This window comes from Leptodactylus fuscus, chromosome 1 (genome assembly GCF_031893055.1).
Source record: "Leptodactylus fuscus isolate aLepFus1 chromosome 1, aLepFus1.hap2, whole genome shotgun sequence".
Lineage (NCBI taxonomy): Eukaryota > Metazoa > Chordata > Amphibia > Anura > Leptodactylidae > Leptodactylus > Leptodactylus fuscus.
The window spans coordinates 85497107-85558329 of record NC_134265.1 but is presented as its reverse complement, the minus strand read 5'-3'; the positions used below and the strand labels follow the sequence as shown (position 1 = coordinate 85558329).

At 41.4% G+C, this 61223-nt stretch overlaps 2 protein-coding genes across 3 annotated transcripts; one reads left to right on the top strand and one right to left on the bottom strand.

Annotated features, from left to right (window-relative positions):
* The first annotated feature begins 1984 nt into the window (after window positions 1-1984).
* On the top strand, window positions 1985-12100 carry LOC142201958 (mitotic-spindle organizing protein 2B-like). 2 transcript variants are annotated; one of them, XM_075272281.1, is made up of 4 exons: window positions 1985-2287; window positions 2382-2533; window positions 4178-4318; window positions 10239-12100. In XM_075272281.1, exons 1-4 carry the CDS (start codon window positions 2124-2126, stop codon window positions 10394-10396), a joined length of 615 nt encoding a protein of 204 aa, XP_075128382.1. In that variant the 5' UTR covers window positions 1985-2123; the 3' UTR covers window positions 10397-12100. The 2 variants fall into 2 exon arrangements, with proteins under 2 accessions (XP_075128382.1, XP_075128381.1); XM_075272280.1 differs by having other exon boundaries at window positions 4178-4369.
* A 19729-nt stretch (window positions 12101-31829) lies between these two features.
* Window positions 31830-58294, bottom strand: LZTR1 (leucine zipper like post translational regulator 1). The gene is made up of 20 exons (XM_075272279.1): window positions 57878-58294; window positions 54987-55049; window positions 54292-54348; window positions 53289-53368; window positions 52999-53107; window positions 50765-50848; window positions 50121-50178; window positions 49616-49755; window positions 47082-47283; window positions 46398-46508; window positions 44694-44786; window positions 43121-43216; window positions 41841-42027; window positions 41271-41440; window positions 40877-41033; window positions 39422-39548; window positions 37343-37492; window positions 36548-36653; window positions 36192-36272; window positions 31830-33911 (listed from the first exon to the last, which is right to left on the bottom strand). Exons 1-20 carry the CDS (start codon window positions 58024-58026, stop codon window positions 33795-33797), a joined length of 2337 nt encoding a protein of 778 aa, XP_075128380.1. The 5' UTR covers window positions 58027-58294; the 3' UTR covers window positions 31830-33794.
* Between the last annotated feature and the right edge of the window lie 2929 nt (window positions 58295-61223).

Genomic DNA, 61223 nt, shown 5'->3' with positions numbered 1-61223 from the left:
GGGTTCTTCCGAGGAGAGTGCCTGGAGCTCTCCTACCCTCTTGGGAGATGTGATGGCCAGAAGGAATGTGGTCTTAAATATCAGGAACCTTAGTTCAGCGTCTTCTAGAGGCTCAAAAGGTGGATTACTGAGAACCAACAGGACCGTGCTGAGGTCCCACTGATGGACAGGAGCAGCAACCCAAGGTTTCACCCTTGTGGCCCCTTTAGTAAAGGTGTTCACTAGATGGTCCTGAGACAGACGCCTCCCCAGATAGGCGGACAAAGCAGCTACATGTACCTTTAGAGTGGCAGCAGAGAGCCCTTTGTCTAGGCCGTCCTGAAAAACATCCAGGGTCACCCTCCAATATGCACCTTGACTCATCCTTATGAGCTGGGCAAACCAAGTCCTTTTTGGCCAGAATGGGATTATGGCAATCCCCGAGACTTGGTCCTGTCTTATTTTCATCAATACTCTGGGTATGATGGGAATTGGAGGGAATATATATATCAGCCTGAACATCGGATGGACAGGGCATCAACAGCCAAGGGATTGTCTTCCTGATACAGTGAGCAGAACTTCTCCACCTTGGCGTTGAGTCGGGTTGCTGTGTATTATCCTGTATCTGTATTACTATGCTGCTGTAACATGCTGAAATATCCCCCACTGTGGCACTATTAAAGGATTATCTTATCTTATAAGATCGACCTCTGGGAGACCCCATCTTTGGACGATCTGTTGAAACACCTCTGGATTGAGGGACCAGGTTACTGAGACACAGACACACACACACACTCTCCACCCTGCATCTCACATCCCCCTCCCTCCCCTTTCAGCACCTTTGGACACACACCACACGTCTCCATCTTCTTGCACTGTCCTGCCGGCACTAAGACCCGCCTCCCTAGCCAAGTTATGCGGACCAGATATGGCCCACGGGCCGTACATTGCCCAGGTCTGGCTAAGGGGGTCTCAGCTATCCTTTTATGTAAATTTGGATGAATCATCATCAGAGCTGCAGCTGAAGGGTGCGCATCTCTGTACCATCAGGACAAGACTGCAGTAGGTGTGTGGTGCGTGTGTGTGGAATACAAGTTGTGGCATTATGACATCACATCATGAGCTCAGAGTTGATGTTATTAGTAGCTGAGCTCTGATTGGTCACTATAGGCAACATATAATTCTTAGCTGAGCTGTGATTGGTCACTGTAGTGTAAAAGCAATATTATTGGTTGGGCATGTCTAAACATGTATACCCTGCAGATTTTCTGCCAGGCACAAAATCTAGAGCATATTACAGTGTCATATACTGGTTTACCTCTTATTGGCGCAGTATATATATGTTAGACCTGAGAATGCGGAAAACCCCCCCAAAACAAAACATAGCAGTCCTAGAGGAGGTCTTTCTAGAACTGAACAATATTACGGGTTATGGACTCTAGATTGTAAGGACATGTTGATCCAGTGTTTTTATACTGACTGCCAGATTGGAGTCGGGAAGGAATTTTTTCTCCTGAAATGGGGAAATGGACATGTGTCTCAGGGGATTGTAAGGTTATAGGTTAGTCTTGAGGGACTGATGACTTCATCCAACCTCATCTACTATGTAACTCTGCATTATGTCATAAATATATTATATGTTCCATACAGATAAACCCTAATTAAAAAAACGCATAAAATTGTGAAAGGAGCAGAATTAGAAGAAAATAGGTGCACGAGGCTTGATAATTGCGCCCCAATGACTTTCCTGTATCACCCATATATCTGGTGAACTAGATACATTGGGGCCCCCTCAGCCTCAGGGCCCGGTAAAGGACTGCAGCCGCTGCTATGTCCCTGACAATATCACTATGTTTCTAAGCCTCATGTTTCCTATTACTGGACTACACATGACGGCGCCCACAGTCTACTATATGACCGGAACTATGTGTGCTTACTCTTTGTCTCCCGGCGGATACTTTACACTAGCCCACAGCATACAGTTGTGTTTCCGCTGTGTTGCTAGGCAACCTGTTAGCGTAGTCTGACGGCGCCCTTGGGCGGGAAAGCAAGATTGACGGCGGTAGTCGGGGTGTCCGGTGTGCAGTTCACAAGCGTCTCCTCGGGTATCTGCTGCTCGCCGGAAGATCTGTGTGTCTCCTAGAATGGCCGCGCCTCAGCCTGCCGCGGGCCTAGATGCGGTGATGACGGTGAGTGGCTCGGTACAGAAGTACGTGACTAAGAAGAAGAAGGTGCTGACCACAGAGGAGGCGGAGCTGTATGACCTGGCGCAAGCGGCCGGCATAATCATGGACCAGGAGGTGTTCAAGTAAGAGCCATGTCCCCTAGTGAGGAGCAGCCCAGTCTCTCCACACGCTCAGGCCTCTGCTTTAGGGTCTCTAACCTTTCTCTTACTTTAACAGAATAATTGTGGATTTATTAAAGATGAATGTGGCGCCCTTAGCCGTGTTCCAGATGCTGAAATCCATGTGTGCTGGGCACAGACTGACCGATGGCGCTCCTGCTGAGGCGAATGCCGCCACCCTGCTGACTACTACACATGCAGACACAAGAGGTAGGAGATCCAGCTGTCTAGGGGCCACATATGATATATGACATATGACTAGCTTCAGATATTTTGTAGTTGATGGGTCATTTTACAAGCAGTTCTCTACTATATTGTTATTAAAACATTGTGCCCCATATCCTTGTTTCCTTGCCAAAGCGGTTAGCAGGATCCAGCTCTATGTATGACAGACTGGTCAGGGAAGGGATTGCCCAGGCACACGTCACCACCTTGGAAATACAAGACTGCCTAGTGGATAGTACAGTTGGCATGTCAGCCGTCTAGATGGTTGCCTTGGCAAGTGTCCCATCCAGCATGCAGTGACTTCTCTCCAGTCTGATGTTACTTCGGGCAGGAGACTTGGCGATAATACAGGTAGTCTCAGTGTAAATAAATGAAGACAGATTGGTGAGGTCTTTGGTGTCTTAATGTAAGGAGGTAACATTGACCTCACATCTCTTATATCTTTATACATAGAAATAGCGATAGTCACTCCTAGGTGTAGCAAGGAGAGGTGTTGTAGCTTTTGGGCTTTGCTTTTATAATAAACTGCTCATGGTTCAGCATTGGGTCCATAATGTATTCACCTATTAACCCCATTCACGTTTATAGCCACCCTGAAAACCGTTTTGATTTCTGTTTTGGGCATTCAGATTAAAGGGTTTAAGAACAAGATGAATTAAAAGCGTCTACAAATCTTGTAGAACAAAAATGAATTAGTACTCATGCTTTTTTTTTTTTCCTGTTGATCCAGCAACTACTCCTAGTCTTTGTTTACAGACGACCAACATGACATCACTTCAGTGGTTAACTGCTGTACTAGTAATGTGTTATGTCAGCGCTGCAGTAGTCAAATGCTAGCCCTCTAAACAAAGACTGAGATGACAGTGCGAGTGCCTGCGCTGGAATGTGAGAGAACTGACATTTTTTTTTTCTGAGTAACATTTGCAGATTTGTTTGTATTTATGTGGATAAGCCCTTTAAGCCAGGAAAGAAATAGCAATGACCAGGGACAGCTTAGTGTTTATACTGTTCCCTAATAAACCATACTATTTGTATAGACAGATTATTTAATGTATATGTACAGTATACAGAGTTCTGTGGACCACTGCTTACCCCTAGAACAGTATAAGTTTTGTATTAGCCTGCCTTAAAGAGCTTTTTTTAAAGGAGAGGATATAGTTGTCTAATTGCTGGGGACTTCAATTTTGGGACACCCATCAATCACAAGAGGTGGGTTTCATTTATGTCTATGGAACTTGTGGAACAGTGATCTGCCACCCCATAGAAGTATATGGAGTGATGGCCAGACTGACACATCACAAGGAATACTTCCAAGCCTTTTTTCTCATGATTGTTGAGAGTCCCAGTGGTCGAACCCTCCGTCACTTGCTATATCCCCTCCTGTGGGGAAAGGGGATACATGTCATTAGTGAGAAACATTTTTAAATAAATACATGATCCAAAAATGTTTTTGTGCCTTATATCTGCACATTTTTTGTTATTTGTTTTTTCTTGCAGGTGAAAAAAAAAAAAAGTTTGTATTGTGTTACTTCAAATGACTTGAGATTTCTGGGTTGAAACATTGCTCCTTACCAGTGTTTCTGAAATCAGCCATGTTGCTTCTTTTTGATGTTTGTCTTTTCATATTAGAGCTTCCATTTCTCACAGACAAGAACAGTAAAATTCCTGCTCCGCACTCCTTTTCCTCCTCTTATCTTCGAGCACCAAGAATTAAAGGCGCTAAGATTGTGGTCTACAGTCCTGTCGATGTTTGTTCACCTCTTTCTCAAGGTCCCCCTGGTTCCTTCCAGCTTTCTTGCTGCCTGTTCTCACCATTCGCAGGTTGCTTTTATTGGTATATTCTACTTGGATGACTCTGGGGAACATTTATGAAAACTGGTGCATGATAAGACAGTGTTAAGATTTGTCTCACACAGATTTCTGTCTTAATGTCCGTACCTTATCTGTGCATGAGTTTTCATAGAAGTCCCCAGTGGTCTGCTCTCACACTAGGAACCAGTTATACTGACAATTCTGTTCTAACCTTGGAATAAAATGGCAAAGATACTTGTGAGCTGCCGTTATCAGAGTACTTCACCTTACAGTAACAACCTGGTTCCTATTGTGACCTAACAGATGCAAGTAGGGCTTAAATTGTAGATGGTGCCATTGCTTTGGTATGTACATTCATGCAATGGAAGCCTCAATCTTATCACACTGAACATAAGCACACATTTATGTCCATTATAATTGACAGGCAAATGAGTTACACCAAAATTCATACTAAAGTAAGGAAAGGATGGGTTAGTTTTTTTAGGCACAACTTTAGAAATCGGTTAAACATGTTTTCCAGGTGTTAAAGAGAGTCTGTTAAGTCCAAAATGCTTGCCAAACCAATAATAATGTCATATAGGGGTCTTTTATTGTATAAACATACCTTTAGGCTGAGTTCACACAGGGTATTTTGGTCAGGACTTTGAGGACGAATCTGCCTCGAAATTCTGACCAAAAAGACTGCTCTCATTGAAATCAATTGGAGCCGGTCAGTTCTTTTTTCCGTTTGTTCTGGCTCCTGGAAAAAAAAAGAAGTGAGATGCTCATTCTTCTGGCGAATCTGCCTGAAGACACTCCCTCCTCTCGACTAGGCCCATTCATTTGGGCCTCATCCGGAGCAGAGTGCGTGACTGGATGCCGGTGCACTGCACCAACATCCAGTTGCAGCTACCCGTATTTTGGACCGGAACCTGAGGCGGCCTCCGCATCAAATTCCGGTCTACAATACCCTGTGCCTTAGGCTGAGTTCTCACAAAGTTATTTGGTCAGGAATCTGCCTCAAAATCAGCTTCCCAATAGAATTCTATTGGCAGGCTTTTTTTTTTAGGCGGATTCCTGACCAAAAAACTCTGTATGAACTCAGCCTTATGGCCACAAACCAAGGAAGCAATACTATGATAACTATTGTTTTATGGATCTGCAAATCAGCCTGCAAGTGCTGCCAAAGGAAAATGTCGTTCCTGGCTAAAAGACAGACATTAGGCACTGATTCCAGGGGAGAGCTGGAGCTCTGTGGGTAGATCAAGCCCAACCGCGGTGCACTTGCAGGCGGATTTGTAGATCCATAAAAAGACGATTCACGTTGAAAATGAAAACGCCAGCTGCTAACGGAAGACCGATGAAAGATGAAAAATCCGCGGAATTAAAATTTTACTTTTATTTTCTTGCCAATAAAACAGTTACATAGTAACTAAAGTCAGACCTGCGACTAGAGGACGCGTTTCGGGATATTACATCCCTTCTTCTCAGCGTTTTCATTTTCAACGTGGACCCATTTCCTGCAGGAGAGGTTACCTGTATGCCGTGCTCCTCAAGACCCGGTGGACTTGCATTTGGTTTCATAGGGTGAGCTGATACAATTCCCTTTTTTTTACTTTATAAAAAGACGATTATTTGTCTATTTCTTCATCAGTTTGTGGCCAAAAATATGTTTCTGCTTGTACTGGTGTGATTATTGGTTTGGGAAGCAGAATCCTTTTAGATATTGTCCTTAGGATAGGTCCCCAATATCTAATGAGTAGGTTTCCAATACCTGGCACTTCAACTTATCTGCCGCTTGAAGCAATTGAGCAAGTGACTTCACTTTCATACATCACGTGACATGTTTGTAGCACAGTCTCATTCAAATGTGGCTGAGCTGCAATATCAAACACTCACTACACCACTTATGGCACTGAGCTTGTTCTTTAGTGTACAGGACTCTTGACTGATCCCCACCAAATTGACTTGGGTGACTTATCCTAAGGATAGGTCATCAATATTGCAATGCTGGAAAACCCCTTTAACTTTTTATTGCAGATGTCTAAAGCTGCAACCCAGGGTTGTGCATGCTGCAGGATGTCATCCTAGACCTGGGGTAGGGAACGTACGTCTCTCCAGCTGTTGCAAAACTACAACTCCCAGCATGCATACTTGCTCTGCTGTTCTTGGAACTCCCATGGAAGTGAATGGAACGTGTTGGGAGTTGTAGTTTCACAGCAGCTGGAGAGCCGACTATACCCTATAGAGTTGGGTAACGCATATCTAGTTAGACATGCGGAACACTCTGCAGAAGAGGCCGAGCACAAGCTTGTGCAGTATTGTGAGGCTGTAAGGGGGAAGAGCTTTGTCCTGGATATTGGGATATACAGATGTTATTCCTGTGGCTTTGTCTGTCCTGGTCACTATTTTCTATCCATGAAATCTATTTACTTTTTTCTTGCTACTGTATGTATACCTTGGTATTTTATAGGATAGACTTCTTAAAGTGCCCATACACAATATGGCAGATAAGCTGTAGCTGTTCAGCATCTTTTTGCTAAGAGCAGCCCCTTTCACCCCTTCCCACCCAAAAATAAAAATCAATAATAATGATGATAATCTAATCTCAGGTTGTCTTGCTGCAGGGGCCCTACCAACTGTATGTGATACTATAGATAGATTATCATAGTAGCCTTTCTCTGTTTACTGGGTAAGGACTTTAGTAGGAGACAGAGATCCTTTTTATTAAGACCTAAATATGAATTATAAAATGTGATTTCAAACCAGGCAACCCTCCATAAAACAAGCAGCTGGATGCTATGGGTTCTACTGTGAGATCCCCTTTTAAAATCATGGTTTTGCAAGTCTGCTAGGGCAGAAGCTCTGCTCTCTGAGGCAAGTCATGATCTGCTTCCCACCCGTTAGGGCACCTACTTTACTTAACCTTTGTGACCGTGATCAGCAATGGTAACTATGTTCACCATTGCTGCCCAGCAGGATTCTGTGCTTTTAAATGCTCCTCTTACATGTGTGGAAATCTTCTGGACATGTTAGAGAGCCTAAACGTTATGATTTATGGTGATTCCATAATTTCTGCCAGGGGTTGTATATTTATTAGCACTGGGCAATTTGTTTTTTTTTTTTGTTTTTTTTCTAGGAAGACCCTATAATTTTTATGGTTCATAGATGCATACTGTAACTATGATTGGATAAGTTTTTATGTTTACGAATCCTTTCCATCTATATATTCTTATACGGAGTTTAGATCGTAGCAAGTAAACAATTGAACATTTTTACTTTAGTTGCTGGCACTACACATTGTATTTGGATGGCTATTGTAAATTGCTTTTCCAGTAACTCTGTGCTTATTAAACCTAGATATAATATAGTGTGTTTGTATTATACAGCATAGCCATGCCAACCAGAATGGACACCACCTATGGAAAAATAATAGTCTGTCTGTCTATATACAGTAGCACAAGCATCTTCTGTATTGTCTTAGTCACAGGAGTCTATGACTTGTATAACCTATGGAGAAGTAGATACAGGATCTCTTCCTCCTGTATTTGTCATAACCTGCCCATTGTATAAACTATATTCAGTCACATGCAAGCAAACATTTCTCATTAGATATATTTGAGATCTATGGGAAATATAATAATGCAAAGAGATAAGAAGACTCTACAAGCAAATGGGTTCTGCTCTTATATTCTGAGTATTCATATCCTTAGGTGACATTAGAAATACTTTGCACTCAAGCAGTTGTACATTAAATCAAAATGCGTGTACACACCATTGAATCTACTTTCAGTAAGCTGCTTCTTCCTGGACTCCATGGTCATTCTGTTTATTGCAGTAGTAGTTTGCTTGTATACATTTCCCATTTGCTTTTCTTAGCAGTAATGGCAATGCTTGGTTCTGGGGGCTGCGGTGCTGCTGCTTGCTTTGTGGCTGTAACCTAGATTAGCAGCCTCTCCTGGCGCTCTCTGATGACTTTATTGCTAATGTTCCTTTACACCTCTCCAGGTGTCCCCTGTGCCCACAGGAAGTGAGAAATCTCCCACACCACTTATTTCATGGTATACCATAAAATGTGCATTTGTAGCTATTATAACAATTTTAATAATACATATATTTGTGGCTTTAAGATTTTGAGGAGAAATTGACATCTTTAGCTTTGGAATCCTGTCCTGAAAATGTCAGGAAGAACAACCACCCAACATTGGACAGCAGCCTAATAGAATAGCATGCATCGGTAGATCTGCAGTATAACTACACAGTCCAGTCATATTAATGTGACCACCGCCTACTTTTGACGTGAACGTTAAATAACCAATCGCAGAAGGCACGTAATATCAGCCATCTGGGTGCACTCATCATTGTGGAAGGCACGATGGATCAACACAAGTATGCAGCTATCCTTGCGGAACATGTTCACCACCTACATGCGAATTGTTTTTCCTCAGGATGATGGCATCTATCAGCAGGACAATGCGATGTGTCATAAAGCTCGCAGTGTACGTGTGTGGTTCGAGGAGCACCCGGATAAGTTTACTGTACTTCCTTGGCCAGCAAATACCCTGGACTTGAACCCAATCGAGAATCTGTGGGACCACCTTGATCGATTCGTTCGTGCCATGGATGCTCAACCACGTAACCTAGCACAGCTGGCCGCGGCACTGGAGTCGGCATGGCTCAACAACCCAGTGAACATCATCACAACATCCCCTCTCTTTCTGCACGTCTCACAGCGATCTGCTCTGCAAAAGGAGTTCATTCTGGATTCTGACAGGTGCTCACATTAATGTGACTGGACTGTGTATTAACTGGTGGACTCAGGCATTACTAGCCAAATGATATCTTGCCAGTTGAGCACATCTGTCCCCTTGTATGGCAAAGCACACATCTTGTAATATCTGAAAAGTCTGGTTTCAGTGCCGATAATCCCAAGTCTATTCCCTCAAATTGCATGATGGATATAGATGTGGGCTACTGTGTTGGGTGTTCTTTCTACCTAAAGCATCGACGTCCTTAGTAAATGGGGCTTTAAGGCTATGTTAACACCTATATTAGTGTTTGTTTAAAAGGCATCCACATGGATAGCAAATATGCTCCCACAAAAATCTGAGGGTCCCTACAATGCCTCGTTTTTATGTAGGTATTTATTTTACAGATTCAGTAAGGGGGGAATGATATGGCTTACTGTGTTGCAGATCATTCTTATCTAGAAGCTTGGTATCTAGAGGAGAATTGGGCCATAGGGTCCTTTGCACACAGTCTGCTCTAGGTAGTTTTATAGCAAGTAACGTACTTGCAACAGTAGAGTTTACTAACACTAACATGTCTGCTGAGTAGGATTTGGTTTTCATTTCCATTACCTAGAGATATGTTACCTATATTTGATAGTTTTACTTAGGCAGCCAGAAGACTCTGGAGATCGATCACAGATCCCCATGTTGGGTAACACATTTTGATAATGTCGGACACTTTCGTTGTCTAGCGTTACACTACCTATTATTGTGCAGCATTTTGGCACAGTTTTAGTCCCTGTCACATTTTCAGCACCCTCCTTGCAAGTCATTCCCCTTCTCTGTTAAGCCATGCCCTCTTGTCAAGTGTCTAAAACACATAAGGAATGTGGTGGGGCATGCGGTTTGTACCAATTTTCTCCCAAATTTTGGAGCATATTAATATTTCCCTATTGAGGAGCTTTGTTGATTTCTCTTCTGTTCATAAAGTGATATTCTGGTTTTACAAATGCACATGAAGCAAATTGTTTTCTGTGTGGCGATTGGAGATACTGGATTCCTCTTTCTGTGCTTGTTTTAGATTCTTTATTATGAAGGAACATTAACAAATACCAATGAGTGTGGTACATAGAGGTTTAGTATTAACACCGTCTTTGCTTATTCTGCAGGAAGAAATAAATTGAACCCTCCAACAAACTTGAGTCAAGGCCCAACGGAACGGAGCGGTCGTGAAGGGTCAAGTCAGCGAGTCCCCCGCCAGTCTAGTGCTAGCCGTATGCAGAAGAGCAGCAGCTCTGGGAAAAGCAGCGGAGGAAGTAGTACATAGCGGATGTGTGTTAGTCATCTGATGTAGTGCTGCTTTTACAATGGAGGAGCCTTATATTTAGGAAAGGTCATGTAGGACCACATAAAAGACTCTTCATTACATGATAGATCAGTAGCAAGGCTCGCTGTTTTAGAGACGAGATCAGTTGCTTGATTTGAGTAACTAAAGCCAAGTGTTGCTGACATGTTCATTTACCTCAGATTTTCCCGGTTGTCTTGTTAAGTCCTGTTTATGTGCCTTGCCATTGTGTTATAGGAGTCTTCCTGTCACTTTTCGGATATCCATAGTAAGGCTGCTAATCCAGTTGTATAATCTGGCAACCCACTGTCATCAGTACGGATAGCTGAAGGTTTACATGGGACCCATTTACTTCAATGGGCAGCCATGTAACACTGAAGCAGTAGGGTTGCCAGAGTTGATCTTTGCAGTGACTCTATACTTTGGCTAAGTAGACCCTTTAGTGGTTCCCATTTTATGACATCCTCTCACCCTAATAGGACATATGGATGGGAGATGTCTGTAATGTTTGCTTGCACATAGCAAATGACAATAAGTAACTTCTGCCTTACATGTTCTTTGAGACTTTAACTTGTATTTAATGAACAAAATGATACTCTTCCACCTGTAAGGAAAAATGGTCACATTTCTTAGAATGATTACTCAGTTTAGTCAGCAGTGAATAACATGTATATTTTTATGGGTTTGCTCATTTCTATACACTAGTTATTGCTCCTGATCTTCTCAATGGTAAGATTATAGCTGTGTGCAAGGTCAGAGCTGTACAAATCCAAAGCAAAATCCAGTGACTACTGTATAACAAGAAGACTTTGAGATTTTAGTTTGGAACTTCAGGTAACGTCAGACCTGTGTCTATAGTTGGCACGTGACATGGTTGTATCAGCTTTATATTGCGCTACAGCAAAAACTCTGGATGAACTGCTATTTTCCATCTTATATTTTGCGTAATGCACAATATATAGTGTACATAATATATTTAGGTTCTTTTTAAAGAGTTTTTCTTACTATTTCACCAGTCTCTCTGCAAAGAGCAGTCTGTTACCTGCCCCCAGCCCGCCAAATAGCCATTCCCCATCCTTACAATCCTCTTGTTTATACTGGAGGGGAAAGACAAGGTAGATTAATCTAGAGACACAGGGACACATGCAGGAAATCTGTATTTTGTTTTTGTTATAGTACAAAAGATATAAAGTAAATTGAGTGTTTTTATTTTTGACTGTAGTTGCCCTTCAAAGAGTAAGTGCTTGAAACCACTACCGACATATCCTAGTTTACAAAAGATGGACTGTGGTGCAATATCATACCTTACATTTACCAACATAATACAGAAGAAACAAATCCTAATATATTGTAGACCTGAATTCTAAAAGGTTCTATTATTTGAAGGTACTATGGTGTTAAGGCCATGCTGCTATTAAGCTACAGGGGCTGGGGATGTATACAATCTTAAGCTAGGTATATAGTATGTACTGCACACTTTGCTTTGCTGATTTACGTACTATAGTACGTGCGATTATTCTGATGTCTGTAGATAGTGAGTAGCATTTAGCCAAAGCCTTATGAGTAAATCTCAGTAGTTACATTGTGCAATGACTAAGCCTTACTGTATAAGATGTAAAATCTGTATTAGATGTATATACGTCCTAGAAATCAGATGTATTTATTGATGGTAAAATGGTATCGTTATGTTTCTGAGATGTCATTGACCATTGTATATTATTGCTATTGAATTCTGTTATGGTTACACAATATCCATTTTCTTGAGTATAAAATATCATGATGGAATACAACTTTCTTGTACACTTGATGTTTTCAGCTTTTTATCCATACATACCTATCGTCATCCTAACTTCAGATGTTTATGTAACTTGCATATTTTTCTGCATATTTAGTTTCATAGGAATTGAATCACTTTTTTTTCCTGCTTCAGCCATTTATGAAGGCGTCTGAGTTGGGTTGTGGAAAAATAGGAGCCTGAATCTGTGCTTTGGACTACTGACTCTACAACCCTGAGTCCTACAAACTTTCTTTCCTGATAATGGGCCTTTATTTGTTTTTTGCTGGTTCCTACTTATCGATCCCATCTTGGCTGAGTCAGGACATTGTTGTGGCCGGAGACTGTGTTTCAGCACCAGTCTAGGACATATAACCAATTAGGGACCCAGTAATTGTTGAAACAGCAGTGTCTGGGAAATTGGTGAAGTCAATAATACTTAGTTTTGATTTTAAACCCATTCCTTAAAGGGATTCTATCATTAAAATCACATTTTTTTTCTCGATCACACGTAGGAATAGCCTTAAGAAAGGCCATTCTTCTCCTACCTTTAGATGTCTTCTCCGTGCCGCCGATCGTTAGAAATCTAAGCGGCTATTTTCTTGTGGGCATGCGCAGTCGGCTCTGCCCGAGGCCTAGAAGTTGAATCCTGCTCCGGAAGAAGACGCGCAGAGAGGCTGTCCTTGAAGAAGATGGAGGCGGCGCTGGAGACTTCTCTCGCAGCATTGTGGACGCCCCCAGTGCTGTTTGAGCGCTGTGGACCGTCCCCAGTGCTGCAAGAGAACTCATTTGCATACAGGAGAAAACCGGGATTTCTACCGAACGGCGGCTCAGAGAAGACATCTAAAGGTAGGAGAAGAATAGCCTTTCTTAAGGCTATTTCTGCATGTGATTGAGAAAAAATGTGATTTTAATGATAGAATCCCTTAAAAAAAAAATTTTTTTTATATATATATATATTTGCAGAATTTATCTGCTACTATCTAAAGGCATGCTCACCAGATTTAAATAAGAGGCATAAAGATTAGAGATGAGCGAACAGTGTTCTATCGAACACATGTTCGATCGGATATCAGGGTGTTCGCCATGTTCGAATCGAATCGAACACCGCGTGGTAAAGTGCGCCAAAATTCGATTCCCCTCCCACCTTCCCTGGCGCCTTTTTTGCACCAATAACAGCGCAGGGGAGGTGGGACAGGAACTACGACACCGGGGGCATTGGAAAAAGTCATTGGCTGCCGAAATCAGGTGACCTCCATTTTAGACGAATAGTGGATTTCAAATCCGGGTCATATGAGAATGTGAACTTTGTGACTATGAGACAGGGATAGCTGTACAGGCAGGGATAGCTAGGGATAACCTTTATTTAGGGGGGAATGTTATTAAAAATAACTTTTTGGGGCTCTATCGGGTGTAATTGTGATTTTTGTGAGATAAACTTTTTCCCATAGGGATGCATTGGCCAGCGCTGATTGGCCGAATTCCGTACTCTGGCCAATCAGTGCTGGCCAATGCATTCTATTGGCGTGATGAAGCAGTGCTGAATGTGTGTGTTTAGCTCAACTACACCGGTGGAGTAGTTGAGCTAAGCACACAGATTCAGCTCTGCTTCAATCAGCGCTGGCCAATGCATTCTATTAGCTTGATGAAGCAGAGCCGAGGGTGCACTTGAACCCTTGTGCACCCTCGGCTCTGCTACATCAGAGCCGAGGGTGCGCTTGAACCCTTGTGCACCCTCGGCTCTGCTACATCAGAGCCGAGGGTGAGCTTGAACCCTTGTGCACCCTCGGCTCTGCTACATCAGAGCCGAGGGTGCGCTTGAACCCTTGTGCAGCCTCGGCTCTGCTACATCAGAGCCGAGGGTGCGCTTGAACCCTTGTGCACCCTCGGCTCTGCTACATCAGAGCCGAGGGTGCGCTTGAACCCTTGTGCAGCCTCGGCTCTGCTACATCAGAGCCGAGGGTGCGCTTGAACCCTTGTGCACCCTCGGCTCTGCTACATCAGAGCCGAGGGTGCGCTTGAACCCTTGTGCACACTCTGCTTCATCAAGCTAATAGAATGCATTGGCCAGCGCTGATTGAAGCAGAGCTGAATCTGTGTGCTTAGCTCAACTACTCCACCGGTGTAGTTGAGCTAAACATACACATTCAGCACTGCTTCATCACGCCAATAGAATGCATTGGCCAGCAGTGATTGGCCAGAGTACGGAATTCGGCCAATCAGCGCTGGCTCTGCTGGAGGAGGCGGAGTCTAAGGTCGGACCTGAATGGAGACTGGTGTGGAGCGATCTTAGACTCCGCCTCCTCCAGCAGAGCCAGCGCTGATTGGTCGAGTTCCGTACTCTGGCCAATCAGCACTGGCCAATGCATTTCTATGGGGAAAAGTTAGCTTGCGAAAATCGCAAACTGACAGGGATTTCCATGAAATAAAGTGACTTTTATGCCCCCAGACATGCTTCCCCTGCTGTCCCAGTGTCATTCCAGGGTGTTGGTATCATTTCCTGGGGTGTCATAGTGGACTTGGTGACCCTCCAGACACGGATTTGGGTTTCCCCCTTAACGAGTATATGTTCCCCATAGACTATAATGGGGTTCGAAACCCATTCGAACACTCGAACAGTGAGCGGCTGTTCGAATCGAATTTCGAACCTCGAACATTTTAGTGTTCGCTCATCTCTAATAAAGATCTGACACCAAAACTTCCTCCATGGATTGCTGTACACACAATATACATTACAGGCTCAGAGCTGAGTTAAGGAGAAATCTTCCTTTGACACACAGATGCACTTTTTGTGTTATTTCCAGCTTCATGCATTCCTGCAATGTACATACCAATAAGCAAACAAGTGTATTTGTGTAAAAACTGCTTCTAAGATGCTTTGACTGATTTATCCCTTTTTTCAGCTGTATAAAGTGTGTCATATGAACAACTCTGCATATTTCACATTAAAATGAAGGGGAAGTCAATGAAAGGCAGATTTGTAGCATTTCCTATAATAATTCTAAGGTGCAAAAAGAATCACAATTGGCATAAAAAACACCTTCTGTGAACATGCGCTTAAAAGGGCAAGTTACCTAACGACACCTCCCCCAGCCTCCACATGGATTGTTCCAGTTCCTAGTTAACCTGCTTGATGGTATTTGCTAAGCCTAGGAATTTTGAGAAACCCTGGTCTAGAACTTTCATTTTCAGTCTATTAATTGTTTAACAGGGAAGAATCCGGCACCCAAAAAAAGGGGTCCCGCTTTAATTATATAGGTGGGTTTGTGTTAGTGTTCATTGGTGCAGTAGTAATATAGGCACCTTTTACAGAAAAATTCCAGGACCTCCTGCGGTTACGCTGAACAACAATTAGACCTCCCACGTTACAACTAACCAGAACTATAATAGGATTCTCTGGTCATCTGTGAACTTGTATGTATGGCCTTGTAGTTTGTATGTTCTCCCCATGTTTGTGTGGATTTCTTCCCATTCTACAAAGACATACTGATTGGAGGAAAAAAATGTACATTGTGATCCCTATATGGGGCTCACAATCTACATAAAAAAAATGTACATTGGTGCTTGGAAAGCTTTATTTCTCTTGGCATCAGGTCTTGTATCTCCTCTGTAGAGAACTACATACAATGTCAGTCCTATGAACAAAATGGTAGTAGGTTCACTTTACATTGTCATGAAATTGCCACTTTAATGGAGGCCTTTCTGCTATATTCTTTATATACAGTTTCTATATATAATGGTATCAGTGCAAGTGTATGGATAAAATAATTAATAATAAATGGTCAGTCACTATAAATACAGTAAAACTATCTAAACACTTCCTATAGCTGTCCGACCAATGGGCTGTTTGCTGAGCTGCCAGCCTTCCACTTACAAGCAGATGGCAGACTACTATTATGGCGGTTTTTCTGGGGAACCAAGGCTTTGTATTCAGATTGTTCCTTTCACCAACATCATCAGCCAGTAGAGAGTCACGAGGCCCTATATACTGAGTTATAGTTATCCATTGTCCAAATGTAAATGGGTGTTTTGCACTGTTCATAAATGCTCACCTTTGAATATATCCATAAAAGTACTATATCCTATTGTATCATATATCAGGTTTCCACAGGTTTTGATGGAGATGTGATCTACTGAACAGAATCCCATTATTTTTGGATCAGCTGCAAAGCTTAAAAGTAGAGTTTCTTGTTTTTCTGACGTAAAACGTAATGTTTTTCTATACTGATCCAAAGCAGTAAAATATCTATTGACTGTGGAACAGCCATTTGTCAGTCACCTGGTTTCCACACAGGTAGGCATCCATGCCCATTCAGTAGCCATCACCGGTATTACTGATCTGCACGATGGATATTGTATTATAGCCTTGTGTCTGGTTCTACTCCATTTGCTTCTATGTCGTACTTTTGTAGTTCATTCTCAATGATGAATACAGAGCTGTCTCTTTGGGCTTTTCTGTTTCTTAGAAATACTGTAAACTGATAGAGAAGGGCACCTAGAAGAGGATGGATAAGCAGAAGGGGAACAATTACACATGTGAATATGGTACTTAGAAAGTATAAGAAGCATTGTAAATCCCAGTCAAACTAAAACTGCCAGAAACTAAATTGTATATTCACTTAAGGCTGGGCGTTTGAGGGATCCTAAAGATGTTACTGTTTTTTTTTTTATTTCCAAGTAAATAAATTTGCAGAGTGACAAAGTTAGAGGAAATGTGTCATCAGAAAATTACTTTTTAAACTAGTTTTATCTATTTAATTACTATTTCTTGCATTTTTCACTATGGCCACTAAGCCTAGTTGTAGACTGACACTTGCCAATTCACAGAGGTTTTCTTTGCAGCCGTCACCTCATTTACATAATAGACAAGAGAGTCAGGATTACAATGGAAGATAACACCACATGTCACAGCTTATCTACTCCCCATCCCTGTACGTTTGCGTAGGAAACCCTCCTATAGACTTCAATGAGTTGGCTCCGGACTTTTGATGCCTATAGGCTGTGACATCATCTATTGTAAGCAGTGGATGGAATGGTGGGTTAGTGGTGGTAACTTTTATTGTGATTCGGTCTCAAAACATGTTGACCAGTACTCATTTGCATTGACCAGATTACACAGGGTGAGGCAAACAGAATTGGGGAGGTGCAATCTGTACTGTAATCATTTCTTCCCCATTCAGCTGCATGGATTATTGACATCATATTGATTATCTAGGTGATGTGCTGCCAATATTCTGCATCTTTTATCCTGCATAAAGGATGGAAACAGCTAGCCAACAAGCAATTGGTCAGCTGATCGGCTGCGATATTATACAGGGCAACAAACTTTCCTAGGAGCACACATTGACAATAATTTCCCTGAATAATGGGCGTTGTAAAAGAGCTTTAAGGACATGCCGTAAAGTCACTCACTGATGACTTTATGGCATGTATCCTGCTATGCTGCCAAAGATCCCTGGGTTATCCTGTGACAACTTCCCTAATGTTAGTGAATGAAGTCATGTTATGGCCTGACAGTGCTATGACCACAGCATCTCTAGGGCTATGTAGACTTATAACAGTGCTTTCCTGTTTTGGGACTACAAAAAACCCCCTTTGCATTCATTGGTACCTATGTTTTAAAAGGAACGAACATCGATTTCTTTACAGTGGAGAGACTCGCACACCAGGAGGTCAGCTTGTCTTCACATTAATGTTATTTGACTAATGCACCCAACCCAAGAAATCCCACTTATAATGCACATAGGCGGGAAAAAAAATACTAAATGCAAAACCTGTTGCTAGTATGCTAACCAAGGGTTATGCTCGTTGACTGCTACATCTTAGATAGATTGTCACATCGAAGTAAAGGATTATGTGTAGAGATGAGCGAGTACTGTTCGGATCAGCCGATCTGAACAGCACGCACGCATTGAAATGAATGGAAGCACCTGGTACTTCCGCTTTGACGCCGGCCGCTTAACCCCCCGCGTGCCGGCTACGTCCATTCATTTCAATGCGAGCGTGCTGTTCGGATCGGCTGATCCGAACAGTACTCGCTCATCTCTAACTATGTGTAGACAATGAAGAATACTGATTATTTTTCTCATTTTGTATATCTTTTTATAAAATCAGTGTTACTTACTGAATAAAATGGTGAGAAAACCTGCTCCTATGACAATAGCCAGGATTTCTGCGTTGTTTGGTCCAGAGTTGCAAACTGTCTTGTCGTTTTCCATCACATCAGCGGTAAAGTAAAGACTTGGATAGAAATGCGTGTGATTATTTATATGGGTCCCCGTGACGCTTACTGTATCAATCTGATCATCACTAGTCACGTTTGCTATAATCCATGAGCTTTCGGGGCTCTGTGTTGAAAAAATATCATTGTCTGAAGTAACTGGATATTCGGTTTGGACTACGGGCAATGTCAAGTTTTCTTTGAAATCCGTTACAAAGTCGGATATATTTGGTGTGCTTGTTACTTCCAGTGAAACACTTTTCAAGGCAGGGATCTTCCCATAGGTTTGGATGTCATAAGTTTCTGTTTGTGTAGTTGTGTGAGTGACCCCTCCACCAGTGAGCAGCATCAATATGTCAGCAGCAGCAGCATTTACAGGGAGCAACCATATAGCAATAGCGCTCAACAAGGCTGAAAATGTAAGATCAAACAAAATATTACCATTGCTTCATAAAAAGGTCTGAAAAGAGTGTCGGCAGTAAACAATTCTCCGAACTGCTGATGGCACTATATAGAAGACAAGGTGAGCAGAGTACATGTGTGATGATGGTCTTGCAGGTTGCATGACCAATAAATCCACATTCATGGACAGAGCTGAATACATTCCAGAAAATACAGTTCATATATTGGCCCCTTATAGTCATAGATAATCCCAGCAGTCTCTGCCTCCCTCCATCTTTATTAAAACAATATGGGACAGTTATTCCATGGGGAGGCAGGGACTCCTAGCATTATAGATAACTAGAACTATGCTTGGGCCCCAGATATCTATACTGGGTTTGAGTCACGAAATGTGACTGACATATACAGACTGAATTTTTGGGACTGTATTCAACCAAATTCTAGAGGCCTCCTGATTTGACGCTAGAGCTATCTATCTATTTATCTATCTATCTATCCATTATCTATCTATCTCCTATCTATCCACCTTCTATCTATCAATCAAAGTACTAGGTACGTACCTCCATTTCCACTTTAATCACTAATCCTAAAAATAAACTGACACTTGTCAATTCTGCATGGGTTTTCTTTGCAGCGGTGTCCACATTTATAGGTGTAACAAAGTTTAAAATCAACAACATGGTAGCAACACTGTAGCAAAGAGTATTAATGCTATATATATATATATATATATATATATATTTATTTTTTTTTAAGATTTCATTGGCTTTTATTGGCTTCTATGATAAGATATCATGCTCCAGCGAGTCATCATATCAGAAAGTCAAACTAACCCTCATACATCACAGACAAGATAGACTGGATTACAATAGAAGTTAACACCACTGACCCACCATTCCGTCCTCTTCTTACAATAGATGATGTCACAGATTAACTACTCTCCCTCCCTGTATGTAGCAGGTCTATAAAACTCTCCCAAAGACCTCAATGTTTCGGCGGCGATTTATTGCTGCCTGTGGCTATAAAGCATATCACTAAGGGCTGTTACCAGAACAGAAGTGAAGCTCAGGCAAGATGGCAGCCTCCATTATCATTTACAGAAAATAGAATAAAAACAATTTTCATCAAGAAATAAAAATAAACATTTGGAAAAAAAATCTGGTTTCAATAATAAATGAAAAACTGATTAGTGATACATACCCTTCAAGATGGTCAGCGGGGACTCATTGCTGCAGCGTTTGTGTGAAAGTCATCTTATTGCTGGACTACACTCTGTGCTGATTCGCTGCACATACAACATGTAGAGTCTTACCATTTAGGTGTAAAATGCATTTTAATAATGTTCCAAATGTTCCTTTTTCTGCACCGGTGTATTGGTAGAAACCTAACGTACAATCTTATTTTTCCTCCCTTTCACACGAGCTGACCCATAGACTCCACTACACTAAGCCATGAGCTTTAGCAGACGGATACTTGGCATTGTTTGTATGATGAAAGACTTTTAGAAGAATCTGTGATATGCTGACCTGGGGTTATATGCGGATCTGAATCTCTTCACTACCAAACAATATGTTTATCTGCATATACAGTATATATATATTTATTGCTAGAGTATTTAAAGGGGCTCTATCACTGGGAAAAGTCATTTTTAACTAATCACATCTTTGCATAGGCTTTATAAAGTCTATTCCACACTTACCTTTATTTAGATTGCATCAGTGGTTTCTGAATAAGTCCGTTTTTATTCATATGCTAATTAGACTGTTGCACGATGCATCATGCACTCCTCTCCTGTTGTTTCCTATGGGAGACTGCTGATGATGATGATTGATGACGACGACGATTCAGCTTCCTGTTTGCCTCACACACACAGGAGATAATAGAAGAGACGAGTGCTGCTGGGAACTTCCTGTGCTGGCTGGAAGCTCATTAGCATATGAATAAAAAAGGACTTATTCAGTGAACACTGAGGCAATTTACATACTAAAGGTAGGTGTGGAATAGCCTTTCTAAAGCCTATGCAAGGATGTGATTAGATAAAAATGACTTTTCCCAGTGATAAGAACCCCTTTAATTGAGAATGGAACTTTTAGTTCCTAAAAAAAACAGGGACTTGCTCTCCTCAAGACCAAAGAAGGGATAAGAATAATTCAGGCTTTATTGGATAACACGTTTTGGGGTTCACAACATTCAGAAGAACGCACCCCTTTGTCAGATCTCGTCTCTTCCTGCTTCTCCATCAGTCTTAGGCTACCTTGTCTCTTCCTCCCCTGCCTGCTTCTCCTTCAGTCCAGAAGAGGTTAAAATATAGATAATAACATGGAAATGAAAAACAACATAAAACCTCTTAAAAATATGTTCAATATAAAAATCTGATTTAAGCAATAGGTCATTTCCTGGCAATACTGTCCCTTTAAATATCTGAAGATGATGTGTATAAAGGCAAAACAAGAGGATAGAAATGAGATTGTAGCTGTAATACATGTAACATTAGTGTTTGCCTGTCAGCTTTCCTGTTTGAGGAAAGTATTACCTTACATACATGATTTGTGGGTAGTTACACAATGACAGGCCTAGTTAATGTGTGCGATAAGGGGAATGTGATGACCTGAGCAGTGGACACACTCTGTGATGTCTGCTTATTATGAGTCAGCTCCTTGCAATAGTCATTAGTATGTCTATTGGCCTTCTTTATGTAGCTGTAGGCATATGATAGCGATCTACTCTCTAATTCCCCGTTTAACATGTTTATTCAGATAGGCCAGGTCTTCATCTTATTTCTATGTAAAGAGACGTGTCTGGCTGCCAGACAACTCTGGTATGGAAACAAATGCAATTTGATGGATTGATATCCAACCAATGTAACAGTAACCACATTAGCCACCTCAGGTTCCGGGCCAAAAGCCGGGTAGCCGCGACTGAAAGTTGGTGCACTGCACCAGCATCCATCTGCGCACTCCGCTCCGGATTAGGCCCAATGAATGGGTCTAGTCCAGAGGAGGGAGTATCTTCAGGCCAAATCGCGAGGCGAAACTGCTTGAAGAATGAGCATCTTGCTTCTTTTTTTTTCCAGGAGCCCAAAAAAGACCTGAGCGGCTCCCATTGATTTCAATGGATATGGCCTCAAAATCCTGACCAAAAATCTCAGTGTGAACTTACCCTGACAGTACTAAACTGCTGTGTTCCTGATGCAGTTTTGTTATCCCCAACACATCCCATCAATGTAGATAGCGTTTAAAAAAAAAACAGTTTAATATATATTTTATTATTTATTAGGGCAAATTAATAAAAAGTGCTAATATACAGTATACATAAAGTATGATTTACTTATTTGCTTACTTTTATATAACCAACGTATTCTGCAGCGTTTTACAAATGTTGGTTACTGTCCCTTATAGGGCTCAGAATCCAGATTCCCTATCAGTATGTCTTTGGAGTGTGGGGGAAATCAGAGTAATGGAGGAATCTCACGCAAACATGGGGAGAACATTCAAATTCTATGCAGATGTTGTCAGTACTCAGATGTGAACCAAGGACTGGGGCATGCATTTTAGCGTCGGTATTACGGCCATAACACTCAAATCTGCTGCAGGCTTCAGGACACAAGAGGAAGTCAGAGCTATAAGACCGAGCAGATGTACAACAATAGCATCACTACTGCCTACCGCAGGAGGAAGCTGGGAATGTGCTTCCATTTCTTATACAAGTCCACAAAGCACAGGCTCTAGGAAGGGCAACATCTGCGCACTATGACCAGCCTTAGCTCAGTCTAACAACAAATTGTATTTCTATCAAATAACTTTATACAATTTCCCAGCTTCATGGTCTATTACTATAGCCCAAAGGGAACATGGAACTGGTGTTCAGTCTGCAGGTAGCATGTTATAAAGCAGGATCAGTAGATTGATATATAGATGTGTGTAAAAGTTTCAGTACAACCTGTCATTTTCCACTGAAATCTCTGCAGTTTTTATGTTAAAGCCTAACTAAGCTTTTAAGCTGTTTTTTTTTGTCATTTCTAGTTTTTGTATCAGTCACTGTAATAAATCTGGTGCATATTGATCACGTCCATAGACTACATCACCTATCACTTGGCTTCCTCTGCAACAGAAATATGAGCAGTTCTGGTGTAAATTGTCCCTTCTTAGTGACAACCAAAGCCATTTCCTAACAAGTCTCGCCACCTAAACCTCACTCCTTTTGGTGTAAACTAATCCAGATCTCTGGTAGGTTTAATTTACTAAATCTCCTCCAATGTTTTAGCACTCATGTCTTCCCACACGATCATAGTATTACGTGCCAAGCATGGCTCCTTTGGACCTCTCTTCTAACCTATTAGACAAGGCTGTAATGTCGTGTGTAATATTCAGTGTATGGACGACATCCTAAATCTATTATTGGCACTATTATTTATACCGGACTAGTCTGTCTCCACACTGACATAAGTGACTGCCGCTTGCCACCCCAGTGTCACAGAGGGGGAGTTTGGTGACAATGGCCCTGTAGTGCATATGGTTTTCTACATCTGTCTGTGCTGATCTGTGACCTCTTCATTATTTATCAGGGCAAAAGGGAGGAGCAAGGAGGAGGGGGCAGCTATAATAGGAAAGGGCTTTACTTTATGTCACTCACAATTTCTCTTCCCTCCAATAATGCCTTACATTCATCTTTACTACAAGTACCCAACTTCTCCACTATCCAAAAATATACTTATGTTTACTACTGTAGACGTGTGTAAAGATGAACAAAATGGTTTACATATTTTCATTTTTATATTCTTGAGAAATTGTTGGTTTAGAGCAGTTAATGTCAATAATGTATACTATACTGTAATAATGTATACTATACTGTAATAATGTTTACTATACTGTAATAATGTATACTATATCTATAATGTATACTATACTATAATAATGTATACTATACTGTAATAATGTATACTATACTATAATAATGTATATAGTGTGTATATATATATATATATATATATATATATATATATATTTATATATATATGTATATGTATGTATATATAGTATAATGTATGAGCCGTACCCAGCCGGGGTCTTTGTATGTCCAGATCCTAAATCCTTAGAGATTGAAAGGTTCCACTAAGAGTATTTATCTAGTAAGGGGCGAATGACTTTGTATGATCAACTAACAGAAACTCACATCTGCACATACATAAACATGCACATGGCTATATTATATGATACCGTATATAGGGATAAATGACCATGTAGTAAATATTAGGCACACTAACCTGCCAACATTAGGACTCCCAGTCCACATTTACTTTTCATTTCCACATTGGGCGTCTTGTAGCAGAGGTCTATTAAGGAAGGAGAGATATTGTAAGGCAAACAGTGCTCTTACCTTCTGCTGCCTCCAAATACTGACTAAGGTACAGTGTACAAGTAAATGTGACTTGGAGTGCCCTCCTCCTCCTCCTCCAGGGCTCTGGAGGCTGAACTTTTTTTTTTTTTTTAAAGAGAGGGGCATGTGCTTTCTTTGTTGGGGGAGAAAGGCTCTTGTATCACATCCCTAGCAGTGTGTAAATATACAGATAAGGCTCAATGTCTGAACTAGACTGGTCTGGCCTTACACTACAGCCCTACAGCTGTCTGTGGTTCTGATCTGTAAAACAGAGATCTGATGGAAGTAATCTGACATTTTTAGACTCAAATTGCAGGCATTGATGACAGATACAGATACACATTTTTCGTTTGTATCTGTCAGTCTGGCAAACTTGACCGTCCATTGGTCCATTGTAAAAATAGCATTAGGAGGTATTTTTTCCCTATTTTTGTGGTTATAAAGTAATGCTGTTAATGATTTATCTACCTGTTTCTGATGGCTATATGGTCAATGATCAGCTGAAAGCACATACATAACACTTATTCCTGATCATTGCCCTGAGAACATGGGCAGCAAGCAGCCAACAGATGAGCAGACCCTTGTTTGTCGGCCTTTTCCATCTTTTATACAGCATTAAGAGTTGTTTGTTGGCAGGACATATAATATAATTATATTTGGGGATATATATATAATTTATATATTTATATATGGGGATAAGCTGCTGACAAAAACAAACCTTATGGGGATAAATCTTCATCATTCGTCTCTATACAATGATAACTACGGTACAGGTAAATGTCAGTTCACCGAGGAGTATGCTATGTCATCACCCAGCACTTACACTCACCGGCCACTTTATTAGGTACACCATGCTAGTAACGGGTTGGACCCCCTTTTGCCTTCAGAACTGCCTCAATTCTTCGTGGCATAGATTCAACAAGGTGCTGGAAGCATTCCTCAGAGATTTTGGTCCATATTGACATGATGGCATCACACAGTTGCTGCAGATTTGTCGGCTGCACATCCATGATGCGAATCTCCCGTTCCACCACATCCCAAAGATGCTCTATTGGATTGAGATCTGGTGACTGTGGAGGCCATTGGAGTACAGTGAACTCATTGTCATGTTCAAGAAACCAGTCTGAGATGATTCCAGCTTTATGACATGGCGCATTATCCTGCTCAAAGTAGCCATCAGATGTTGGGTACATTGTGGTCATAAAGGGATGGACATGGTCAGCAACAATACTCAGGTAGGCTTTGGCGTTGCAACGATGCTCAATTGGTACCAAGGGGCCCAAAGAGTGCCAAGAAAATATTCCCCACACCATGACACCACCACCACCAGCCTGAACCGTTGATACAAGGCAGGATGGATCCATGCTTTCATGTTGTTGATGCCAAATTCTGACCCTACCATCCGAATGTCGCAGCAGAAATCGAGACTCATCAGACCAGGCAACGTTTTTCCAATCTTCAATTGTCCAATTTCGATGAGCTTGTGCAAATTGTAGCCTCAGTTTCCTGTTCTTAGCTGAAAGGAGTGGCACCCGGTGTGGTCTTCTGCTGCTGTAGCCCATCTGCCTCAAAGTTCGACGTACTGTGCATTCAGAGATGCTCTTCTGGCTACCTTGGTTGTAACGGGTGGCTATTTGAGTCACTGTTGCCTTTCTATCAGCTCGAACCAGTCTGGCCATTCTCCTCTGACCTCTGGCATCAACAACGCATTTCCGCCCACAGAACTGCCGCTCACTGGATGTTTTTTCTTTTTCGGACCATTCTCTGTAAACCCTAGAGATGGTTGTGCGTGAAAATCCCAGTAGATCAGCAGTTTCTGAAATACTCAGACCAGCCCTTCTGGCACCAACAACCATGCCACGTTCAAAGGCACTCAAATCACCTTTCTTCCCCATACTGATGCTCGGTTTGAACTGCAGGAGATTGTCTTGACCATGTCTACATGCCTAAATGCACTGAGTTGCCGCCATGTGATTGGCTGATTAGAAATTAAGTGTTAACGAGCAGTTGGACAGGTGTACCTAATAAAGTGGCCGGTGAGTGTATTATGGGCAGATAATCTGTTGGGGTAAATAATGAAATAATACACATAACATTATAAAACTGGGATAATATACATACAACTAAATGAGTGACAGACTGTCACTATAAAGCATCTTGTGGTTCACATCTGTGTTCGGTAATCCATTTAAGGAGTCTACTTGGGGACCCTCCAAACGGAATACAAACGCATTGACAAGCGGTGAGTTTAGGAAAGCACATGGACCCCATAGACTATAATCTGGTCCATGTGTTTTCTGCGCGGTGTCTGCTTGAGTCATACAAAGAAGAAAGTAGTTCATGAAGTACTTTTCTCTCCACATGACTCATGCAGACACTGCGCAGAAAACACACGGACCCCATTATAGCCTATGGGGTCCGTGTGTTTTCATAAACTCACCGCTTGTCAATGCGTTCGGTATTCCGTTTGGGGGGTTCCCATGCAGACTCCCTGAGAGGAATACTGACTGCAGATATGAACCAGGCCTAAGTCAGGCGATTGTCCTAATATTGATATAACCAGACTACCCAGATGCAGGACATTACTAACAGAGCAGTCCCTCATTCTGCTTGTGTTGTATGTCAGTAAACAGGGACAGGAATTCCTATGGAAGATTCATTACAAAGTGTGAGCTGAGGTTACCACAGTCCATGCCTTCAATGGTTTGCAGTCTGTACATTGTAGTGATTTACTGCCTTCACAATTGATTTCAGTGTTATGTTCCTCATACACATACTGTATATCTATATATGTATTTATAATGACATAGATGTTTTTATTGAAATCTCTACCATTTTATCCATATAGTGGTTTTCCTCCATTCCATTGTTAGATCTGTTTTGTAAGGTCATGTGTGTGTTCTCAATGGGGTGAGGAGAATACACTGCTGACACACAACAATGGCTGCAACTTATCTCTACTGACAATAAAAGTACTTGGTATTGAAATACATTGCGCCTGAACCTTCTTTTTCCCACTTATTGGGGAGAATCAGGAGGCCCTCATAGACATAAGATACTCAACTTATCCTGCAAAAATTGTTGGGTGTAGTTAACTTGGCTCTAATCTGTTTGACGGACTTTATTCTGTAACTATCATGTGAGCTCCCACAGTACACTGGTCTGAATGTACCTTCCTATGTGCAATGCCACGCCATAGATATATGGGAGTTACGTAAACAGCTGGGCACTATACTTGCTGTTTCTATATCTTTCATGTAGTTATTAAGGTGCAGTTTCGCATATACGTGACTGCTGCACCATACAAATTCCCCACCACAGTAGTGCAGATGGTAGGGGAGTGGTAGACTCAGGATGCCCTTCATCCCAGTACTGCTGATGGAAAAGATATAACATTTGTTACGGTACTTATCCAAAGGGAGACCATCTATGTTTATTAGGGTTGAGCCGATCTTCACATTTCAGGATCGAGTTCAAAATCCGATTTCCAATCATTTTCCAGCCGATCGCGATCGTGAAATTTGCTCGATCGACGATCAGCAGCTGATCTTTTCCGATCCCGATCCTCAACCCTTCTCAATGCTTCTCTATGGGAAAAGTCACTTGAGAGTTGAGACAATCTTGAAATAATCTCCGACCTCGATCCCGCTGGAAAAGATCGGGTCACAATTCCGATCGCGATCGTGAAACTTACTCGATCGCTGATCGGAATCCAATCTTTTCCGATCCAGATCGCTCAACCCTAATGTTGATACATTAGGTCAATGTAAAACGGCACAGCCGTGTGCAAAGGCCTTTCTCCAACAGAACTTGGTTTGTGTGCATAGCCACTTAGTAAATTCCTGCCAAGGTGTTTCTTCAGCCTCAGTGTAGATAGGATAAGCTTCTAACCAGTATTTGTACCAGGATGGACTGGTATGCTTAAGGAATACACATTTGGACATAGTAGAGCTGTCCTGTGAAGTTTATCCTCAATAGAAATGAATTGCTTTAGCTGGCAACAGTTGCACTTGTCTATGTGGCAATGTAGTGTGACAGGTGTATTCTTAGCTCAACAATGACTTTTGTGGGTGGTAAAAGAGAGTAATGGAATGAAGTTATTCTGTAAGTGATGACCTCACCATCATTAGTTCATTTTCAGTAAATTTCTTAATACTTTTCTCAGTTTCCAGTTATTTCAGTGACCATCGTGGGCTCTCCTTTCTTTAATAGAAGGTTACCAGTAATTTTGCCCACATATGTATAAGTCCTTCATTGTATTTACCATTCCTACTGAAGCCACTCTTGGCTCAAAAAACTGCAGTAAAAAAGCAGCTTTTGTGCAAAGTGTGGCCTCAGCCTAAGGCCTATTCCAGATAGGCAACATCTGCCTCGTATGTTACTATACTGAACTGAATTTACATAGTTATAGGCCAGGAAAATGGATAGGCTGGCGCTATTGTGAACCTAGGGGTCAGCCGACTAAACTTGGAAAGTAGAGGCAAACTACATTAATATGGCTGCCATGTCTGTGCTATAATAGGAATATAATGAAATGCCTTCCTATGGAATACAGTTTTTATATTCAGCTCTTCAGTTTTGCTGTAACATTACATAGACATTGCTCATCTTATATGGAATGTTCAGAATCCTGTTTGGTGCAGACTATGACATCACTAGAATCTTTCCTTATAGGCTGCACATTGTACGTGCTGATGGTGTTCATGACGACATGTAGGACTGTATGGCAGAAATATGTGCTTCTGTTTGCTCCATGACAGGGATAGTTCCTGACTAGTGCAGCTCATCTACTGTATATATCCACATTTATCAATGAGTGTACACACAGTTGTAACTAACCATTAAGGGCTCATACACATGACCATAGTTTATTTCAGTATATTTTCCGCAATTGGCAATAATATATGGGCCCATTCATTATTGTGGGTTCATACACACATCACTTTTTTGCAGCTGTGTTTTGAGGCCATAGGAAAGAGCTACAAAATATGGAGCTGTCTGTTTCTGCCGCTCCTCCTATTCATTTAAGTGTATGGGACAGTGAAAATTGCAGATGACACACGGATACCAATCTGTGTGCTATCTATTTCATGTTCATTGACCTGTATACTACACACGTGCATACATAGAGCCTAAGCCTAGATTCACATGACCACTTGGTCCGTGTGGGCACTGGATTTCCCGGCCTAAACAATGTACAGGGAGAGGGACTCCTAACATAATAGTCATCTATGCTGCGAAACGTCCCTGATTCCCAGCGACATACTGTTCCCCCCAAACACGGCATTGCACCCCTTTCCTGGCTCCCACACAGTATAATGCCCCATTTACACACACTATAATGTATCAAAGTATAATGTCCCATAGTGGCCCATCCACACGATATTATGTCCCATAGTGGCCCATCCACACAATATTATGTCCCATAGAGACCCCTCCACGCGGTATTATGTCCTGCAGTGGCCCCTGCACTTGGTATTATATGTCTCAGTGGCTCTTGATGATACTTTCTGTAGTGTTTCTAGAGATGAGTCCTGTTTAATACATGCACACATACAGAGGAGGACACGGACGCTAGAAATTGGAGCCCTGAGGGCATGGTTCTTTGTAGGTGCTATGTAAAGCTAAACATCTATTGGCTTCTCTGTGACAAGACAATGTAAAATGGTAAAAAGAAAGTTACAGATTTATGCAAACAATGGAAGGAAATGTAACAAGTAAAATTCTTTATTATTGCTCATTACTCTCCAGCTCTATTTCTATAAAGTGGAATTGTATTGTTAAATACAATAGCTGTCATCATGGCTGACAATGCCCTAAGGTAACACGGACAAAACAACCAACTGAGCACCCAACAAGCAGAACGTTTCAGAATGTTCAACCAAGTTTTTCTACAGAGATGTCACCAGCTGGCACGGGTCATGCCCAAAAAAGCGCCAACAGTTGACAGAAAATGATCTAAGTTGAGGGCAACACGGTGGCTCAGTGGTTAGTACTGCAGCTTTGCAGCGCTGGAGTATTGGAGTTCGAATCCCGCCAGGAACAACATCTGCAAGGAGTTTGTATGTTCTCCCCATGTTTCCTCCCATCCTAGAGACATACTGATAAGAGAAAAAAAAATGTACATTGTGATCCCTAAATGGGGCTCAAAATCTACATAAAAAAAAAAATAAAAATCTAAAGTTGAGCAGCCAAAAGCCATATGACTGAAACCATTTAGCAACACATGTAAATATAATGTGTCGGCGCATGAAGTCTGCACGGCTTTGTACTACAGAGCTATAGGTTCTCCAGGTGCTACTGTGTGGTGTTCCATATTGCAGAAATATTGGGGGAGATTTAGGAAGACATAGTCAACAACAACAAAAAAAGGATGAAAATACACAGGCAACAAGAACTATACTCATTTACAATAGAGAAAAAAATGCACCAAGAAAGAGCTGTTGGAATTTAATGAAGCCTATGTGTGAATGCATTGATGATATAGGTAAGTGATTACAATATGAAAGTGAAAGATACGTTTATTGGGGAAATTGCACACCGGAAAGGAAGCTCTAGTACTCTGTAGAGCCACCTCTAGTCTGGACACAAATGAGATATGGTTGGGCATGGAGGCATACAGGTTCCCTCTGGTATCCTGCGGTACATTTAGCTATGTTGCAGCTGGACACGTAGATCCTGCACACTCGTAGGTTGCGGAAGTTCACAAACCATCTGGTCCCATAGATGTTCAATTGGCAATCAATCTGGCAACCGGGCAGGCCAAGGTAGTATTATAATGTGGAGGTGACATTCATGAGAACCTCTGGCTGTGTGTGAGCATGTATTATCTTGCTCAAAAATACAAGTTGGAAACCCTGCCATGAGAAGCAAGACATGTGGCTGCAGGATGTCCTGCACATATCACATGAGCTATTAGTACAAGTATTACTACTAAGGGTGACCAACTGTTTTATGACATTTCTCCAAAGATGATCAAACCAGCAGCTGGGGTAGTGTGCCGATCCACAGCAAAGGCAGGATTGAAGTACTCACCATGAGATCTTTATCTTCAACCCTGACAATGTGAGATCCCAAACAGAACCTGAATTTGGCCCCAAAGATCATACGGTTTCAGTCTGCAGCAGTCCAGGTTTCTCGTTCATGACACGAACTGCAAACCAAGGTGACGCTGACTGACAGTCAATGGCAGGGCATGTAAAGGATGATAAGAGACAAATTTCTTTCTGCTAAGCGGCTGGAAATGGTCAAGCAGAGATAGGGGTGTGTAATGAAGTGTCTGGATGTTGGGCAATGAAACTGTTGGAGCTGCTTGAACTTTTCATCAGATCAAACAATTCTTTTTCCTGGTGGTCTGTCTGGACCTTCCAATACCTATTCAATGTATGTCATGACCTTAGATAACTATTACTCCCTCAAATCTTCATATATCAATATAATAGCTCTAGTTGTAATATAAGAGTCTAGTTGTAATTCATTCACTTTGGTTTATTTTAAGTTCTTTTGCATTTTGTTTTGTAAAACATAAAAAATTTTCTATATATTTTTTTCTCTATACTGACACCATTTAAGAAATCTTTGCGTGCATAAAGAATCATCAGACACTATTACGTTACAGCAATAAATACATTTATTTGTAAACGGATACATGGCCACGTTCTCTCATAGCACAATATACAGAAGAGAAGATACTTGGGCACGTTATGCATTTATTATGTACATTCTGAATACACAGATAGACGATAGGTATGTTTACAGTATATAAACATGCAGTTATACCTCCATAGTTAATTAGATGTATTTCGGAATACCTTAATATAGCCACACATTTCCCACAATGCATTGCTGAGCAATGAAGAGCCACATACAAGTAGATCTGTATAATACTAATGTCTGGTTAGGCAGCTCTACTGTAACTTAGTGTAGAAGTATTTTCAGAAATACTTATCTCTGTGCAATGAACAATGAATAGGGTATATCCTATCAGGTGAAGGTTCACACTAGCGTTTGGCTTTCTGCGCTTCGAGTCCGCTTGGGGACCCGAAGAATGAAAACCTAATCCGCGTAAAGAGCGGTTACCCGCAGACGCCATAGACTATTATGGGGGTTCACAGAGTTTCTGTGCAAAACCGCATTTTTTAAGCAGATTCAGGGATGGAAACCCCAAACAGAGTTGGAATGCTCCTGTGAATCCAGCCTTAGCAATGTGTTAACTTACTGTAGGTGTCTGAAAATTGACAACATAAACCAGACTGACAATATTGTAAAATTGTAAAAATTGAAGCGATTGTAAATATACAGCCAGTTTATAATGTCTCAATATGTATGTCCCCATAGAAGAAATGGTCCATTGAAGGTTCCCTCACTAGTGCAAAAAAGATCTGCTTTATGGATTAAGGAGGTTATTATACCAAATACAGGGGCACAAAATTGCCTACATAAGAGGAAATGAAGGTGTACGTAAAGAAGCACTTCAGTAAATTTCTTCTTTGTCTGACGTCCCTGCGTGTAGTGTAACGTTGGTGAACCATGCACAAGACTGAATAGACACTACCCAGCGCCAGGCGAATATGCTTGTGCATTGTACACCTCCACTGGTCAACCCCTTTAACCTGACAGATCCACTTTAAAAGAACATCTGTGCTACAAGTATTTAGAGGTTATCTGGAAGGGACCATTTTTTTTTTTCCTTACAATCACAGAGCATTTCCAATGTATAACAAATAGATGCAAAATGTAGTATAAAACACAGGGTAGGCCTTCACTAAGCATAGCCAGTATTAGTAAACTTAGACTAGACAGTCAAACTGTGCCAGATTTATCAAAGTTTCTGATGCTGTTCGATAAAGCTGTCACATTATTAGATCATCTACTCTAACTTTACACCTATTAGTTGGTTTAGTTTACATTAAGAAAAATGTGTCGAAATTTGGCGCACAATGTCCCAAGCCATACTGCTTTTTGTATCATACAGCCTGAAAAGTGTCTAAAACACTTAATAGATATGGCGCAAGGCACATTAGACAATGTATTGGCATAAATTCTGCCACTTTGGTTAGTAATTTCCCCCCTCCCCATAGCTGGCTGTCAGTGTATAGTGGAGATTACAATACTACTGACTCTTCCAACCCACTGAATGAGCCATATCTTATTCATCTGTGCATATATAAGGTATTACAGGCCACCCTAACCACAGAACTTCAAAAGGCACCTTCACATGGTCCTATATCAGTAAGTGTCCATTTTCTTTGCACATAAGATTGTAAACCCTAAGAATGTTGTTAGAATAAATGATTTCCTACTTCATAAGGATAAAGCTTCTAAGTACTTAGAAACCCCACAGTAAATTGATGTGAAACTACAGCCTTGAACAGCATCTTCTAAACATAAAGGGAAATGATACACACTTCGATGGTAACATCCTTAGTGATACTTGACTTTTTTACTGCTATAAGTGCAGGGCAAATATTCTCACTGTCAAAATACAGTATAAGTTCAGGTCTCAGCATCAGCTGCCCATCTGCTAATACAACGTCATGGTCCCAAGTGTTCTGGCTGTGAAGGACATTCAGCTTCAGCAGCGAGGAATGCTTCATCCATCTGTCCGCTTATATGTCTGAGCCTAGCTCCGCACACTGCTTGTCTGAGATGTGGCTGGCCAGAGACTCGATAATGTTGATGAGTAAAGGCTGGCTCAATAAACGGAGATTTGGCAGCTTGGCAACCTTCATGTGAGGAAGGAAAGGAGGAAGAATGAGGAGGAGTGTTGTGTCATTTTCTATCTATGAATAAATAAATAAATAATGACTGACCCTTAGATTAACAGGGTTGTCCAAGATCAGATTTTGTTGGCCTATTCCTAGGTGGCAGTGATGCAATATGGTAGCTCTGCATTCATGAAACCGATTTGGAGTTGATCGGCAAGACGGCAGCACGACCACTACATAGTGCACAGAGCTGACTGATTCCAGCTTTATACACTGTGTGGATTTCAGCTGAATGATGAGAACGGCAGCCACCCACTGATCTGATATTGATGACCTATCCTAAAGACAGGTCATCAATATCTGATCTTGGACAACATCTATGAAAAAAAAATAAAAGTTAAATGAAGCATGTCAATCCTTGAAGGGGTAATGTGTCTAGAAATTTAGAGCGTATGCTCATTTGACAACACATGGGTTGGAAAAACTTTACTTACCAGTAATTCAATATCACCATCTTCACCTCCTATATTGGGCTGGAAGGCTACACTCCATAATTTAATGAATTTTCATTTGGATAGGCCATCGTGGTGAGAATCCAACTCCTGGCAGCACCAGAGAGTTACTGGTTTTAGGGACAGGGGCACTCATTGTTTATCAGACATAGTGCTATATATTCTGTGGTGTATGTACCTTATACTATACATAGATCCGACGACCCATCTGTACTTAAACAGGACAGAGCTGAAGTACCTCAACAAAACTACTACACAATGTACAGCATTGTGCCTGGCAAATAATGAAAAGTCTGCAAATCTTACAGAACGCCATGGCTTCTGCCTGAGGAGTTCATCAATATCAGATCAGTGGAGTCCGACAAAAAGCACCCCGTACCAATGAGTTCTCAGCAGACATCAGAACTAACTCATAGAGAGTGAAGTCAGAAGTACATTTCCATTCTTTGTGAACTGGCTGTAGCAGATCAGCTGCCTTTCACTTCAGTAGGAGCGGAGATGCAGTATTTCCAATACACAAAGAATGGATCACCAATATAAGTAACCCAGAAAACTGATGGGTCTAATATATTATGGTACAGTAAAACAAATTAGAATAGTAGTTATACACAGAGACAGGACAGACAAACAGACTAAAATGGTTTTATTATTCTTCATGCTTAAAAGTGATGAGTGCAAAGGAATCCACAAGAGACAAATGGCACATACAAAATATATAACTAAACTCACAGAAGTATCAGTCTATGGGTACCTTCCTGCATTCACACATACCATAATGAGAATGTAATGGATGAAGCTATGAATACACTTGAGCTGTAAGGCAGTAAGTGTATGTTCACATTGCAAGCAGAGAACTAAGCTGGACGCAGAAACATAAGCATCCTGCTTGATCTTGCTGCAGAATCCACAGGAGACTGAGCCCCAACAAATGTGCCAATTTGGCCAATTCATCTAAACTTAATAAGTGAGTGAAAGCCACAGCGGAAAGACGGAGTGAAGAGGAATTAGAGGTGTAATTTCACCTAAATTTAAAGAGGACTTCAATCTTTGTCATGTAAATGACTCCCAAGTCTTTCCTTTATATTTCCATTCCTTTTGAAGCCACTCTTGGCTTTGGCTCAAAACACTACAGCAAAATCTGGTACAACAAAAAATGCAGCTTTTCTGTAATGCGTGGCCTCAGCCTAAAAGAGGTGCTCTCATCTTATAAAGTGATTGCACTTTGATAGGACTTTCCATCAATTTATGACTGGTAGAGCTCTGACATCTCCTGTGATCCAAAAATTAAGGATGGCTTCAGTAGTTAGGGATACAGCACTATAGTAACTTCATTGTCAGGGTCAGTGGGGGTCTCAGAGGTCCAGTCCAATCATAAAGTGGTCCCAATGATAAGTCATCACTTTATGAGTTGGGAAGACCTTTTCTATTGTAGAAAAGAGGGATGTGACAGATCCTCAAGTGAAAGAGCAAGATCTAGGTCTGTTTTATAAAGGTGAGATGGTAGAAAAGCGCTGGTGAGCTGATGCACAAAGTACTCATCACTCTAGTAGTAGGGAAACACTCCTATGAAAACCTTTACAAAGATGGCATACTGCAAGCCAACAGTCTGTCCAGCCATTCCTCATTCTAAGACCTTCCTTCCATACACTAATATACTAAATATAACAATGAGTTAATAGAGTTAGTACAGAGAATCAACATTTTAAGGAACGGTAGAAAAGACTGCTCCAAAACTGAAGATGAGAGGACAACATGTTCCCAGAGCCCCAGAAAAGATGCCACCAACCTTGGTGAACTGATGGACAATGATGTGAAGGCAGTGTTTCTTCATATCCAGGGCTTGTGTCTTGTCTGCTGCTTCTAAGATCTGAAAAACAGATTTCACGTTAAATCCAGGCATCTGCCCTTTATAGTACATTGGTTGACTCACATATCTAGAGCATCATCAGATATTTTGAGATTGACACCCATAAACCATAGAGATTATGTGTAGTTTGTTTACGTCTGTACCACAGATGAACTCTGATTTGAACCTAAAAGACTCGATACAAAATACAATCCAAGAAAGCCAATAGTGACCTCAATACAAAAAGATTCTACTGCATAAAAACCTGGAATATTACAGATATCTGATTCCTCTACCTGGAGCACGTTCTCAACCGTCACGTTCATCTCCAGATTTTGTCGGCAATACGCCTGCAGCCGATTACTGAAAAATCCATAATAATATGGAGCAGAGAACAAATAACTGGTGTTCACATTAAGGAATATAGGAAATCACATATTTGTCCATTTTGTAGTTACTGCTTTGGCGCCTCTGTGCACGGCATTATCAGACACTAACCGATCACAGTAACTGGAAAGGGCAGCTACAGAGAACATCTTCATTGTAGTAGCTGTATCACAGTAGTTGTATCAGGGCATGCACACAATTTACAGATGAGCCCTTCCTTAACTTATGTCTTAGCTCTAAATAAATGTGTTGTGTAAGAAGACTAACTTTTCAAAAAAAAAAAACAACCCATAACATGGTATTGCAAATCTCTGTCACAAGATGTCTACCCTACATTGGTCTATATGTATTAGGAGCTCCAGCATATTATGGGTTTGTTACCATGTCACATGTGAAACTGGAGTAAGTCCTTTCGGTAAGGCTGGACATATCTGTAGGTGCTATTATAGCTCATGCATGATATGGAGACTGCCAGGGTTCTATCCTAGATCCTGTCTCCCCACAGAGTTATACCCTATGGTTTACTCACCCCTATTACATGGCAAGTAACTCCTTTCTTGCTTTATTGGTTAATAATGAGGCAAAGAAAATGTACGTTTTACCTTTCTGCAACAATCATTAACATAAGGTAGTATATAAAACTATACTATCATTTGGAGACAATAATTTAGCCATGTGAGGCTGTTGCTGGACTAAAAGGATACAGAGAGTCTTCAGGTGGCATATTGACTTCTCCATAATAAATGTATCGAAGGAGTGATTCAAAGGCTTGTTTGCTTGGCACCATCTCACCAATAGAAATATTCACTTGTCCATCCTCAGGCATGAAAGAGCGGAACATGGCCTCAAAGTAACTGCAAAAAGAAAACCATAAAGGAAATGATTTACAAGCAACGCTCTCACTGAACTTAGCAGTCTCACTGTAGGACTAATAGGACTCCTTTCTTCACTGCCATACTATTATATAGCTGTGGGTTAAACAATGGTTCAGATATTATAACAGCAGACTCTTCCATGGACATGAATGCCCAGCTTGGTTGAAAAGGAGGACCTTTCATGTCCTTGGGACTTATGTGGTCTAATACACCACTAGAAAGCCAATAGTGCACTGAATTCAGCACACTGTCGGCTTTCCCGTTCTGTGCCCTCAGTGAAGAGCTATTGGTGCTGGTACCGTAGCTCTTCAGTGTCAGAAGGTCATTTCTGACAGTCAGTTAGGAACGCCCTTCCTCACAGCAGCGCCTATAGTGCTGTACTGTGAGAGGGGTGTTCCTTACCGCACAGCCATGACGCCGAGGAATCACCGGGCGGTACAGAATGCCCCCTCTCACAGTACAGCACAACAGATGCTACCGTGAGGAGGGGTGTTCCTGACAGACTGTCAGAAACGCCCTTCTGACACTGAAAAGTTTTGGTAATGCCTTCGATAGCTCTTCAGCGGGGGCACAGAACGGAAAAGCTGAAATCAACGCACTGTTGGCTTTCTAGCGGTGTATTACACCGCATGTGCCCGAGGATGTGAAAGGTCCTCTTAATCATACATGATACTTTATATAAGCAGAAATATATGTGGAAGCTAGATGTACATTAATATTGTACTATACTATATACTAATGAGAGCCACACACATAAGTGAAGACTATACAATGATGTCATCCAATAGCTATTGTATCAAATAATCATCATAAATATGCCATTCACCTAAGTCGACTATGCAAATGTCAATGGTGGGGAATGCCCTATGGTGACTTGTGTCTGGGGATACAGGAGATGGGTAAAGATCTACCCTGTCACAGCCTTAAAAGGGGTTGTTCAGGCAAAAATGGACAACCCTTTTAATGTTTAAATCAGCCGAAATCAGTGGAAAAAAAAAACAAAAACAAAAAAAACAAAAACACACTCACCTGTCCCATGTTGAGTCCTGGGTCTTCTACTCCGGCATCTTCTGAAGTTCCACTGAAGCTGCTGAGGTCTATCAGTGGACCTCCAGAAAAGACCCAGGAGATGCCGCTGGAGCAGAAGACCTGAGACACCGGAGCAATGGGGACAGGTCAGTATGCATTTTTTTTTTTAACGTTTTTTTCAAATACCTCTAGCTGATTTAAACGTTAAAATAATTGTCCATTTTTCCCTGGACATCCCCTTTAATCCCCCAACTGTAAAAATCAGAGGATTGTTTGACAGTTCTTACAGCAACTAGATTACTGTAGGAATTAACCAACAAAATTGTATACAGCCTGCTTTACCCCACCTACTGTACAGCGTCAGTGCATGGTATTTTTATTTTGGTTTCACAAATGAAGTCAGACATGCAGAAAGTGTGAAGAACGTAATGTCACAACAGCTGCTACACTATAGCTGAGGGATGTCAGTCACCATGGAAGGGCTGGGATGGGGTGTGGAGAGCTGACTGCTTTTATCTTTCCACCCCCTTGACTTGAAATACCTAATTTGCATACAGAATATAAGTTATTTTTCTGTAGACGGCGGCAGCAGCAGGTGGAGATATAAAGATACTGGGGGACAACACATGAGAGGAGCAATAAGACACTGATGGTGGTTTGGGGGTGAAAAGGAGCTAATAGGTTCCCTTTTGATTCTATGCTTCATGACTGTGGATATTTCAATATTACAGATCAAATCTCAAAATTTTAGGTTACATGGAATTTGTCTAAAGATCAGACTATCATGACATGAAAGAAGACAGGCAGCAATAGATATAACAAGCGGTCTTCAACACTGATGAGACTATAACATTAGAAAGGTTTACAAGCAATGCACACCTGGAGCGAGCAGCCAAGATGGCTTTATGTGCAGGTCTTGGGTGGCCATCTAGTAACAAGGTGATGTCACAGAAATCTCTTCCTGCCCCCTCCAGATAAGCCTTCATATCCTGGACTAGAGAGGTGCCTATCGGACAAACAAATGACTTACAGTATCAGTATTCAATCTAACATCTTCATCTGCCTTACGCATTAATGGTTCCCCTTAAAATACAGTGACAGATGAGGCGTTTTATTCAAGTTTTATTTTAGAATGGTTTCACTTTTGTGAGGTAACAAATAATTATATAGAAAGAAAAATATTCCCAGAAGTTAACTCACTACCCATTCATTACTGCCTGCAGTTCTGGCACACATTAAGGGAAATTGCAGGGAAATAAAATAAATGAATTCTCTACAGCAGAGACATAAAGGGAGACTAAGGCTAAGGCCCCATGGGCCATAATCGCAGGGCTAAAGCACTGCGGAAAGAACCGCTGTGTGAATGCATTGCGGTTCTTTGCGCAGCACTTTGAAGAGAAAGTTCACTGAGTTTTCCTCTGCGGACTTCCTCTTAACATTATATCTACGGGAAAGCCGCCGGCGTTTCCCTAGGTATAATTGACATGCTGCAATTTGCAAAGCCACAACGGCTTTGCAAATCACAGCGTGTCCGCGCAGCGATTTCTTCTGCATTTCTTCCCATGAATCCCATCCCCTTTGCTTGCACTGTAAAACGCTGTGATTCTTCCCACAGCGACAAATCGCAGCGTGTCAATAAGGCCTTAAATCTTTTAATATAAGTGTCAGGGTCCATTTACACAAGGACTATTACTGCAGTCGCTTCTCCCTCATACAGTTTCACTGACTGCCAATATGAGACAGCTGACAAATAAGCTTGATCCCAATAACTGGCCTATGTACAGTACAAGGGACTGATGGATGTGACCTGGTTTAATGTCTCACTGTTTGCACTGTCTCCGCAGTGCAAAAAACCCTTAAAACACTGTAAGGGCGGGTTCACACCTGCGCCCAGTCTCCGCTTTGCAGGTTTCCGTCTTCTGCCCAAGAAACTGGACAGAAGACGGAAACCAGCAGTCACTTTTCAAACGAATTTATTTGAATGGGTTTGCAAAGTGTCCACCTGTGAGTGTCTTCTGGTCTCTGCGGTAAAACAGTTTTTTTTAACCGGACACAAAGATGGACATGCAGGACTTCGTGTCTGGTTACAAAAAAACAACAAAAAAAACACGGTTTCACCATGGAGACCAGAAGACGCTCAAGGGCGCTCACTGACTGCCGGGTTTCCTCCTGTCATGGTTTCTCGGGCACAAAGCGGAGACCGGGCGCAGGTGTGAACTTGTCCTAATAGAAGTTATGATACAATCACAATAAGCCTTTAAGGATTTAAGGCCTTTATCACATATCCAGAGCATGTACAGTCTACACAGCAATGTACCAAAGCCAATGACAAACCTATATCAACAGGCTGGTCGGAGTGGATCCTGACAGGAGGCTGCTGCTTCCTGCGTACAATCTCCACGATCAGCGAGGAGGACAAGTGCTCAAACTCCTTCATCATTATCACCTGGTTGAAGTGGGATTCCTTTACAACAAAATTCAGACAGTGTTCCTAATGAAGGGAGAGAGTTAAGTCAGTAATACTCCACTAAAACATCCGGTGAATAACCACATGTACAGTAACTGGATCAGTCTGGTGTGTTCACTGAGAAACTGAAATATTCAGCTGAAGTGCACCCTGAGAGTGTAATATCTGCGGTGGATGTAGAACGCATTATATATACATGACATCTGGCGCTTCCCATGCGGTGGAAAGTAACAGCCTTGAGCTGGGCAGGTCTAGTGTTACCTTTAGCTGGTCCAGCTGCAGCTTGTTGGCATTTTCACACACTACAAGGACATTCTGAAGGTCAACAGATGCTTCAATGTACTGAACACAGAGTTGCTCCAGTCGTGACAGCTTGAAATGCAAAGCTAGTTTATACACATCCATAATGAGGAGGACATCCTGGACATGACCTGTGTGTGTGGGGAAAAAAAAATTAAATCGCATTTCATAGCTGTTTCTGTGCAAAGACAAGATCATCTTTTGTTTGGCAGAATATTGCATCATGGGAAGGAGAGCATGCTACTCCTAATTCACTCTAGAAGGATTCAAGGAGACGCTAAATGTTATATGTCCTGAACATTTGATCTACTTTTACTGGCCTTCAAAGGTTATTGTCCTTCCTTACTGGAACAGAAATGCTGTTAGTATAATTGATATGTCCTCATAAATTCACCGCTGCAATAAATTATAAGAGCCATGTATCCAAAGAAGGACAAAAGTCACAGTCCTGTTTTATAAAGACATTACTGCCAGTAACATGAAGCAATCCCCGCTCTTATTTTCTGATTTTAAGTATGTGGTCAGACGTACCTTTCCGTGGGTACTTGATCTTGTCTGTGTATAAGAACTGCATAAGCAGCTCAAATGGTCGAGCTTCAGCATCTCGAATGATCACATCCAGCATGGGGAGAGAACGACTTGTTTTCTGAGGACCACTTGCATTTTCCTGTTTCTGCTGCAGACTTTGGCCATCTTCTTCTGGATCCTGTTTTACCTTCTGATAGTATAACAACAAAAAGAATATTTCAATCACTTGCGTATATAAGGAAATAACATACAAGCTTTTGAGACATCCCATTCTAAATCCATAGGTATTAATAGAAAGTTGATCCCCCCTTTGAAGCTTAAAAGCTTCCGCTCTTCAGGAAAGGCTTCTTACAAGATTTTACAATGTCTGTAGGAGTTTTTGTCAGACTCAAAAGTCTGTTCCTGTTCCACACCAAATGTGATCAATGGGGTTGAGGTCAGGGCACTGTGTGGACCAGTCAAGTTCTTCCACACCAAACTCATCTAGCCAAGTGTGGGAGGTTTATGGAAGAGGAAAAGTGAGCCATGGGGAGGTGAGAGGGGGGTGTAATAGAGGAACAGTGAACCATGAGGAAAGGGGTGTCGAAGGGGGGGATGTAATTGAGAAACGGTAAGCTGTGTGGGGGTATCATAGAGTATGGTGTTGCCTCATGTTGGGTGAGGATAGATGATAATGGAAGAACAATGAGCCTGAATGAGATTATGAATAATTTGGGGGGTAGGAAATAGTGAACCTGAATGAGAGCAATAAATTTGGTGCCAAATTCCGTGGCAGAACTGGCAAATTCCACACCAGCCAGGCAGATATTTTCCACCCACCCTTCACTTCAATGGGAGTCATCAGGCGGAATCTGTCTGAAGATCGAGCACAAGGCAAATTTTTTCTGCAAGCTGAAAAATTCTGAAGAGAAAAAAAAATCTGCATCTGCCTCCCACTGAAATAAATGGAGGCTGGTATCAGGATGAATTTGGAGCCGATTTTGAGTCAGAATCCACCTCAAATTCAGTTCCAAATTTAGATGTGTGAACATACCCTAAGGGTACATCCTCACTTAGCAGTAGCTACATATGGCACTTTACAAAATGGAAATATTTTTCAAGTTGAACTTTATTATGTTGACTGTCAGCCATAAGGGGAGGAGAGATGTGGACAACTGCTACATTCAGATGACTCTATCACACTGATTTTGGGAGCTTTATGGCACTCAGAATGTAGTGAAACCAAAACCAATATAAATCAGTTGCATCCTGAATGGCTTTAACATTATTATTGTATTACTTACTTGTCGCTGCCTCTCTCTTGCTTGAGTGATTTTCTTCCGCAGATATTTACATCGAGCAGTGACAATAGAAATGTGTCCCCGGACTCGCTCCTCTTTCTAGAGGAAAGTGGGGGAGAACGTGATATTTAGACACTTTGTACTGAGGGTACAACTGTGAACTTATAGGATTCATCCTAAAATACATCTTGGTTATAGATAATCATTAGTCCATATTTACTAGATAGACAGTGTACATGTAGACATTGAAATGGGCTAGACTGATCAGAGTAGCTCAGGATATATGAGAAATCTGGTACATAGACTGCTTATCTAAGAGCTTACACCACCTATTGGTAGGTCTAGTTTTAGACAAAATTTTATGCCAAAATTCAGGTGCAAAATGGTGCACTGCAAACTATGTTCACTTCTACTAAGCCATGTAGCCTTGTAAAGTTGTTAGGGAAAACTTCCTAAACATAGATGCAACATTTTGTACCAAAAGTGTGCCATATTTTGGTGCATTTAACGCTATATTTTAGGTGCAAACACATCAGTAAATCTGCCACACAGTTTATAGATGATATAATACAATAACAGCAAAATTTCTGCCAGAACCCTGCAAACACTAAAAAAAAAAAATGTTCAATATCAACCAACCTCTCAGTGGACCCATACTGTAAGAGGGATTCAAGTTCTATGTCTCATTTCACTGTAATATGAATTATATACACATATGCTATTTAGTTTTATGCATGTATTCACATATATACATTTATGTGGTTGTCTTATGTGGGTAGGTAGCTGTGTGCGTGCATATTATCCATGTATCCCTTATCTGGGGCTATCATTTTAATCATAATTAATTGTAATTAGTTTTTTCCTTCCTGATGATTTGTTTGTCACCCTTTTTGTTATGGCCCCCTATTAATATGCACATCCCTTAGACAAGGTGTGATTTTGTGGGGCCTTTTGATGTTGGTTGCTTTGTCCAGCTGACCAGAGACAGAGCAGAAAGCCATTGACTCCTGAGGCCAATCAGCAGCCTCAGTGAAGGACGGGATGTCACTACCTGTCACATCCCCGGGTCCCTTCCTGAGGCTGCTGATTGGCCTCAGAAGTCATGTGACACAGGATGTCATAGCCAGTGAGGAATTCCAGCAAAAGAAGACAATCAAGCAGCAGGACCGAACCAAGCTGGGAGGACACTGGAGCATTGGGGACAGGCACATATTTTTTTTTTTTTTCACCTTCCCCTGGACACCCTCATTAAATGACACAAGTCATCTAATTGCTGCTGCGCCCACTATCAATTTTTTTAAAAATTTAAATTCAGTACACCCTTTCAAAACATATGGCCTTGACAGGTTACATGTAAATTAGCTTTTGTTCTCTAAGAGTGCAGCTACCCTACTAGCATCTAAAGGTTTCTGTAGGTGAAACAAAAACAGCAATACAAAAATGGATGAGAGAAACAGTGAAGATAAAATGTTTTATAAATATAAATAAATATTCTATTTAGCATGTTGTCCTTGGTGACAGTTCCTTTCTAAATCCCCAACACAATGCAACTGAGACCAATCAATAAGTAACTTACCTCTCCCAAAATAAATTCCACATCACAGAATTGCTGGTTCTCAAATAATCTTCCATAATCCTCATGTAAAGTGCATTTTGGATAGCAAGAGAACTAGGGTGGAAAAAAGGACAATAGAATTGATTTGAAATATGCAATGGCAACTTTTGTGTCACCACACAAGGAAGTAGGACTGGGCGATATCACCCTAATTAAACTCACAATTCATTGAATATTTTAGATTAACTATGATTAAAGAGTTTGTCCAAGCAAAATTTGACAACCTGTTTAAGTTCTAAGTAGGCTAGGGGCATTACAAAAAATAAAAAAAATTCATACTCACCTTTCTATGGTGCTCCAATGCCTCCCTGCACAGTCCAGTCTTCTTGATTTATCCTGCTGATGAAAGTCCAAGCCACACGTGACCGCTGAGGCCAATCAGTGGCCTCAGGGAAGGGCCTGCAATGTCACTACCTGTGACATCATGGGTCTCTTCCTGAGGTATGCTGGTCACGTGATCGCTGAGGCTAATCAGAAGCTTCAGCGGAGGGGCATCCATGACATCACAGCCAGTTAAGAGTTTCACTTTGAGAAAACGCTGGAGCAGAAGGACCGGAATGTGTTGAGAGGACACTGGAGCATTGCGAAAAGGTGAGTATGATTTTTTTTTTTTTTTTCACCTCCCCTGGTCATCCAGGCATTAAAAAAAAAAAAAAATGCCTGGACAACCTTTTTAATGGTTGATTACTTAATAACACTCTCCTTTTTACAGGCATTCCCCCCCCCATTTATATGCCACTGAATTTTGGATCCGGTTATTCACATATCAGCAATCCTGATTGGACAGCATACATAACCTTTAACCAATGGAAGTATGAGACAGGATGGCATGGGTGCAAAATATGTAAAATAATTCAGTTGATTTTGGGTTTTGGTTATTTTGCAATTAATTGCTCAGCCCTACAAGGAAGTGTTTCTTTTAAGAAATGAATTATAAAAACACATTACTTGCACAGTTTGTATATATACATATTCAAAATGTAGATTTTAAGTCTCACATTACACCAACCCAAATTTGCTCACCTGAACGAAGTTACTTTTTGCAATGGAAGTGAAGGAGTCTAGCTTCCAAAAATTTGCTGCAACTGGAAACTATTCATTCTATCTCTGTTTCTAGAGACAATTAAGCATGCCGACTCTATAAGCCAGAGTGGAGAAATTTTGGACTCAGTACCATGCTATGTTACACCCTTCCCCTGCAATGCCCACTGCAGGGAAAATATATGGCCATGTGTAACTTCCATCAATATCAATTAATTGCTTGGGTGACTACCTTTAGAGATAGGATTGTCCAGACAACAGTCATGGTCAGTATTTCCCGACTCTTTTATGGGGGAGCAACTAAAAAAATGCAAAACAGCTTTGTGTAGGAGTGGGAAAGAATATTTTGGCCTAGAACTGTTGACAGTTTTGCCAACCCCCCATGCTAAGCTTCTATAAGCAAGTCAGTCTGCTATCATAACTATAAAATAACATGTCTGATTTTTATTCTGGTACGAGTTTTGACTTACTACTTAGTTTATTTGCTCAAGGCCCATTTGTCTATTTCACTTGTTAAAAAACACTGGACAAATGAGCGAGTGAAGAAAGTGTCATAACAAGCATTTGTTATTCTTTATGACTGGGTTAGGCTGGGCATACACCCTTTACAACACTTTGTGTTACCTGAAAACGATACATTTCTCCGCTCCTGACATTATTATCGACAGTCCCTCCAAAGATATACATGGCATCAGCAATAACAGCTGCAGCATGGAACAAGCGGCCACTAGGAAGCTGTAATATGAGGTTTGGGAGATTTACTTCACCTTATCACTGTGACATCATTCTTACAGTAATTATTCAAAGTATACAGTGACCACACAAACAAATGTAGACACGCTGCAGTGTAACCCTAAGATGATGGTATTGTAATAATAAAATATCCGTTGCTCTCCTTCTGTGGCCTACTAATGGCAGTAAGCAGGAAGGCAATAGTGCAAGATAACAGCAAGTGAAAGAGAAGACCGCATCATCAGTAGAGATGAGCGAACACTGTTCGGAACAGCCGTTCCAAACAGTACGCTCACAGCACGCTCCCATAGAAATGAATGGAAGCGGCAGGCACGCGGGGGGTTAAGCGGCCGGCCGCCAGCAAAGTCTGCGTGCCAGGTGCTTCCATTCATTTCTATGGGAGCGTGCTGTTCGGATCGGCTGATCCGAACAGTGTTCGCTCATCTCTAATCATCAGCTGTTCTAATACACTCACACAGAGGAGAATCTTCCCCTGCAGATGGCAGCAACATTACATCAGGAGGGAAAGTGATCGAGGTGTGAATACATTTATCAGGATAAATTTGTTGACCTTACCTCACTGTCTGGACTGGGCTGTATTACCTCCCAGGATTGGGAATCCACATCATAGCAATGCAGTTCATTAGGCAAAGTGTTGTCTGCAGCTCCACCAAATACATAAAGGTGACGATCAAAGGCCACCATTGTGTGCCCATAACGCCTTTGAGGAGGTGGCGGTGACCCACGCAGTAAGTGCTCTGTAGGAATGCGCATCCAGCTGTGTGGACATAATCACTGGTTAGATGCAGACCTGGACATTCTTATTGGGTCATTGTGTAAAATATGGAGAATAAAATTGTGAGGAATGAGTAGCTCTAGGCCAATGCTACCCAAAGAGTGTGGCTCTCAGGCCCCCTTGCATGTGGCTGATATAAATACTGTTTCTTTGTAGCTTACTCTGTCACTTTCCTGAAACTTACCTATGAATCCAAACCATATCACTGGCAGTTTACACTGGTGCATGTGCTTTGCCAGCAATGCAGTCATATACGTATCGTATTTTACGGACTATAAGACGCACTGGACTATAAGACGCACCTAGGTTTTAGAGGAGGAAAATAGGGAAAAAAATTTTGACGCAAAAAATGGTAAAATATTTAATATATGGGAGTTGTAGTTTTGCAACAGCTGCAAGGCCACATTGACAGGTGACCCTGCAGCTGTACGGGGACGCATAGAGTGGTTTTTCTACTGTTATATATATTCTAGGGAAAGGAGGTGATTTAGAACTTTTATTTCATATTTTTGTTATATATTTTTAAAGCTTTTTTTTTTTTTTTTTTTTTTACTATTTTATTCCAGAAACTATTTTGAAGGTAAGATCCGCAGCTCTTGTTCGTTGATAAAAAATAACTTTTATTGCTTCATTTAAAAATTGGTAAAGACACCATAACGTACAAGTGAAAAAAGATTAGAAAAAACATGAAAGTGAATTAAAAACCGCAATAACTACATGTTAGGCTGACTGACGCGTTTCGAGACACAAAAACGGTCTCTTATTCATAGTCTTGTGCATTCACAAGACTATGAATAAGAGACCGTTTTTGTGTCTCGAAACGCGTCAGTCAGCCTAACATGTAGTTATTGCGGTTTTTAATTCACTTTCATGTTTTTTCTAATCTTTTTTCACTTGTACGTTATGGTGTCTTTACCAATTTTTAAATGAAGCAATAAAAGTTATTTTTTATCAACGAACAAGAGCTGCGGATCTTACCTTCAAAATAGTTTCTGTGTTTCCTCTTCCTCCTCAAGTCCGGGAGAAATAGATCGTGCACCTTGCTTCGGGATATGGTGAGCTTTTACATTTGACTTTATTTGGACTATTTTATTCCCCCCCGGGGACTTGAACCTGCGGTCACTTGATTGCAAGTCCCATAGACGGCAATACAACTGTATTGCCGTCTATGGGACATTCTGTATATTAGTATTACGGCTGGTCATAGACCCAGCCGCAATACTAATATAGCAGTGACAGGGCTGGGAGCCTTCATTAGGCTCCCGGCTCTCACCCGAACAGGTCGGCTCCTGTGATATCGCCGCGCAGGAGCCGGCCTGCAACTTCACAGATATGGGGCCGGTGGGGACCGGCCCCGGAGGAGAAGGCGCCACCAATCCAGACTACAGACCCGGCATCCACTGTACTAGAGAGGCGGATGCCGGCAAGGGATAAACGCTGGCACAGGTGCCGGGGCCTGAGACATCGCTGCGCTCCTCTGCCCTGCATGAAGCCAGCAGCGGGGGGACAGAGGAGCGGAATAGCATCACTCCTCCCGCTGCTGGCTTCATGCAGGGCAGAGGAGTGCAGCGATGTCTCAGGCCCCGGAACCTGCATCTATCCCTTGCCGGCATCCGCCTCTTTATTACAGCGGGTGTCAGGCGCCACATTCGGACTATAAGACACACCCTTCTTTTCCCCCCAAATTTTGGGGAAAAAAAGTGCGTCTTATAGTCCGAAAAATACGGTAAGTGGTTTGTGAACTAAAAAAGGTTGGGAATTGTCCCTTCAAGTTATAAGAGTATTTATGTCACAATGAATCCTCAATGCCATAAGAAGCTGTATAGTGTATACTGTTGATAATCCTTTTACATGACCTGATACAAATTGTGTGAGGATAAAAGAACATTAAAGGGATTCTATGGCTGAAATAGGAATAGAAGTCATGGCCATGAGGCTGAGAGTTATTGAAACAGCTGAATGTGGCTGCGCTACATTGTTTCTGTAACTTCCACAAAAGTGATTCTAAGCTGTGGAAACAGTGTGGCTCACTGTGCTAAGCTTCTATGGGATATAGGAAAACAGCATAGGACAGCTGTGTTAAGCTGTTTCTGTAACTTCTGCCTGCCTTATATGGCTGGAGACACACGAATTCTTGGCCATGAAACACTGAGATGAGATAAATCATTTAAGGATGGCCAGAATATGCCTTAAAAGTTTTCATTATTCCCTGTAAATATACAGATCACTTTAAATTAACATCCTTTAATTGACATTTTTGTGCCCTGTGGATGAAATATCTGTCTATGATGTTGTGGCTATGTTTGGCTCTTACACTTTTTCAGCAAATTCAAACTGGAATAGGTTGTTTGTGATCTTTGCTCCACTTTGACCCGAGAAGACGAACATTTTGTCCCTACAGACAGCCACAGGGAAGTTACAGCAGGAAGGTGGGATCTCTCCACTTTGTTCAATCTGCAATACATATGACAAACATCAGACAAGCGCAGTGATAAAGGATTTTCAGGGCAAATGATGGATCACTTGTACAGGAGCTGAGCTTCAGTAACTCAGCACAGCCACACTTTAAGAACAGACCTGTCTGTTTCCGATTCGTGTTGAGAACTGCAGCTCGGTGCAGTTCCCAGGTATTGGAACCTGACTGATCTGATTTTGATGACCGCTTCATTGATTTTAGCTTTATATTATATTTTTGCGCCTCTCTTAGTAACAGCGCATTACAAAAATGTAGTACATACACTGATCTATATGTGCTCATCCTAGTAAAAAAAACTGTATATTTGCAGTAGAACTCCTTTAATCAATAGTCTCCATATTACCTCTTCCCAAGCTGCTGACTCACGGTCTTGCAAACTAATGGTCCACATGTCATTTAGCCTAAATGAAAGATACAAATAAAATCATAAAATACATAACCTTGTGTACAGCATGGCAAAAGTCATGGAAAAATATGAAAGTGGCATTTACATTTATAGTGTGTTTTAGTGTGGTCTGTCTTACACTGCATTCTTTTTCTGCTTTCCGTAACATACATGACGCACAGGTTAAGAGCAGTAAGACCTTGTTCAGTCACTTATGCCATATCCTATGCATATGTCATAAATGTACCAGATGGGAATACACCTTTAAGAGCATTAGGACATAGACTTGTGAAGTATAGTCTATTCAAGTCTACTGCTGAACTGCAGTCATTCAGCTTCTAGGTGTTCTATTTGGTGTTCTAGGATGGTCATATGCAACAGGTTGTTTTTTTTTTTTTTTTTTTTTTTTTTTTTTTTTTTTTTTACATTTTGTGTTTTTGCATTTTTTAGGCGGAATGGTCCTGGATCAATAGAACCATAGTTGGTACAAATTGTGTGGCCATTAAAAAGACATAATATAGGCCACCACTATCTGTATGATTAAATACATAAAAAAAATAAATTAATTAGTGTAAATATCTATATATATGTGTGTAAAGTACCTTGCATTTCCATCATATCCTGCAAAAATCCACAGCTTATCATTGTATACTGTAGCTCCATGTGCTGACCGGGCCACTGGTAATCTGAAAAAAAAAAAAGGACATCAGGTCAGGTACGGATCTATTACATAAGAAAACTAGACCCCAAGCTAATAGTTTATCTATTTACAATGAAATGTATCCCTGGACAGATAAAACAAGTCAACAAAAGATAAGAGGACAAGAAACTGGGTAAACATCATTAAAGTGAACAAATCACTGTACATAGGGCGTAGAGATAAAGAGTCAGCTTGTTGAACACCTAGTACAACATCTGATAGCAGCTTGTAGATCTCTTATCTTGAGCTTATGACTTCAGATCAAAACCAATACAATAAGTAATTGCCAAACTATGTAAAAGATTAATCACTGTATTGCATTGTTAATGTATTCCTATGGTATAACATTCCCTGTCTTTTCAAAGAGGTAAAAACACAAAATAGAACATACCTGTATAGACTAACTGGCTAAAACAATATCAAAGACATTTTCAGACATCCTAATGACCAATCCTTACAATAAGGTCATCAGTATCAGATAGTGGGGTCTCATTTGAGATTATTAGCAGCTGCTGGAACATTTATTCATTTCTATAACTTGTATAGGGTCAACATATTTCACCCTACGCTCTACAGACATTGTCACTCACTTTCACGTATAGGACTTATAATCTAAATCTTACAATAAGTATGTCTTTGGAGAGTGGAAAGAAACCCACGCAAATTCTGTGAGGAACATACACACTCCTTGTAGATGTCCTGCCCCATGCTGCCTGTGAACCGTCCTTTGTGTAGTGGCCAAGTTAAGTTACTGCATTGGAATGGGAGCTGAGCTGCAGGGAAACGGCAGGCATCTAAACAAAAAGTAAAGCTCGCCTTTCTGAACAGTTCTTTTTGTTAGATCCTGCACTAGTTGCTAACCAGAGGGGAGCTGGGTGTAAAACCCCCAGTGATCTGATATTAACCCAGAAAACCTCTTTAAACTTACTAATAAATAAAGTTAGAAGATGTATAATTTATTATAATGGGATCATACTGCAACGGGACATGTTTTTCCACAAAATCGTGGTGCCTTATTGATGTGATATGACGGAGTTAATATAAAAACTGTAGAAATCCATTGTTCAGGAGCTTCAGCATTAGATCATGAAAGCATGCCATGCACCTCTGGAAGTCATCGAATGATGGTTATATATCAGTACATGATATAATCATACAGTACATAATATATAATGGGGCTCCCCATGTACTGAGCTATTACATCATTTGAAATCACAACTAAAGGGATCCTATCATTGGATACCCTTTTTTCCTCCCTAACACATAGGAATAGCCTTAAGAAAGGCTATTCTTCTCCTACCTTTAGAGGTCTTATCTGTCACCATTCCGTAAAATCTGGGTTTTCTTCAGTATGCAAATTAGTTCCGACTGCGCATTCCCGGACCACAAGAAAATGCCCGCTTACACAGTAAGCTAGTGTAAGTGGCGCTTTTCTTGTGGCAGCTTACACAGTAAGCTGGTGTAAACAGCCATTTCCTTGTGGCTCGGGCATGTGCAGTCGGCTCTGCCCAAGGCCTAGTAGACTGAAACCCAGGATGGAAGACGACACAGGGAGAGGCTGTTCCAGAAGAAGATTGAGGCGTTGCTGGAGAGTTCTCTCGCCGCATTGGGGACATCCCCAGTGCTGTTTGAGCGCTAGGGACCACCCCCAGTGCTGCGAGAGAACTCATTTGCATAACAAAGAAAACTGGGATTTCTCCCGAACAGCGGTGCGGAGAAGACATCTAAAGGTATACACCAGGAGTTTCTATAGGCATCTGGGAGTATTAAGGCTATTCCTATGTGTTAGTGAGGAAAAAAAAAAGGGTATCCAATGATAGGGTCCCTTTAATTAAACACTTATTATTTTATTATATTTTGGTGTAATTAAAGACGTTCTTCGACCAGCTTTGAGTTAACTTGTTAAAAATAAAACTTGTTTGCCTATACATACATACATACATACTAGCATCCACTATTACATAAATACTAACTGAATGAGACCCCAGAGTATAATACCCATTCGTGGGTGGAGAACCCTACATTTTTTGAAAAACTTGTAAAAAAACCTGGTTGGTTATGCCGGTTTGCTCATCCCTAGCTATTATATGAGAATAAGTTTATTGAAGCAACAGCTAATATTTAATATCTACAAACCTTCCTTCAATTTTCCATTCTGTCCAGAGACCAGTCCCAAACTTATACTCAAAGAGATCATTCTTGTTCTTCAGATTGGAATTGGAATAAATATCACCAGTATAGCCACCTGGGAACCAAAACAGACAACAATAGTAAGACAGGAGGACGAGTTTTTTTTCTAGGACTATGATATTAATGACCTATAAAACTGTATCATGCAAGAAAAGATATACAGTTACTAGTAAGACGCCATACTTTAGACATTACAACATACTGTAAATAGGTTTCTCCAATCCTAACTTACTCACCAAACACAAACATGCTGCTTCCATAGACTACTGCAGAATGGTGATATCTCGGTGCTGGGGGAGTTCCAGTAGTAAAAGCCCTGTTTGAAGTAAAAGACAACAAAAATGTAAAAAAATAAATAAAATAAAATAAAAATTATATATATTTCTAAATCATACACGTGGTTAACCAAATATAAGAATGTATGAACAGTAATAAAAACAGTAAGATGTTTAGTAAGGTCTCTAGGGACAGAACACAGTCTAGTTGTTAGTTCTTCTAGAGAATGGAGAACTACTCATTGACTTGATGGCTTTCTGAGATGTAAACTTGTGTTCTGTCTCTCATGTGTTACCATGCTGTTTAAGACTGTAGACATTTCTCTAAAGAGACACTTCACATATTCAACACTGACTTATTGTACTACACTGTCTACCAATAAGTATTTGGACACCTGTGGTAGAATAGAAAAACAACATTTATTCCTATTCAATAGTTGGTAGAACCCAGCAGATGCTTCCTTATGGATGGTATTGATCTACACAATACTCCCGGATACCTGTTGAAATTCCTGGTGTATGTGAGCCAGTGGTTGGGTGCGGTTTCTCTGGCCAGCACACGTTGGTCTCTATCTCCCAGTTTCAGGGGTCTGCCGACTCGGGGCACATTCAGACAATCACCGTTCAACTTCCACTTTGTAATCACATAGGCCACATTTTGGGTAATTCAGTTCACTTGCTATGTCCCTTAAGGATCGACCATTTCTGTGGTACCTCACAATTACCCCTTTCTTGAAATTGGACAACTCTGCACTACATGGTATCTTGCATGCAACTAATCCCAATGATGATTCCTATTTAACGGCGACCGCAGATATCTTCCATGCAGGGTGTCCAACTACTTATTGGTAGACAGTGTATTCATATACGACAATCCACAGCTTTGTACAGAAGTGCATTGTCTTTCCTACTAGGGGGTGCCTGAGTAATTGTGTTGCTTCCAGCTCTTGAAGCTGCACAGTACCTGCACCAGGAGCAGTCCTTCACATCGAACCTCAGCAAGTCATTTAACATGTTCTTCCTGCAGATAGTAACGAATGAATGAATACACACATATCCACATTCATACATCATAAACTGCATATAAAGTAGATTTGATCTTAATTTTAATAAATTCAAGGCATCTAAACTTATTCTATTTTCTAACATATCACCAGGTAGCAATGGGGTGGGTCTCTATGCTAGAACAGCCTCGAAATAAAAAGTAGGACCTTTACAGTCAGCCCGAATGACTAGAAAACCTACTATGGCAATGAGTCACAAAATGCATCCATCATGTCATTGTCAGGCAGCAAAATCTGCTTTTATAACCTAAGCATTTTGCAGCATGTAATATACAGTAGGAGTATCTTAGTATATTTTGAACTGCAAACGGTGAAATCTGTGGTAAAAAACAGCAGAAAGAATTGACATGTTGCAGAACTGCTGCTCAATGACTGCAGGGGCTCTCCACATGGTGTGGATCAGATTTAGTAAAATGTAATCCACTTTGCTGAAATACACTGTGGATTTTCTGGTTGTAAAACTATACATATAATCACGTATCTGCTGCATTGTAATTGCGGCGCCATTTACATATACACTATTACTTGCGCTGTCAGGCTATCTTTAAATGCAATTACAAAGCCTAGAAAATAAAGATGGAATCACAACACTTACCCGTTATCTCCACCAAAGACGTAAATGGCGTCTTTGTAAGCTACAACAGTATGTTTACTCCGTCTGTAAAACACAAAATAAAAGTCAGGATCCTGTGTACACTACATCTTCTCAACGGTGGAGTAAATTTATTAAAGTGGTCCAAACGCAAAACGGTACTGGCTGCCATTAGCAACCAATCACAGCATTCATTTTACAGGAACAGAATTCACAGTTTTGCTTTTTGCAAGATGTGAATGAAGATAAGTGGGTTATGGCTATATACAAGGGCCTTTTGGTGTAGATTGATGTACATGATGTGTTACAGTGGGCTTCTATGATAATATAAATACATTTAAAATGGCAACACATGGAGGTGTTAACATGATAGATTACTCACCTCTTCCGCCTCGAATGCTACGCTTTACTTTCTGATGTTTGACTCGAGTATGCTCATTTAGGTTCACACGGGGTTTTTTTGGACCGGATATTGACGTGGGAAGCCGCCTCAGAATCTGGTCCAAAAAGTGCCTGCCGCGGCTAGCTGTGACGGTCACGGATTCTGACAGTCGAGGCATTCCGCTCCAGATTAGGCCCAAATGAATGGGCCCAGTCGGGAGGGAGTGTCACGCCTCGGACGACCACGGCTGATTCAGCCGCGGAATCTACCTGAAGAAAGGATAGGTCACTTCTTTTTTCCACGGGCAGCAAAAAAAAAGAAAACCCTTCGCAGAAAAAGGAATTGTACGACTTCCATTGGTCATTGGGAGGTGTTTTTTTTTTAGACAGATTTTGATGCAGATTCCACGTCAAAGTCTAGTCCAAAAAACTCAGTGTGAACCCAGCCTGAGCCAGTCACTGGATGAGACAGGTCATCAATTCAACCAGTGATGGGCTGAGAGGGCATATACAAGTATTTCCTGTGTGTCGGGAGACATCATGAATAAGACAGTGCCTGAACCAGAATGACAAAGGATCAGGAAGAGGTAGAGTAACCTTTGGTTATTTTAACGCCCTATTGTGTACACTTTTATATCTATTTTTAATGTGATGGAAAGCACCACTCTTTGGCACCATGCCAAAAATGGACCTTGTGGGAATTGCATGGGAAAAGAAGCTGTCCCTGTACTATAAACAGGAGCCTCTTGGTGATAGTCAGTAAGGTTCCAGCTGTATCAGAGAAACTTCAAGTCATACCCACTTCTATTTGTCCCCAAATTCCTGCTAATATAGCCCTGTATTTAAGTATGAAGGGGACAAATGGAAGGGAGTGTAACTGACACAAGGAGACACATGGGTCTGCAAAGCAGCTGTAGACACAATTTTTAATGAACTCATTTCTTTTTTCATGGTTGCATTGGAGTTGTAAAGAAAATTGTATATGTACATAATCTTTAAAGGGGATTCCAAGAACTGAAGCCATGATGAGCTAGGTCATCAGTATCTGATCAGTGCAGGTCTGACCCTCAGAACCACTGAGGCCTTTTCTCTATGCCTAGGACATGGAGTCGCAATCAAGTGAACAAGGCTGAACCGTATTACCAAGCACAAGCCCTATGCAACGTACGGCACTGTGCCTAGTATTCAGTGAAAGGTTATAGTACACACCTGAATGCTGCAATTTTTGGTCACCGATCAGATTCGGATACTGATGACCTTACCTAAAGCAGATTTCTAACTAAGCACACATGCAGATATTGTATTAGGTTACTTTCCTCATCGCTTATGGTCATCCTGCAACAAATCCTTCCCATTCCCTATAATGGAGTTGACTTTCAAATGCTGTTTTCACAGAACAATAACTGTAATTGGAAAACTTGTACACACAACATATCAGTTGTGGCAGGTGAAACACATGTCTGTCAGATAAATTGGCCATTTACACACACCAAAATATTGATACAATGGAACAATAATTAACTTTGAATTGATATCTGTATGTGTAAAAGTAGCATAAGGACAAACCATCAATAGTTCTTTTATGGAAAGCTCTTTTAGGTTAAGGCCCCACGTAATGAAACGCAACGAAAAAAAAAAAGAACGCATATTGTGGGTTTTTTTTGCAGGATTGTTGACAAGGTTTTCTGTGATTTTTCCTTTCCCTATTAAATCTATAAGAAAATAGCTTGTACGGAGGAATATTGTCAGGGGGCAATGATGCTAAGCTGTAAGGCCCACACTTCTGACAGTGGAGAGATATCAGTGCTGAAATTAACAGCACCGAAATCTCCAGAACCTGTGGGCATACCGGGAAATCCAACAGTGCGCCGAATTCAGCGCATCTATGAGGACATGAAAGCTCCTCTTTAAAAGAATTACTTACTCATCCATAGAATATGCCGTCAATATTAGATCTGCCGGGGTCAGACATCAGAGGTCCAGTATTGCCATCCTGTGCAGATTCTAAAAGGGGTTGTACAAGCATACTCTCCTGCCTTATCAGACATTGGGTGTAGAGATATAACTGCACGCTAGGCAGACTATGCAGTGTCAAGCCTCTTACTATGCCTGATCTCGGGTGTGCCTGGACAAAGCCATTCAGAAATATGCCCAATGTATGCCAAGCACACCCCTTTCTACCAGTGGTAGTAAAATGTGGCAGGTTAGTGTTGTGGCAGCTAGCATTATATGGTGTGACTGGTAGTTAGGTTACACATTACCAATAATGTTGTAGAATGACAGCTTAGAATAGCATATCAGTGAAATTGGCGACTCGTGACATATTACGTATACTAATAACGTATTATGGTACTATGGCACAAAAATGGTGCAAAACAGTAATACGTGATCTACTCCCAGTCTAACCTGATAATCTCATATTCCATGATGAATGTAATATAGTATACAGCTATACAGGCGGCTGTGCCATGTCTCCTTGGTCTGTCTGTAGCGCCCAGCTGAGGATGGCTTACCTGGCCCCCACAAACTCATCACAGGGCAGCAGCCTCCTCCAGCGGTGAACACTTTCAAAGGGCCCGAAATTCAGAGTCAAGTACTCAACACTGTCAGAGCAGCTGTGGTCGAAGTCTACACTGGGGGCCACCTTGGACTTGCACGCCATTGGGCCACAGGATCGCTACAAGCACTGACACTAGGTATCATACGATGTATAGGGTGGAGGCAGCCACTACTCTTCCTTCACAGCGCAGCCATTGGACCATATAGCACCATGTACGGGGTTACTGTATGCCTAGCACCAGGCCATTACCAGGCACCCGACTGGCGGGCGCATAGTGCAGGCGCCGGGGACACAGCAGCCATTGGAGGACCAATAAACTGCACCAGGAAGAGACCTAAGTGACAGGAGCGGCGACAGCACTAGCCGACAGGAAGCCAGCGGAAAGAGCGAGAGGAAAAGACAGAACGTCTCAGACTATCCGCACCACCTAACTCTATGGTAAAGTGTCAGGGCGTGTACTGCAGCGACATCTAGTGCTCACAAACCAAAACAACTATCTACTATTTCCTTGTATTTCGCTTCAGATCTGTGATTGCTCCTGCTCAGTGTCTGTGAAAGCAAAAAACTCGGCACCAGTCTTGACCTTTCATACATATGCTTAATACACAAAATACAGGGCTTTATTTAAAGGGGTCTGATGTCGGATACAAAAGTAAAAGGCCCCTGTGAGGAACAGTATAGACGGGGGCGAAAATCAGTTTATCCACTGGCACCAGTAATCTTCTTCCACTAGTAAGAATATGTAATTCCACTATACTTCCTAAGTATCACCGTCAAGTATTACAGTCAGGGCGTGTTCACACCTGCGCCCCGGTCTCCGCTTTTAGGTTTCTGTCTTCTGCCAGAGAAACTGGACAGGAGATGGAAACCAGCAGTCACATTTCATTTGAATGGGTTTGCAAAGTGTCTGCCTGTGAGCATTTTGTGCTCTCTGCGGCAAAACAGTTTTTTTTAACCAGACACAAAGTCGGACATGCAGGAGTTTGTGTCCGGTTAAAAAAAAAAAAAAAAAAAAAACGGTTTCGTCGGGGAGACCACAAAGTGCAGACGGGCAGACACTGTCTGTCGGGTTTCTGTCTCCTGTCAGCAGAAGACAAAACCTAAAAGCAGAGACCGTCCACACAGATGTGAGCCCGTCCTGAGACAGTTTTGGACTTTTGGAGCGGTCTACCTGAATGCTTACTTCTAAACTGTAACCTGAAATGTTCTGTGAATTTTGAAGCTGGTTCTAGTATCTGCAGTATTGTAAAGAAGAGACTAGCTTTATCTTTTCATGCTGTGGCTTTTCATCTACGACATGTTCTGGCACTCATTACTTATGATTCCCTTATAACTAAGTTTGTACTGACCCACAGAGGATCAGGTGAATTTCCTGGGAGCCCCCTATACCAGATTAGGCATAGGAGCCCCCAATTCCTCCACCCACTTCAAGAATGGCAGCATGGTGGCTCAGTGGCTAGCACTGTAGCGTTGCAGTACTGAAGTGCTAGGTTTTAATTTGACCAAGGAATATCAATCACAATAGTATGGTAAAATACATCAATCTTTAATTGTACAAAAATTAAGGGTAAAACACTAGCAGCTGGGCAGATGAAAAAATGCCAAAGGACACAAAACAAAAGCTACTCGGGCCCTTAAATAGCCAATTATCTTAATTGGCTGCTAGTGTTTTATCTTTATATGTAAATTTTTGTACAATAAAAGATTGATGTATTTTACCATACTATTATGATTGATATCCCTTGGGGTGTTTCTAAGTTAGCTGTTTAATGGTACCTTTGTGGTTAATCCCCTGGTTTGTTGCAATTTTCCATGTATGACCTTGTTATGTTTAATTTGACCAAGGACAACATTTGCAAGGAGTTTGTATGTTCTCTTCCCGCACTCCAAAGACATACTGATAATTCATAATCTAGGAAATGTAGATCACGAGCCTTACATGGGACAATGAATCACAATGTCTGTAAAGTGCTGTGGAATATGTTGGTGCTATACAACTAAGATTACTTCAATAGAGTTGTGTTTTTTTACTTAGATAGCGTCAAGTTTGTTTGTTTTTTTTATATCAAACTGCAATATTATTGTATTGCCCCACATAATATATTGGTATTGTGAGAAGGTGAAAGGCAAAGTGCTGGAGTCCTGCTATATCTGCCCCAGATTCCTAACTTATGTGTGGTCCAGGGTGGGTCTGGAATAGGCCTCAGCCCAGGTGTGGGTCATAGGCTCATTACTGGGCCATAAAAGGTTGCAGAGCCTATACTCCAGGGCAGATCCAGGAAGTGAGGAGGTGGCTGGGTCTGTCCTGTAACCCTGGGTCTGGTGAGACCAATTTGTGCTTGTGTGTTTTTTCATGTGGCTGGTAGTAAGCCACACATATAGCTAGATTATTACTTCTGTTTAGTTAGTCGCTTGGACGAGCAGGAATTTGTTTTATTTTTGTCTGTAGTTAAGGGCTAGTTCACACGTGAGTATAAGGGGAGGTTTTTGACAGCGGATTTCGCGTCCAAAACCTCCCCTTATAATGGTGGTCTATGGAGACCGCCGGGCTTCTGTTCTCCGCTAGCGGCGAGCTGCTGCTAGCGGAGAAAAGAAAGGACATGTCCTTTCTTCAGGCGGAAGCCGCGCAGGCTCAGCCGCGCGGCTTCCGCCCCCGGCAGCTCCCTCCTATGTCGGCTCATTCATTTGAGCCGACAGCAGAGGGTTAAGCCGCGACAGCGATGGTCGCGGCGGGCGGGTTTTGACAAGAGAGAGACGCGGCTCGCCGCGTCTCTCTCTGTGTCAAAACCCGCGCGGGCAGTTCACGTGTGAACTAGCCCTAAGGCTGTATTTTGTTTTGCTCATTTGTACCTGAAGTCAAGGTTTATTTATTTTCCTGTTTTTCTAAATAGACCCGTTTGCTGCATATTTTGTGTCCCTGTCTTTCACTGTTTGGGTCTGCGCCACTGTTTCTACTAAGCTAACTTCCCCACAGTATATAGAGACATCGCTATATACCAGCACATTGTACGTTTAAAAATATATTTTCTAAGCATACAATATTCAGGCATTTAGAGAGATTTCTCTATATATCATTCACATGAATGGAAGGAAAAGCTTGGTTCCAGAATAAAACATACCTAATGAAAAAATGTTATTAATATACAGATTTTTTTTTTCCATTAAATGACTATAAATAAAACTAATAAATAAATCTAAAATATTGAAATTGATCATTAAATTGCAGGAAAAAAAGGCACAATTTTTTTTATCTTTCTATAAAGGCCACACCATGTGAAGGGCTCTCCCAGGGTGACATC

Coding starts and splice junctions, on each gene's coding strand:
- LOC142201958 (XM_075272280.1), top strand. CDS start 2,124: ATGGCCGCGCCTCAGCCTGCCGCGGGCCTAGATGCGGTGATGACGGTG. Junction 2,534..4,177: donor TACACATGCAGACACAAGAG/GTAGGAGATCCA, acceptor TTTTCATATTAG/AGCTTCCATTTCTCACAGAC. Junction 4,370..10,238: donor CCTGTTCTCACCATTCGCAG/GTTGCTTTTATT, acceptor CTTATTCTGCAG/GAAGAAATAAATTGAACCCT.
- LZTR1 (XM_075272279.1), bottom strand. CDS start 58,026: ATGGCGTGCAAGTCCAAGGTGGCCCCCAGTGTAGACTTCGACCACAGC. Junction 54,349..54,986: donor GTCTTTGGTGGAGATAACGG/GTAAGTGTTGTG, acceptor TACTATCTGCAG/GAAGAACATGTTAAATGACT. Junction 36,273..36,547: donor CGGTTGAGAACGTGCTCCAG/GTAGAGGAATCA, acceptor TCTGTTTTTCAG/ATCTTAGAAGCAGCAGACAA.